Source organism: Nicotiana tabacum, chromosome 16, assembly GCF_000715075.1.
Source record: "Nicotiana tabacum cultivar K326 chromosome 16, ASM71507v2, whole genome shotgun sequence".
NCBI lineage: Eukaryota > Viridiplantae > Streptophyta > Magnoliopsida > Solanales > Solanaceae > Nicotiana > Nicotiana tabacum.
This window is the reverse complement of record NC_134095.1, coordinates 117,507,220-117,579,308: the sequence shown is the minus strand read 5'-3', so window position 1 is coordinate 117,579,308 and position 72,089 is coordinate 117,507,220. Positions and strand designations below refer to the sequence as shown.

General features: G+C 38.0%; 2 protein-coding genes and 1 long non-coding RNA gene across 13 annotated transcripts; 2 read left to right on the top strand and 1 right to left on the bottom strand.

The window, feature by feature from the left end:
• The first annotated feature begins 49,631 nt into the window (after positions 1-49,631).
• LOC107822182 (peroxisomal nicotinamide adenine dinucleotide carrier) lies at positions 49,632-52,942 on the top strand. Of its 6 annotated transcripts, none has more exons than XM_016648695.2 (2): positions 49,632-49,885; positions 51,739-52,942. In XM_016648695.2, exon 2 carries the CDS (start codon positions 51,791-51,793, stop codon positions 52,841-52,843), a length of 1,053 nt encoding a protein of 350 aa, XP_016504181.1. In that variant the 5' UTR covers positions 49,632-49,885; positions 51,739-51,790; the 3' UTR covers positions 52,844-52,942. The 6 variants fall into 6 exon arrangements, with proteins under 6 accessions (XP_016504181.1, XP_016504180.1, XP_016504179.1 ...); XM_016648694.2 differs by having other exon boundaries at positions 51,735-52,942; XM_016648693.2 differs by lacking the exon at positions 49,632-49,885 and adding an exon at positions 50,762-50,890.
• A 570-nt stretch (positions 52,943-53,512) lies between these two features.
• On the top strand, positions 53,513-57,859 carry LOC107822183 (uncharacterized). Of its 5 annotated transcripts, XR_012700245.1 has the most exons (5): positions 53,513-54,154; positions 54,431-54,499; positions 55,163-55,515; positions 55,633-55,717; positions 56,725-57,859. It is a non-coding gene; the product is annotated as an uncharacterized LOC107822183 (long non-coding RNA). The 5 variants fall into 5 exon arrangements; XR_012700243.1 differs by having other exon boundaries at positions 55,633-57,859; XR_012700244.1 differs by having other exon boundaries at positions 55,163-55,717.
• A 6,471-nt stretch (positions 57,860-64,330) lies between these two features.
• Positions 64,331-71,420, bottom strand: LOC107822186 (intracellular ribonuclease LX-like). 2 transcript variants are annotated; one of them, XM_016648697.2, is made up of 4 exons: positions 71,282-71,420; positions 70,607-70,762; positions 70,324-70,522; positions 64,331-68,406 (listed from the first exon to the last, which is right to left on the bottom strand). In XM_016648697.2, the coding sequence occupies exons 1-4, from the start codon at positions 71,378-71,380 to the stop codon at positions 68,138-68,140; spliced, it is 723 nt and encodes a 240-aa protein (XP_016504183.1). In that variant the 5' UTR covers positions 71,381-71,420; the 3' UTR covers positions 64,331-68,137. The 2 variants fall into 2 exon arrangements, with proteins under 2 accessions (XP_016504183.1, XP_016504184.1); XM_016648698.2 differs by having other exon boundaries at positions 70,423-70,522.
• Between the last annotated feature and the right edge of the window lie 669 nt (positions 71,421-72,089).

Sequence of the window (72,089 nt, the reverse complement as noted above, 5' to 3'; positions counted from 1 at the left end):
GAATAGTCTAGGCCCGGTGGATAGGATTTATTGTAAGGGCCAAATAGTCGAATGAACCGTGCCCGAATAGACCACCTAAGCCATAACACGAAGCTTGTACACACTTACAATCTTGTATATTACGCACATGAATAAAAGAAATATTCTACCTTGTAGATACATATTTCTTCTCTTAAGACTATTAAATTTTTCTTCTTAAAGATATCGTACCCAAGGGCCACTTCTATCCGGATCCAATAGATCACCCCAACTCGAGGACTGTCATTCGAGACGAACTCAGATGGCTCGGGCGATCGAAGCCCAGAGGCACAAAGCTTCTTATGAAGTGCCTAAACTTAAAAGGATACGACCACCCCCACTCGGAGACCGTCGTCCAAAATAAACTCGGACGGCTCGGGCTATCAAAGCCCGGAGGCACAAAGTTTATTAGATAGTGCCCGAACTTAAAAGGCTATGGATGCCCTAAAAATGGCTCGGAGACGTCTGAAGCCCGTAATCAAATCACAAGGCCTTCAAAATTTCAAACCGGTTCAAAGGTTACCCACGACAAAATTATAGTCCAATAACACTCATCTCGAGGAAAGATTTCGGTTGTTCCGAGCCCCTGTAAGTTTCAAACAAAATTTACATCGAGAACAAGTCTTGTTTGAACCTCCGAACAACAACTTATTATTACGTTTTATGACATGATGTGTAGCTATAATTCTATAGTTTCATACATTATGTGCCTTGCATTTTACATGCTTTAATGATAAATTAGACTTTATTTGCGCGTAATGGAATCTATTTTATGTGTAGGTGAATTGGAGACGAAAGTAGAGAAAAAGGGATACTTAAACGTTGAAAGTGTGCTCGAGAATAGTAAAAAGGAGAGGCCAGGCAAAGGCCAGCTAAACCAAGATTTAGCCTGGAGAGGCCAGCCAAAAGCCAGGCTTTAGCCTGGCAAGGCCAGCCAAAGGCCAGGCTGAGGCTGGCGTTAGGCTGGCGATGCCAGGCCTGGGGCCAGATCTAGTCTGAGTTTTGAAGGCTTATTTCATCTCCTGGTTTGACTAGGACTTGGCCTACACGTTTAGGTCTTTTCCTACACATATAAATAGACTTTAAAATACCACTTTTGAGGGATACCGAGAATAGAGATCGATATTGGATAGCTTTGAGAGGGGATTCGACCTAAGGAGGCAAGAACACACTAGGATCAAGGCGGAGAATTCTTCTATGAGTTTTTCACTTCCTTCTTCCTATTTACATTGTTGGTTATGAATTCAAGTATTGTAGTTATGCATACTATTATGAATAACTAATTTGTTATCTAGGGTTTTGATGGAACCTATTGGAGGATGATTTTCCTGTTACGTTAATATAGATTTGTTGTAGCTTTTTCTCTATTTGTTCAACTACGTTATTATTGTGGTTGGTTGAAGAGCTCTCAATCGACTGTGCCTATTTACTGTGTATTACTCGGGAGAGAGTGCATATTTAGGTAGTTGTTGAACAACATCACTCCTAACATATATGAAGGATCAATAAGAAGGGTTTAAAGGTGGGATTGGGGATAACAAAACCTTGGTGCGATCCGAGTGAGCCGCACTTAATTCCAACTAGCACAATTCGGGAAAATATGTCTAGTAAATTGTGGTAATTACTCGGGAGAGAGTTACGACAGTCAGAGTGCTCATGATTGGTAAAGAAGACTTAGCAAATTTATAGAAGATGTAGCGGAAAGGATTCCGACAATAGGGGAAATCATAACTCTAAACCTTCGTAATCTTCTCTCCAATCCTTATCCTTGTTAATTGATAGTTTTATTGTTTTCTAGTATTTGTTAGTTAATTAGATAAAAATAAACATTATAATCTTTATAATTAGGAAATTGTTTGGACTTGTGTTTCTTAGCGATATTGAACAATTGTAGTTAAGCCTTAGTTCTTTGTGGGATTCGACTCCGGACTTGTAAATTAGATTATATTTGCAACGACCGCTTAGTTCTTTTTATAAGGCATAATTGGGCGTGATCATGTCATATTATGGCATTTGAAATCTTTGCAATAATAAAGAGGATACCAAAAGTATTAGGCTCGAAAATCACCAAAAGGGGAAAAAACCTTATATACATTCCAAAAGAGTCTCTACAAAGGCCAACTGCCTCAAAAAAGTAAAAGTACAAAGTATAGAAACAAAGATTCCTAAGGCACATATGCCTGATCTTCACCAGAACCCGCCTCGTCACCAGAGCCATCAGGGTCTTCTCCATTCTCGGGGTTGCCGAAGCCTTCAAAGCCTTCCTCGCCCTCGGGTTCAGCTAGCTTTTTAGCCTCGGCCTTAAGCCTTTTCGCCTCTTCAATCTCGGCTGACAGGTCAAAACCTTAGGCATGGATCTCCTTGAGGGTCTCCCTTCGAGACAACCACTTCATATACTCAATAGTAACTTTCAGGCGGGCCTCGTCTGCCTCAACATCAGCCCTATATTGGGCCACTATCTTTTCAGCATCGGCCCTGGTTATTTTCGACTCAGACTTTGCTCTTTCGAGCTCCTTGCCAAGGGCATCCCGTTCGGCAATGGCCGAGCCTAGTTGAGACTGAGTTCTTCGATTTGTCGAGCCTGTGCTTCGATTTTCTCTTTCGCCACTCATAGTTGGACTTCTACCGATGCCAGCTGTTCCCTAGCGGTATCCTTCTCCAAAGCTAGTCGGTCCATCTTTTCCTTCCAGACATCGACCATTGCCTTGACCTCGTTTATTTTAGCCCAGAGTTGGTCGATCTGGTCAATCTTCTGCTGAACCTGCGAGGTATGGTCGTTAGTCACCATCGCTAACTCATCATTGCTAACTTAAAAAATCTTTACCTATTCCACCAGGTCAGCATGCTCCTTCTAAACCACATCCAACTCGGCTCGGAGACTCTTGACAGCTTCTTCGTATTGCTCACTGAGAAGCTTATATGTGTCCCTCTTCTCGGTGAGCTCTCTAACATCAGCCTCGATCTGGTTAGCTTCAGCCCGGCACCGGAGAAAACTTTCATGATGAAGTACCGAGACTTGCAAAAAGATAAAAGAGAGAAGACATGAGAGATATCAAGAACTGAGTCAGAAGATGCAAGAGCATAATAATGCCTTACCCGATTCAGCGCCTGTTGTGCTTCGTTAGACATGCACAACACGCCTACCTCATTCATTTTTGCCTGGTAACCTTCGGTTACCAGAAACGGGAGGTAAATCGCTACTTCTATGGGAGCAAAAAGAACCTGGGCATCCTCCGGGACAATGATGATAATTGACCTCTTACAGCCGGGATCTGTACTCGGGGCAGGAAACTGGTTGATTAATTTTGGGCTCGAGTTCTGCCCACCAGCCTCCGAAGATGAATCTTTTCTCGGCACCTCCAAGTCGCCCAACTTGGAGAAGTCTTCCAGAGCGGTCGAGTCCACACCTTCAAAAAAAGAACGAAGGGGATCGTCCATACCATAGGCCCCTTCGTTGGATCGCTCCTTCACCGTCCGAGCTTCGTCGAACATGGAGTTTGTGAATGTAGGCGACCCCGAAATCTCTATGACATTGGGCGGAGTAGAGTCGACATTGTGAGAGACCTCAACCCTCATCTCTACATCGACCTCCCAGATGTGAGGAGGATTGGCCTCCGTTGTTTTGCCCTCGGCTATCGCCCGCTCCTCGGGGGAGGTCGGTTTACAGGCCACAAAAAGTCATCCTCCTCGGGCTCATCCCTGAGCCGAAAGAGAGAGTCTGAGTTGGTTCTCAAGAGCTGGAGCTCTCCTTTGGATTTCAGACCAACTTTCTTTTTATTTTCTTCTTCTCCGAGCTCGGGGAGCTCGGAGCCTTCATTTTCTTCTTCTTTTCTGCTACGGCCCCAAGCTTGCCCGAAGCGGAGGTACCAATAGATATGTCCTCTTCCTTTACTAGAGGCCTAAGCTCAATGGTCTTAAGCAAGCATACGAAAAGGAAAGAAAGGAAACGAGAACGTGATGCTAAAAGGGGAGCCTAATGTTACTTATTCAGGAAAGAAATCTTACCGTGGGAACGGGCCTCCCAACGGCCCTTCGAGAGCTTGTGCCACGAGCGCTCAGAGTAAGGCATCTGTGAGCAAATGCCCTCGATCCACTCCTTAAGCCGAGGGACTACATTTGGAACTCGAGCAACAACTGCACCACCACAAATACTGGTGAGGAAAAAGGAGTTGAACGTAAAATCAACATTTAAAGGAAAGTTGTGCTTACGTGATGCATTCCACTTCTCGGGGAATAGCCTAAACTCGGTAGGAATCAAGTCCGAGGTCCTCACCCGGACAAAGCATCCTTGCCAGCCCCAATCCTGGTCCTCATCGAGCTTTATTCACGAAGTATCGAATGAGGATTACAATCCTCTACAGCGAAGGGTGGATCTGACCAAGGCATACTTTGTACCTCTTACAGAAGTCCAGAATAACCGAATCCACCGGGCCCAGTGTGAACGGATAAGTGTAAGCACTTAGATATCACTCGACATGGGAAGTAATGGCCTCCTTAGGGTTGGGGACCACTATGTCCTTATCTGCCCTATTGCAGTCCTTTGGACCCTGCACTGAAGAGGGCTTCTCAATCTTAAAGTCATCAACGACCGAACAACCTCCAAGAATGAACATTTTCAAGGGAGGTTCGACAACTGGTTCATCGGTGTCACACCTCCTTTTTTCCTACACCCCAGAAAGGGTATAAGGGAGTTTTTTCCAACTTAAAGTGACAATCGAAACGGGATTCATTTATTATTAAAAATTCAGAGTCGCCACTTGGGATAATTTAAGGTGTCCCAAGTCACCGGTTCAAATCCCGAATCGAGGAAAAGATTGACTCTGTTTTACAGTTCGCGAACACAGAAATCCGGGTAAGGAATTCTGTTAATCCGGGAGAAGGTGTTAGGCATTCCCGGGTTCCGTGGTTCTAGCACGGTCGCTCAACTGTTATAATTGGCCTATTATCTGATTTTAATACATGTTTTAGCCTATGCTTCAATTTTAACTTATTAACCGCTCTTATTCATTTTTAGGAAGGTTGCAACGTCATTTAAAATATGTCTTGAACCGCGTCACATAAATGCACCCGCGGTCCACGACACATTTTATTTAACGTTGTTGAGATTTGGATTTGGGTCACATGAAATGCACACCCGAGTTTAGGAAGGTAATTTCAAAGTACGCGCCTAAAGCAACTACACATTTTTCAACTTCGCGAGGGCCATAGAAAATTCGCTAAATGGCATGCCTCGAATTCTAAGGATTTAAAATTAATTAAATGAGGTCCATGAGTTTTGATGTTTTATTGTGGATGGAGTGGTATAAATTGATAAGTACAAAAGGCCTAAAGAAATGGGTTAGCTACATGTATATCACTGGAACCTTTTGTTATAGCATACTACAATTCAAAAAGGTGGAGTTGGCATTGATGTGAAAATAACAAAAGACAGGTACCAGCTTTGGGTTCATCTCCATATCATCTTCAAAAGACCGACTTTCATTTTCAAATTCTAGAAAGAAACTAACAAAATTTTATAATAAAATATTGAATCTTAAATGACCATATGAGCACAAAAAAAAACCATGCTGAGAACTATTCGGATGAACCAGAAGGAGCAAAACAAACATGGACATACAAAAATGCATTTTTAAATTTGATTATAATAAAGAACACTTAAAGTAATTAATTTATTTAACACTATGTTAAATATAAAGTTGTAGTATCACCATTATAACTTCTACAGTACTATTTTGAAGCAGAGGAAGTTGAATCTTCGCATGGTTAATTTAAGAAAATATGCAACCAATAACATAAACTGAAGATAAGATCCTTCCACTAACACAATCTATTTTTTTTACATCTTAATGTTGACAAATTGTTCAACTTCACATATTTCTTTAAATTTCAAAATATGAACATGGTGCTACATGAGCTTGAAATCTAAATGTAAACAAAACAATACCTGCTGGTTACAAGTCATGAGCCAAGAAAAAGAAAAAAAAAGAAAAAAAAACGAGACAGAGTCATCAACATACTAAAATAACGTTAACATTTGCAAATCTCAATTCACTCAATCAAAGAAACATCATTCATGCAAACAGATTAAATACGAAAGAAACTTTATCAAAAGAACCAAATCAATTTGCTTTTGCTTCAATAAAGATGCTCCGACATTTTTTAACTCAAGAGTTTGAATTACATACCTACAAGAGATTGAATTCAAATGAATAAAATCTGAAAGTTGTAGAGTCAATACAGCAGCAACAACAAAATCTCTATCAACTCTTCTTCAAACCCAAGATTCAAGGCCCGAAATATTGAAAGAAAAATTTAATGAAAATTTTCAACCTAAATTTCTCTCCTCCCCCTCTCTTCTTTTTTTTTCTTCCTCTTCTCAAATTTTCTCTTCTATTTATAACAAAATTTCCGAGATTCAGATTTATTTTAAAAAATATTTTATTATTTTATTATTTTTTTAATTAAAAGAAATCCCACTTAAATTGCTTTTATTTTTTTTTATAAAAAGAAATACCACCTTTCTTTACTTTTATTTTTTAAATTCCAACTTTAATTACTTTTATCTTATTTAAAATCCCACTTTTTTTACTTTTTAAAGAGAATTCCACTTATTTAACTTTTCTTAAAAAAATAATCCACTTTCTTTTGCTTTTCTTTTAAAAATGTTACTTTCTTTTACTTTAAATTTTTTAAATTTTCAGATACCTTTATATTTGTTTTTTAATTCCAACTTTCTTTTAATTTTTTATTTCTTAAAAATTTCCACAAAACTTTACTTTTATTTTTTTAATTTTCTACTTTCTTTTACTTTTTAAAAGAGAATTCCACCTACTTTTACTTTTATTTTTTTTATTCAATACTTTCCTTTTTCTTATTTTTTAAATCACTCCTGAATTAAAAAAAATTAATATTTTTTCAGAATTTTTTTATTATTTTTAAAAAAAATTAATAGTAATAATTCACCTTTTAAATTTTGTATTTTTACCCTATAATAAAAAGTGTAACAAAGCTAAAAATTGTAGGTTAAAACCCGTAAAATATTTACATAGAAGAAGTGATAAAAAATTAAATATTATCAAAAATTAGGTGCTCACAGCTGCCCCTCTTTGTTTGGAAACATGAAGAGTTTTCAAGCAAAGATAAGGTGAGCCATGTGACTAATTTTTGAACATATTTTTATTCAAAAGGGAAGAAATAAGGATAAGAGAAAAGAGAAAGGGTGCAACCGAGTCTTGGTTTTGGACATCCTACATATCCCGGGTTATAGGGGAATCAGGTTGCGTGTAGTTCAAGAAGTTTTGGTAGCTGGTACTACCAAAGAGCTGTGATTTTGCCGCTATTGCTGCTGTTTTTTGCTTACTGAACTCCTTATTACATCGTGACAAAATAAAAGGAGCCAGACTAAACTATGATATACGAATTACAAGAATCTTATCTATATCTTGAACTTGCAGTTTCTGCTGCGCTGCTGACTTGTACTCTCTGAGTGAGATTCCTTTGTTGCTGACTTTAATTGCATTCTGAGATGTTTTTTCTTTGTTCTTCAAGTGGGCTCCTGATTGTTGTCTTCCTTTGAACCTTGTTGTTTCCCTTCGTTCTCCAGGTGGGCTCCTGATTACCAACATTTGCGCTGCTTTTCCTCGAAACTTGAACTGCTTCCCTTCGTTTTTCAAGTGGTTTCCTGATTGCTGAACTCCTTTGAACCTTGCTGCTTCCCTTCATTCTCCAGGTGGGCTCCTAATTGCCAATACTTGCACTGCTTTTCCTCGAAACTTGAACTGCTTCCCTTCGTTCTTCAGGTGGGCTCCTGATTACCAACACTTGACTTGCTGCTTCCCTTCGTTCTTCAGGTGATCTCCTGATTACCGATACTTGAACTGTATTCCCTTGCTCTCCAGGTGGGCGCCTGATTGCCAAAACTCGAATTGTATTCCCTTGCTCTCCAGGTGGGCGCCTGATTGCCAAAACTTGAATTGTATTCCCTTGCTCTCCAGGTGGGCGCCTGATTGCCAAAACTTGAATTGTATTCCCTTACTCTTCAGGTGGGCGCCTGATTGCCAAAAATGGAATTGTATTCCCTTGCTCTCCAGATTGGCTCCTGACTGCTAAAACTCGAATGTATTCCCTTGTTCTCCAGGTGGGCTCCTGACTGTTGAAACTTGAAATGTATTCTCTTGTTCTCTAGGTAGGTTCCTGATTGCTGAACTCGAAATGTATTCCATTGCTCTCCAGGTGGGCTCCTGACTGCTAAAACTCGAATGTATTCCCTTGTTCTCTAGGTGGGCTCCTGACTACTAAAATTTCAACCGTCTTTCCTTGTTCTCCGGGTGGACGCCTGATTTCTGAAACTTGGTCCATCTTCTTCTTGAAACTGCTTTTCTTTGACTTATTCTCCCTCGTTCCTCCAGGTGGGTGCCTGATTACCAATACTTGTGCCAATCTTCCTTGAAACCTAATTTGTTTTCCCTTGTTCTCCAGGTGGGCTCCTGATTGCCGAAACTCGAACTGTTGTTCCTTGTTCTCCAGGTGGACGCCTGATTGCTGATACTTCAACTATTGTTCCTTGTTCTCCAGGTGGACGCCTGATTGCTAGTACTTGGTCACGCTCTTATCTTTGATATCCGTGTTGTTCTCCCTATTCTTCAGATGGGCACCTGACTTCAACAAAAATAGACAAAACAAAAGAAAATTTTCTGCCCCAGTTTGGTAGCTGGGCGCATCTGTGAGTTTAAACTGAATCACATCACCAAATATTACTAAGAATTTGAAAGCTAGGTCCCATTATCCAGGGGGATCCTGACAACTCTTAACTAAACGACGATTTTAAATCTAAGCTATATCTTGTTATCTAAGGAGGTCTTAAACTAGGTTTCGGTATTGCACCGTCCCTATCTAACGTGATAAGTAGTGGCTGTAATTACTAGTTACAATAGTCTTACTAGGTTTTCACATTTCTATAGCATAATCCTGTTAGTTGGGCAGATTTAAAGCTTGTTTTAATGGTAATTTTACCATGAGCTTTTACTGAGTGCCAACTCTTGTGTCTGAACTGGTAACAAGTAGGTGAAACTAGCCGCTGTAAATACTCCACTTCTCTTTAAACCCTTTCTTTTCTACTGCCTACCCCTCTTGTTTATTTTTCTGTTGAAACAAAACCTAGAAAATATGATGTCTGATACTGTATAATGTTCATATACACAATATGGTAATGGAATTCACTTTGAGTTTTACTTTCTGCAATCTTTCTCATTGTGGCATTTACCTTCTCATTGGATTTGATCTAAAGCTAACAAAATGAGTTTCTTAATTTCACCATTGTTCTGGCCAGTGAAGGACTAGGAAGCACGGTAATACTGAAATATTTCGGTATTTCGGTATACCGAAATACCGAAATATCAAAAACCCAATACCGTATCCAGGAGGGTCCTGACAATTCTTAATTAAACGGCAATTTTAGAGCTAAATTATATCTACTGAAGGGTATGTCTTATGCTAAATCTTGTTATCCAAACCAGTTTTAAACTACGTCCCATTATCCAGGCAGGCCCTAACAACTCTTAAATCAAGTCTTATCTTAAGAGTGACAATTCTACGGCTAAATTATATTACCCTACAACAAGAACTTATGCTAAACCTTGTTATCTAATGGAGATCTCAAAGCTAGGTCCCATTATCCAGGAGAGTCCTGAAAACTCCTAATTGAATCATATCTTAAACATGCAAACTTTAAAACCATCTTATTCCTTGGGATACATTTATGCTAGATTTTACTACTCATGACTGTTTTAAATTTTAAACTAGGTCCTATTTTCCAGGAGGGTCCTGACAACTCCTAACTAAATTCTATCTCCAGAATGAAAATTTTGAAACCAACTTATATTCTTTTGGGGTACATTTATGCCAGATCTTGCTACTCAGTCGTGTATTTTGAATTTTAAACTAAGTCCCATTTTCCAGGAGGGTCCTCAGAATTCTGCGATCAAACCTACATGGTACTTGTCTTCCTTACAGGGTGTTTCCTGAAACAAATGCCATCTTTGCCCATGTTTCAAATCAAAGAAAATCTTGTCAGTTTAAACGTGGCGGTTAGTTGTGGCATTCTTGCTGGGGGTGGTTTTCTCTTTGCTAGGCTCTGCTTCGTTTCGACTGCCTTGAACATGGTCGAAAGATTGTTTTGACCTTCTGACTGATCCTTAACTGCAGGATCCCAACTGTTGTTCTCCATTTCTGACCTTTCTGTCTGAACTCGTATATATCCCACGATATTACTGAACCATTCCACCGATTTAACTTTTGCTTACACCATATGTCCCACTTTTCATCATATCATCTCTGGCATGTTCTAGCCGCATTTTGCTTTGTGCAATTTCGAAACTGGTAGTAAGCTTTGAAATTCCTTCTTATTTGTTGAAACAAGGCTAAACATGGAAAAATTAACATCAATGAAATGCAATGATTTTGGGAATTAAGAATAAAGAAGAAAATCCGAATTTGGATGACTGTTGGAGATAGGAAAAAGGAACTTATCTGAGTGGAGTCACTGGCACCAATGATCATGGTATGCATTTTGGATTAATCGACTCAGTCTATTTAACCAATCTCTTTTCCAATTGTTTTACTTTGTGCTCCAAGATGTTCCACAACCCAATTTACTTTCTGCCAACTTTACGGATCTTGTTCGACTGTAGTGCCCTTAAGGGTTTTCACCGACAAACCTCTCTCATTTGTTGATTCTTCAATTCTTTGTTGCCTGATGGTGCCCGTGAAGGTTTTCACCAATAAGACTCTCTCATTTTTATTTTCTCTCAGCTTTTGTCGCCTCATGGTGCCCGTGAGGGTTTTCACCAATAAGACTCTCTCATTTTCATTACTTTCCCTGCTTGGACCAGAGTGTTACCCTGATATGAATCACCTCTATTTGCTCGACTTGGCATCTCTCAAAAACTGATCGGAAGGTCTTTCTTTGGACCGTAATGTGGGCTTTTGGATGGGGTTAGAAAGAAAGGGTATCAAAGGCTCAAAACAATTTGACATGGGTTTAAAATTACAACTTTTGGAATCACATTTCTTATTACAAATACAACCTCTGCCCCAGTTTCTTGCTTGGGGATCTTTTGACTTTTATTTTACTATGACCGAACCGTAAAGCTGCCTACGTATCCTTAACAGGAATCAGGTCAAACGTAGTTCACACCTGAATTTCCTTGTTGTTATACTTTTCACTTCTTTTCTTTTCCCTTTTTCTTTTCTTTATTTTTCTTTCTTTTTCGTGATTGATTCCAAAAGAGGGGTATGAAAGAAATAAATAAGGCTTAGAAAGGGGAAACAAAGGGTAAAATGTTTAGATAGCAGAACAAATTGCCTTCGTCATTTCAATCTTCGAAATAATGCCAAATACAAACAATCAACAATTATAACAAAGAAATCATACATAATATCTTTTTACTGCGTCAGAATTGATAGTCATGTCTATGCATTTTCCTTCGATATCTGTTAAACATAAAGCACCATTGGACAATACTCTGGTTACAATGAATGGTACTTGCCAATTCGGGGCGAACTTGCCTTTTGCCCTAGCCTGATGTAGAAGGATGCGTTTCAGCACTTGCTGGCCCACTTCAAACTTCCGGTGACGCACCTTTTAATTGTATGTTCTTGGCATTCTCTTTTGATACAACTGGCCATGACACACAACTGCTAATCGTTTTTCATCAATCAAGCTCAACTGCTCCAAACGGGTTTTGATCCACTCATCATTATCAATCTCAGCCTCAGCGACAATCCGAAGGGACGGGATTTCAACTTCCGCAGGTATCACTGCTTCGGTTCCATATACCAACAAATAAGGGGTTGCACCTACTGAAGTACGGACAGTAGTGCGATAACCTAGCAACGCAAATGGTAATTTTTCATGCCATTGCCTGGAACCTTCTACCATTTTCCGAAGTATCTTCTTTATGTTTTTGTTGGCTGCCTCAACTGCTCCATTCGCCTTGGGACGATATAAGGTAGAATTGCGGTGTGCAATCTTAAACTGTTGACATACTTCTTTCATCAAATTGCTGTTAAAATTAGCACCATTATCCGTGATGATCACCTTTGGGATTCCAAATCGACAGATGATATTTGAATGAACAAAATCGGCCACTGCTTTCTTGGTTACAGACTTGAAAGTTTTGGCCTCAACCCACTTGGTAAAATAATCAATGGCTACCACAATGAATCTATGCCCATTGGACGTTGCTGGCTCAATTGGTCCAATGATATCCATGCCCCAAGCAACGAAGGGTCATGGTGCCGACATTGTGTGCAATTCCGATGGTGGAGAATGAATCAAATCTCCGTGTATCTGGCACTGATGACATTTGCGCACAAAACTGATACAATCTCGCTCCATGGTGAGCCAATAATAACCTGCTCGGAGAATTTTCTTTGCCAGCACATATCCACTCATATGTGGTCCGTAGACTCCTGAATGTACTTCAGACATGACAGCCGTAGCTTGTCTAGCACCTATGCATCTTAACAATCCAAGGTCTGGTGTTCTTTTATACAAAACTCCTCCACTTAATAAGAATCCACTTGCCAACCGTCGAATTGTTCTCTTTTGATCCCCCGTGGCTTGCACTGGATATATCCTCATTCTGATGTACTCCTTGATTTCATGGAACCATGGTTCGCCATCAAGTTCTTCTTCAATCATGTTGCAGTAAGCATGCTGATCTCGTACTTGAATGTGCAAAGGATCGACATAGGCTTTGTCCGGATGGTGCAACATTGACGCTAGGGTAGCCAAAGCATCGACGACCTCATTATGGACCCTTGGAATATGCCTAAACTCCACTGATCGAAACCGTTGACAAAGATCATGCAAACATTATCGGTATGGTATGAGCATCAAATCGCGTGTTTCCATTCTCCTTGAATTTGATGTACCAGAAGATCCGAGTCTCCTAAGACCAAGACTTCCTGGACATCCATGTCTGCAGCTAGCCTTAAACCCAAAATGCATGCTTCATATTCAGCCATATTGTTGGTATAATGAAAACAAAGCTGAGCTGTAACATGATAGTGATGCCCTGTTTCAGAAATAAGCACGACTCTTATTCCCACTCCTTTCATGTTAGCAGCCCCATCAAAGAAAAGTTTCCAACCTGGTTTTTCGGCTTATTCTAGCTCGTCAATATGCATCACCTCTTCATCGGGAAAATAAGTCCTCAGTGGCTCATACTCTTCATCGACCGGGTTCTCGGCCAAATGATCGGCCAATGCTTGGGCTTTCATCGCAGTCCGAGTCACATAGATGATGTCAAATTCTGTGAACAAAATTTGCCACTTCGCAAGTCTTCTTGTCGACATGGGCTTTTGAAAGATATACTTCAATGGATCCAAGCGTGAAATGAGGTAAGTAGTGTAGGATGACAAATAATGTTTCAATTTCTGTGCCACCTAAGTTAGGGCGCAACATGTCCGTTCCAGGTGAGTGTACTTAAACTCATAAGCCGTGAACTTCTTACTAAGATAGTAGATGGCCTGTTCTTTCCTGCCTGTGACATCATACTGCCCCAGTACATAGCCAAATGAATTTTCCAGGACAGTCAAGTAAAGAATCAAAGGTCTCCCTGGTTCTGGTGGTACAGCAACAGGCGAGTTAGACAAGTACCCCTTTATCTCGTCGAATGCTTCTTGACACTCATTAGTCCACTTGATCGCAGCGTCCTTCTTCAGCAACTTGAAAATAGGCTCACAAGTTGTCGTGAGCTGAGCAATAAACCTGCTGATGTAGTTCAACCTTCATAACAAACTCATCACTTTAGTCTTGTTCCTCGGAGGTGGCAATTCTTGTATGGCTTTGATCTTTGATGGGTCCAATTCGATGCCTCGTCGGCTGACTATGAATCCCAACAACTTTTCGGATGGAACACCAAATGCACACTTGGCAGGGTTAAGCTTGATGTTGTACCTGCGAAGCCTCTGGAAGAATTTCCTCAAATCCCTAATGTGGTCGGCCTGACGCTTTGATTTTATGATCACATCATCTACGTATACCTCAATATCCTTATGTATCATATAATGAAACATGGTAGTCATGGCCCTCATGTAAGTTGCCCCAGCATTCTTCAAACCAAATGGCATTACCCTGTAGCAATAAGTCCCCCATGGCGTGATGAAAGCCGTCTTTTCTGCATCTTCTTCATCCATTAGAATCTGATGATACCCGACATAGCAATCCACAAAAGATCCTATCTCATGCTTGGCACAATTATCGATCAAAATGTGGATATTGGGTAGTGGGAAGTTATCCTTCGGACTTGCTTTGTTGAGATTGCGGTAATCGACGCATACTCTGATCTTGCCGTCCTTTTTCGGTACAGGCACGACATTAGCCAACCAAACAGGATATCGAGTGACCCGAATAACCTTTGCATCCAACTGTTTGGTAACTTCTTCTTTAATCTTCACACTCATATCAGTTTTGAATTTCCTCAACTTTTGCTTGACGGGAGCGAAATGCTGGATCAGTAGGCAATTTGTGGACCACTAAATCAGTGCTCAAACCTGTCATGTTGTCATATGACCATGCAAAAACATCTTTGTACTCGATGAGTGCTTTGATTAACTCTTCACAGATCTCTGGCCCGAGGTGGACACTTATTTTAGTCTCTCGTACATTGTTTGTGTCCCCTAAATTGATGACTTCTGTATCATTCAGGTTGGGTTTGGTTTTTTTTTTCCGAAGTGAATTAACTCCTTACTAATCTCTTCGAAGGCTTCATCCTCATCATCGTATTCTGATTCATAATCACAATCTACTTCTTAAACTAATATTTCGGAATCAGATTGATTTTTAAGACTGCGCTGAGGATTCCTTATGAATGCCATGTCATTAGAACCAGCGTAAAAAGAACTGTATAGAAAAGAAAAGAAAAGAAAAAGGAAAACCATCAGGAATGATGAAGAAAGGGAAATTGCATTTCATTAAATGATAAAAGATAACAAGGTTTGCACACTCAAACAGACTGAAAATAAAATAAAATCTGGATTACAACCCTGGAATAATCCGTACAAACTTAAAGGAAAATCAAAGCAAACTACCAAGACTCCTTCCGAGTAGGGAGAAGAGTAGCCTTCCAATTATTAAGCTTTGTTTTTGGCCCGACAAATTGCACTTCCGCATTGCTAGAACCTTCTCCAATTTCCACCATGTTCACACTATCAAACAACTTCTCAAATCTTTCAATTAACTCCTTGTCAGGATCAATCACAGAACTAGGAATTGTTGTTACTAGGCGACTCCTCGTACCGGACTTGACAAATGATCTGGAAAGACGTGGGACCGGCTTTGGAAGGACACATGCCCTCTGTTTCAATTTCCTAGCTCTTTTTATGTCTGTGGCTGTGGGCTTGAATCCCAGACCAAATGTTCCCAAGTTTTCAGGAAGAGACACGGGCTGCATGATAACTTGTAGAGCTGATCCCAAACTCTTTCCTGGTACAAAACCATTCTTCAGCATTTCATACGCTACCATGACTGATGCAGCGGTTATCTTTGGATTTGGGATACACTTCCCTTTTGGAACTTTCTCGACTGACATTGCGTCAGAAACTTGGTAGACCCATGGTCGCTTGTCATCTTCCATTTCAATGAATGGCACAATGATGTTGCTGTGAGCGCAAAAATTATCTTCGCCGTGCACAACTATTTCTTGTCTGTCCCATTCAAACTTGACCATCTGATGGAGTGTTGATGGTACTGTTTTAGCGGCGTGAATCCAAGGTCGCCCTAATAGCAAATTGTAGGAAACAGCTATATCCAGCACTTGGAATTCCATTGTGAATTCTACTGGACCTATAGTCAGCTCCAACATTATGCCCCCGATGGAGTCTTTGTCCCCGCCATCAAATCCCCGCACACAGATATTATTCTTATGGATCCTCTCATCTTCTACTTTCAGCTTGCTTAGAATGGAGAGAGGACAGATGTTCGCACTTGAACCATTATCAATCGATACCCGGGTAACCGCGAAATCCTCACATTTCACTGTAAGGTAAAGGGCTTTGTTATGCTCAATACCCTCTACGGGCAATTCATCATCGGAAAAAGTGACTCTGTTTACTTCAAAAATCTTGTTGGCTATCTTTTCCAGATGGTTTACCGGGATCTTGTCGGGGACATGGACCTCATTCAAGATTTTCATCAGCGACTGACGGTGCTCATCTGAATGGATTAGCAATGAGAGCAATGAGATCTGAGCGGGCGTTTTCCTCAACTGCTCTACAACAGAATAGTCATGCACTTTCATTTTCCTCAAAAATTCCTCTGCCTCTTCTTTAGTTACAGCTTTCTTTACCGGCGTTGGATTATCTTTAGTTCTTCTTAACTCCTCGGGAGTGAAACACCTTCCTGAGCGAGTCAAACCTTGTGCTTCATAAACTTCTTCTTTGATTTCTTTCCCTTTGTAAATCACTGTCACCCATTAATAATTCCAAGGAACTGCCTTGCTGTTGATCACTGGAAGCTGAGTTACTAGTTTTATAATAACAGGCTCTGTGCGAGCACCCTTCACGAACACAACAGGTTTACTTGCAACCCCTGGTACTACCACTTTAGCTTTCTCTGGTTTCACTGCAACAGTGCTTGACGACCCTTTCTCGGCTACCACAACTGGCTTATTGTCTACCCCTTTCAACTGGACCACTGGTTACCTTCTCCTTTGAACTAGTTTCTCTAGAACGGATCATCATTACCGTCTGCGAGGGTTTCTTAGGCTCCTCTCCTTTGTGTACCAACTCAATCATATGGGTCTCATGGTGAGCTGGAAGTGGATTATGATTGATATTTGGTGCTTCTGGGGCCCGGACCTCGATCGGATGAGTATCAATAAGCTCTTGCACAACTGTTTTCAGTTTCCAACACTTCTCTGTATCATGCCCAGGGGCCCCTGAACAATACTCACAACTCACCGAGTGGTCAAGATTTCTAGGAGGGGGATTTGGCATTTTAGGCTCAATTGGATTCAGCGTGCCCAACTGCCTCAACCTTTGGAAAAGACTAGTATATGATTCCCCCAATGGAGTGAAAGTCTTTTGCTTCTGTAACCTCTCATTCTTGAAGGCTTGGCTTGGTCGGAAACCCGTTCTGGGGGGATTTCTGTAGGCTCTTGGGGGTGGATATGTGTTTTGTGGAGCTGGGTATGGATTTTGTGGAGTAGGCACACGCCATTATGCGTGTGCCAGGGTTTGGGTATAGGTTTGTGCCTGATGGACGGAAAAATGGGGATCTGGCGGTGGGTAGTATTGTTGTAGAGGGCTATACAGAGTGTGGGGGTAATTTTGGTGGTAGGGTAGGGGTTGGTTATAGTAGGGTGATGGGCCTCTAGATCCGAACCAGGCTCCGGACTCAATTGTCGCAACATCTTCTTTCTTCTTTTTCCCAAGTACACCTCCAATGCCGTTTTGGATAGCCTGGGTGGTTGCCTTGATTGCTGAATAACTCATGATCTTGTTGGACTTAAGTCCTTCCTCGACCATGCCTCCCATTTTTACAACCTCATTAAAAGACTTTCCGATTGCGGACACCAAATGACCAAAGTAGGTCAGCTCTAAAGCCTCAACCATCTCGCTCTCTTTCAATGGGGGATCTACCCTTGCTGCCTACTCCCTCCATCGGAAACCATATTCTTTGAAGCTTTCACTGTGCTTCTTCTCTAGTTTAGTCAAGGACAGTCGGTCTGGAATGGTCTCAAGATTATACTGGAAGTGACAAGCGAACGTTTGTGCTAGATCATCCCATGTGTACCATCTTCTATGATCTTGGCGGGTGTACCATTCCAATGCTGATCCACTCAAACTCTGACTGAAGTAAGCCATTAACAAATTCATCTTTTCCTCCGGCTCCCCTCATCTTACTGCAAAAACCTCTTAAGTGTGCTACTGGATCACCGTGCCCATTGTATAGATCAAACTTGGGCATCTTGAAACCTGACGGCAATTGCACATTTGGAAACAGACATAGGTCCTTATAGGTCACACTTACTTGACCTCCTATTCCTCGCATGTCCCGGAATGACTGTTCTAGGCTCTTAACTTTCCTGAACATCTTCTCATGTTCGGGATTTTTGGCTGGTCTCTCAGCTTCTCTCGGGAGATCAGAACGTGGATTATAGGGGTAGGTTTCGGGAGCTTTGAAGGTGGGCTCCGGGGGGTAGTACTGGTTGTCCTGAGCTTGGAACATAGGCTCACTCGAAGGATCTATGGAGTGCAGCTGGTGGAGATGCCACAAAGACAGGGGTGACTGGCGGAGGGGGTATGGAATTGATTTTGGTAGTGGAGCTTGTGGCATATGAGAAGTAGTGCCATGGTAATGTTGGTAAATGGGAAAGCTTGGATCGATGGCAGGATGATCCTGAGCCTGAGCCGGTGGTGGGGTGGAAGCAGGGTTAGCAGGGTAAGCTGGGGGTGATTGTCCTTTAGACCAGGCCTGATACATCTCGGTCATCTGTTGCTTAAGTTTGAGCATCTCCTCTTTCATTTTACTGACGTCCAACTCCTCTACCTCAACACTTGTGTCGATATCCGGGATAGACATGATTTCTGGTATTGGTCCTTTTGATCTGGTTTGGTAATGATAATGTGCCAGTATCCTCTAGATAAACTAACTGCTTGAATTCTCTACAAGACAACAAACTTGTTAGTTTTTAGAGTTTAACGCATATGCAATTACACGTTGGGATGCAATGCACCTAGGCAATTAACCATTTTCTATCATGCATTTGCTTCGGTTGCGTGCGTCATTCCGGCCTCTCATAATTGTGCCCTTCTTTTAAGATTCCTTTATTCTATCCTCCTTTATTATTTTTCATTTCCCCTTTTCTTTTTAGTGGTGGTCGAATCCTATAGAGATTGCCTACATATCATGTCCCCGCATGAATCAGACCGTGCGTAGTTCTAGCAGATAAGTGCACAAGTAAACAGCTCTAAAAAACAAATGCTTCCATTACAAAACTCAAAACTAACAAATTCCAAAAGACTAACAGATTCTGATGCAAAGACGAAATACAGACTCCGAAAATAAGCTATCATACTCCAACAAAAGGAAATACAGAACAGAAAGAAAATACAAACTCAACATGACTGACAAACTTTAACCGAAACGGAAATACAGACTTCATGAGAAATCATGAATACATCAATGCTCCTGGTGCCCGTGGGACATCATTCGGTCTCGCCGCGGGCCTATATGCAAGATCCCTTTGAAGTCGGTCCAAGTCACTCATTATCTGCTTAACAAATGTCATCACTGCTGCGAAGAAGGTAGTGCGAGTCATATCCTCACAGATCTGGCACTTCATAACGACGTAGTCGGCGATGTTTCTAATTATCTCTCTTATGATGCCTTTTTCTTGTAACAAACGCCCAATTTGCTGGGCCCTGGCTTCCAAAGTTTGGTCGGCCACATGATTCTGCTCCTGCAGTTGTTGCAAGTCTATTTCTAATTGCGCCAAGGCCGTATAACAATGTTCCCTTTCAACCCTGAAGTCTTTTGCCTGTTTGATCATTTTGTTTTCTGTGGCGATGACCCTTTTCTTTAGCCCTGCAACCTCATTGTCATACTTTTCTTTCAGCTGCTTAACCATACATGCTCGTTCTACCGAGTTTTCGGCCAATTGTTTTCGAGCCCTGGTTAATTCACTTTCTGCTTTGTTCAGATCAAAATTATATTCGCCCACTTTTCGCCTCAGGTTATTTATAAGTTCTTCATCTTTGGCACTTCGGGCAGGGTTTTATGCAGCTATTTTCATCTTTTGAATTTGGGCTTGAAGGGCCTCATTTTCTTTAGCTAGTTTCTTTTTCTCCTCCTCATCTGCGGCGGCCTGCAGATCTTTCTCAAGCTGCAACTCCATGACTTGCTTCTCCAATCTGCCTATTGTGGCCCTGTACTCATGTTCTTTAGCCAACCAATCCCACTGTTCTTGCGACGCCCCGACGAACTTCTGGAGATGGGGTCTCTTGGCCGGCCTCCCAAACTCGATTTATCTCCTATACCAAGCAAGGTATCCCGGCGAAACTTCACCTTTGGACCGATCACGTACACATGTATTTGCCGTTAAGTATTAACACTCGCTCCAAATTTGGAAGACTACTGCTTCGTGAAATTGTCCATTAGGCCCGATCTTGACCACTTGGCCACTAAGATATTCATCTTTCGGAACTATTTGGCATCTCCCCAACTGCCTCAAAACTCGATACGGGGCATAGGGCTGGATACTCTTGAGTCCCATCAAAAGGAAATGGGGTCCAGTGGCTGGCATATATTTGATTTCATCCACAGGCAGCCTTCCAAATGTCCACTCTATTTGGCTTGCAGTGACGGAACGGAGGCGCGCTATCCACTCTGTAACCCCTTCTGGCAAGTTGATTCCATCAACCCTCGTATAAAATTCCTCTACGCATGTTTTCTCTGTCGACCCATAACTCATAAATTGAGGACGACGACATAGGTGTTCGATCATCCACATCTGCAGCAACACGTTGCACCCCTCAAAAAAGTCTCCCCCGACTTTGCAGGCTGTGAGAGCGTGAAAGATTTCAGCTACTATCATGGGTGCGAGGGTGTTGTTGGCCTGAGTAAACAAAGTACTGACAACCCCGGCTGCTCGTATGTCAATATTCCCATCTTTTCTAGGAAACACCAAAAGTCCCAAAAAGACCACCATAAATGCAAAACATCTATGTTCTTCCTACTTAAGGCGGTTTCCCTTGCTGCATATTTTGTTTTTCGGCTTGTTGAACCCCCTATATGACCATATCTGTTGTATATAAACTGCAAAGTACAAAAACCAGCTGCCAAGTCTGGGTTGTGGACCTCCCTACTTATTTTCAAAGAGTCTAGGAACCTGTGCACGACTATGGCCCTCGGAGCAATTAGGTACTAGTGTTTCAGAGGAACTTTGGGACCCCCAATATATCCGGCTATTTCTTCCAATGTTGGGGTAAGTTCAAAATCTGAGAAATGAAATACGTTGTGAGCCGGGTCCCAGAATGTGACCAATGCCTTTATGATATTCTCTCTAGGATTAATTTTCAGCAACCCAGCGAGGCCTCTCAAGTATAGATTGATCGTGTCTCGCCTTGATTTGCCCAAGTCATCACACCACATGTGCAACTCCAAAGGAATCTTGTTCATAATTGTTACTAGTAAATTCTAGCTTGTGCTCATTCTGCACGTTTATTAAGGTGATTAATCATGATTTACTCTATTTTGAATCAACACTGACCTTTTTTCAGATTTTTTTCTAAAACCAAAAGCCCAACTTAGAAAATACGGCCTTTGAGCACTTCCGGAGGGAGATTTTAAGGTTTTGCCTGCTAACTGGCCAAAATTGGAAAAAGACCAAAGGTGGATGTTTATGCGAAATCAGCCTTCCGGCGTCCCTTTCGGGAACATTCGGCTATTTTTGATAAAAACCGCATCGCCTTACCTATTTACAGTAAAATAATTTTTTTTTTCGTTTCGGGCTATTTTTGGCAAAAAGAAGTTGGACCCGATGAGGGTTGCCTACGTATCCCACACCCTGTGAGAATCAAACTGACGTAGTTCGGCAAATAAAACAAACTATTTTTAAAAACAAGATTCTTTTTTCATTTTATTGGCAAAATAAACAAACTATTTTTGAAAACAAATCTTTTTTCTTTTCCTTCTCCTTTTTTTATTTTTTCTTAAAAAAAAAATTCTCAAAAATTCGGCAGAGTTTCGGTACTATTTAGACATTGTTTTTTTTCAAAACAGGCGATTAACTCTCTTTAACCCTCATACTGCTATTTCTCTTTCCTCAAAATATTCAAAAGCCGGTCAGCATGCAAGTCCAAAGCAAATAAAAATGCACAAGTAGCAAGTAAGATGCATCAGGATGGTCTTTTTCATTTTTGGTACACCTGTCCTAGACAGACCCAACCCCTGTGTTGAGCCTCCAAAGTCAAATGCACATGATGCACACAAACGTTCCTATTAGGGATCCGGCATGAAGCTGAGTTATTCTAGGTTCAAAGCTTAGGTATTTGTTCTAGACTGTGTACCCGAGCGGACAACTCGAGCCGAGGAGGGGGCTACGTACCGGGAACCAAAAGACCATCCGGCTTAGTAACTTGTCCGAGCCTCTTTCTTATTTCAAGGTATGGCACTAACAGAATAGGGAGTCTCGACCAGCGAGCATATCCCCAAAGGTGAGAAGAGAAGGGTTTCGTAGCAGTTTATATACAGTTCAGATAATATCAAAGCGGTAAAAGCAGCATTTAGCACATTAGGCCCAAACATGTAAAAATCAGATAATAAACAAAGCCAATTATAACAATTATTCCAAGCTCGAATTCTCGAACCCTGAACCAGAAGTCTGGGTTCCAGTCCCCAGCAGAGTCGCCAGGCTGTCATACCTCCTTTTTTCCTACACCCCGGAAAGGGTATAAGAGAGTTTTTTCCAACTTAAAGTAACAATCAAAACGGGATTCATTTATTATTAAAAATTCAGAGTCGCCACTTGGGATAATTTATGATGTCCCAAGTCACCGGTTCAAATCCCGAATCGAGGAAAAGATTGGCTCTGTTTTACAGTTCGCGAACACAGAAATCCGGGTAAGGAATTCTGTTAATCCGGGAGAAGGTGTTAGGCATTCCCGGGTTCCGTGGTTCTAGCACGGTCGCTCAACTGTTATAATTGGCCTATTATCTGATTTTAATACATGTTTTAGCCTATGGTTTAATTTTAACTTATTAACCGCTCTTATTCATTTTTAGGAAGATTGCAACGTCATTTAAAATATGTCTTGAACCACGTCACATAAATGCACCCGCGGTCCACGACACATTTTATTAAACATTGTTGGGATTTGTATTTGGGTCCCATGAAATGCACACCCGAGTTTAGGAAGGTAATTTCAAATTACGCGGCTAAAGCAACTACGCATTTTTCAACTTTGCGAGGGCCATAGAAAATTCGCTAAATGGCATGCTTCGAATTCTAAGGATTTAAAATTAATTAAATGAGGGCCATGAGTTTTGATGTTTTATTGTGGATGGAGTGGTATAAATTGATAAGTACAAAAGGCCTAAAGAAATGGGTTAGCTACATGTATATCACTGGAGCCTTTTGTTATAGCATACTACAATTCAAAAAGGTGGAGTTGGCATTTATGTGAAAATAACAAAAGACAGGTGCCAGCTTTGGGTTCATCTCCATATCATCTTCAAAAGACCGACTTTCGTTTTCAAATTCTAGAAAGAAACTAACAAAATTTTATAACAAAATAATGAATCTTAAATGACCATATGAGCACAAAAAAAACCATGCTGAGAACTATTCGGATGAACCAGAAGGAACAAAACAAACATGGACATACAAAAATGCATTTTAAACTTGATTATAACAAAGAACACTTAAAGTAATTAATTTATTTAACACTATGCTAAAGAGAAAGTTGTAGTATCACCACTATAACTTCTACAGTACCATTTTGAAGTAGAGGAAGTTGAATCTTCACATGGTTAATTTAAGAAAATATGCAGCCAATAACATAAACTGAAGATAAGATCCTTCCACTAACACAATCTATTTTTTTTTACATCTTAATGTTGACAAATTGTTTAACTTCACATATTTCTTTAAATTTCAAAATATGAACATGGTGCTACATGAGCTTGAAATCTAAATGTAAACAAAACAATACCTGCTGGTTACAAGTCATGAGCCAAGAAAAAGAAAAAAAAGAAAAAAAAAACGAGACAGAGTCATCAACATACTAAAATAACGTTAACATTTGCAAATCTCAATTCACTCAATCAAAGAAACATCATTCATGCAAACATATTAAATACGAAAGAAACTTTATCAAAAGAACCAAATCAATTTGCTTCTGCTTCAATAAAGATGCTCCGACATTTTTTAACTCAAGAGCTTGAATTACATACCTATAAGAGAGTGAATTCAAATGAATAAAATCTGAAAGTTGTAGAGTCAATACAGCAGCAACAACAAAATCTCTATCAACTCTTCTTCAAATCCAAGATTCAAGGCCCGAAATATTGAAAGAAAAATTTAATGAAAATTTTCAACCTAAATTTCTCTCCTCCCCCTCTCGTCTTTTTTTTTCTTCTTCTCAAAATTTTCTCTTCTATTTATAGCAAAAATTTCGAGATTTTTCAGATTTTTTTTAAAAATATTTTATTATTTTTTAATTAAAAGAAATCCCACTTACAAATTGCTTTTATTTTTTTTATAAAAAGAAATCCCACCTTTCTTTACTTTTGTTTTTTAAATTCCAACTTTAATTACTTTTATCTTATTTAAAATCCCACTTTTTTTACTTTTTAAAAGAGAATTCCACTTATTTAACTTTTCTTAAAAAAACAATCCACTTTTTTTTGCTTTTCTTTTAAAAATGCTACTTTCTTTTACTTTAAATTTTTTTAATTTTCAGATACCTTTATATTTGTTTTTTAATTCCAACTTTCTTTTACTTTTTATTTTTTAAAAATTTCCACAAAACTTTACTTTTATTTTTTTAATTTTCTACTTTCTTTTACTTTTTAAAAGAGAATTCCACCTACTTTTACTTTTATTTTTTTTATTCAATACTTCCCTTTTTCTTATTTTTTAAATCACTCCTGAAAATTAAAAAAAATTAATATTTTTCGGAATATTTTTATTATTTTAAAAAAAATAAAAAAAATATTAATAGTAATAATTCACCTTTTAAATTTTGTATTTTTACCCTATAATAAAAAGTGTAATAAAGCTAAAAATTGTAGGTTAAAACCCCTAAAATATTTACATAGAAGAAGTGATAAAAAATTAAATATTATCAAAAATTAGGTGCTCACAATCGGTAGCCACGTCAGCAGCGGACCTCTCTAGGTCGACCACATCGGGAGTGGTTTTATCGATTTCGGTAGGCGATTGTGAAGAAGAAGCGACTTTTTGGGGAACGGATTTGGAAGTTTTGGCCATTTTTATATGGAGAAAGCTTGAAAAAGATGAAGAAAGGTCGAAAGATGAAGGGTCAAGGGCGATGGTTTGGATAGAAAATAAGTAAGAATTTGCAACTTACTAGAAATATTGGGAGGTAAAAATACAAGAGTATGAAGAAGGGTAGTGGAATCCTGAAGACTCGAGGGTAGAAGCTTGATCATAAAGTAAAAACTGAACGAAGGAAGGGAATATTTATAGAGGCTTCACGACGTTTCACATTTAGAGATGGCCAATCGGTGGCTGACACGCGTTTGAGGTCATAATGATATGATTGATGAGACGCTTCGGGTTCTTTGTCGTTTCTGCCACGACGTATTGGAGAAGGAATCGAAGTGCATATGTCATTTCTCGTTATTTTCGGAAACTTACTCTCTGATAAACGAGGGGACTATCTGTATACGGGTAAAACCGAACCCTTTGGATGCCTTGGTTCTTGATGAAGTAAACGGAGCAGAAATGAAAATGTGAGGAGTCGGAATCGAGTCAAGAAGCTCCTTGAGTCGAAGTCCGGCAAACACCCGCCCTCTAAGGAATCAGAGTCATGCCCCCAAGGCCAATTCGAACCCCTAAACTTCGGAGAACGTTATCAGACAATCGAGCACGACTAACAAAGAGCCGTGATATCCTTGACCAGCCGGGTGTCACGACGTGAATCTCGGTACTTATCGGCAGAGGATCTGTGATTAGTAAAATGGAAGTTTTTACCTTTTATAGAATTGTACTTAGGGTGAAACTCCCCTACTATATAAAGGGGAGTTTGATTATTTATTAGGGCCATTGGAACACGCACATCAAGGCAATATACTTTTAATTTTCTCCGTTATTAAAAGTTCTTATTTTTGTTCATTAATGCTTTGTTATTATGAGTCCAGGATCGAAGGCAGGCATTTCATTAAGGCTGTTATTGAGTCCGGGTTCACCCCCACAAATTGTTTGATACTTTATCATATCTTTTATTTGTCTAATCTAACGTAATGTATTATTTGTATTGAATTAATCCGTATATCCTTAAAACCGCTTATAAATTTAATTGTTATTCATTTTGGGGGTAAACAAGCTCCTAACGGATGTACATTTTTAGCAACTAGCTAGGAAGTAAAAGAAACATGCATGCCATGTCTCACTATCAATGATAGTAGGCAAAATACATAAATTACCCCCTGAACTATGAACCAAATCCCTGTTACACTCTTTTTGTGGACAAAAATCATCTTACACACTCAACCTTTTAAAAGTGTATCTAAGACACACTACTTTTTTCTTGACGAGTTTGCCAAATTATGTGTGATATCACGCACCAATTGAGTCTTGACACGTGTCATAACTCAAGAAAAAAATAAAATATTCATTTCCACCCTAATTAATATCTTTTCTTTAAAAAATAAAAATAATCAAAAGACCCCCCTCCCCAACCCGTCTCTCATCTTTCCCTACCCCACTCATAGTCAACTTTTCCATTAAAATTTGTTCCTCTGTTAGAATCCACTGGAATAATCCCTCCAAATCACATGTCCTCTATTTTCCTCCATCATCTTCTCAGTTTACACCCAATAGCTGGCCAACTCCTCTGCCACAACTATTAGCCACCAAACAACTCGATTCCAGATAATCAGATTTGGAGGAAACTCGCTGAAGAATGGTCAGATCTTTGCTAGTTCTGCCGAATTTTGACAAGAGACGGAGCTTCTCTATCATTTTTTATTTTATTTTTGTGTCTCTTCTTCTCACTTTTTTGTTTCATCTGAATATTGGTCAGAAAATTAAAGACTCCGGCGACCCATAGTTTTGATGTCGTTTGTTTGTTTCACGATTGCCTTACCATCGGAGCTCCGGCGATTGCCGAATTGCTTATGTTATCAACTGAGATCTTCACATAATACTTTGCTTACATCTACAACTTGAACAAATTCATTCTTTAACAATCTACCAATTGTTAATTTGCGGACAGATTAGTGTAATATTATATGTATTAATCATCATTAGTGTGGTATAAATAGGAGAAGGTAAGGAATATTAAGAATAAACGTCATCCAAATGACTCTAAAAATTTTAAAAAATAAAGAAGGCTGGATAGGTGGCATTTAGATAATGGTTCAGACCCAAAAGATTTAATTCCACTCGCCTCTTTTATGTATAAAACACGCGCCCGCCAACTGTAAAAGTAGTGTGTTTTAGACACACTTTTAAAAGGTTGAGTGTGTAAGATGATTTTTGTCCACAAAAAGTGTGTAACAGGGATTTGGTTCATAGTTCAAGCGTAACTTATGTATTTTGCCATGATAGTTAAGGCTGTATTGTGGTCCAGGCCCGACCCAGGACCGCGGGCCGAACGGGCCGGTTCAAGTGGGCCCGGTATCTAGTGGTGCATAAGCCCTTAGCGGGCCGATCCAACCCAAATAGCCCATGAGCCCAGAACCGTTAAGCCCGGGACCGTCAGGTGGGCCTGGGCCGGTTCAACCGGGCCCAAAGGGCCAAACGGGCCCCCAACGACTATTTTTTAATTTTTTTTTTAAAATGACCAATGGTTAGATTTTTAAAATCTAGCCATTGGCCATCAAAATTCAACCGTTTGGCACTTTAAAAAATAGCCATTTGGCCCCCAAACTTTATTTTAACCCCAAACTTTTTATAATTACACTTTTTCCAATTTTCAACTATAAATACCCCCCCCCCCCCATTCTTTCATTTTTACTCACAAATTCATCAATCTTTCTCAATCTCTCTCTAATTTTCTTCTATAATTGCTTACTTTATTATTGCAATTTCGTGAAAAATTGTGAAGTTGGTGAATTGAAGTATTCAAATCTTCAACGATATTCAATTTTCAAGAAGTTGTTCGTCAATTCGGTAAACTCGTTCCAACTCTTAAGTTTTAATATTATAGTTTTGTTAGTTTTATTTAGTATAATTATAATTTATATGGCATTTTCTTTGAATTTTTTTTTTGCTGGTAAGGGTAAGGGAAAATTTAAAATTGGTGAATCTAGTAGCCAAGCTACTACTCTTCCCCCGACTCCCCGACCCAGACCTGTTACCCATCCTCCTCCACCTATTATTCTTGATAATGATAACCCTTGTTTTCAATTTTTCGATGGTCAATCTTGCCATGATGTTGCACCAGGTCAACAATTAAATGAAGAAGTTATGAATGCTCTTTATCCTAATGAAACTATCTTTGAAAATGATGATGAAAATGATGATTTAGATGAAACGCAACCGGTTTTAGATGATACACCTACTAGTCCTGTTAATAACCCAAATGATGCCCCGCCTGACCCTCTTGTAGTAACCCCTACTTTTAATAGACAACCTGCTAAACGACCTGAAACATCTCTTGTTTGGCACTTTTTTACTCAACTAAGAGAACAAAATAAGGCTAAGTGTAAAACTTGTGGGTCTCAACTAGTTCATAAATTTACTGGAGACCGTAGCGGTACGAGTAGTTTGACTAGACACATAAATACACACCCTAGAGATAAAGCTAGATTTTTACAAATGAAAGTTGCGCAAGAGAAGACAAGTGTAGATACTACGATTAGCCCTAGTACAAATTCAAATCTAGTTCAACCGGGAATTAACACTGTTACCGGTGGCATTTTATATTATGATCCAAATAAAGATCGTAAAGAATTGGCAAAAATGGTTACTGTTATGTGCTTACCCTATAGTTTTCCTTCTAACCCTCATTTTGTGCATTATATTAGAAGAGTTTTTAATCTTACTTATAAAGGATGGCATCGCGCAAGCATAAAGAGCGATATTTATAAATATAAACAATATTTGCGCTATTTATTTACTCATATAGATTGTCGCATTGCTATTACTACTGATATTGGTAGAAGTGGTAATGACTGTGATTATCTAACTGTTACAAGTCATTGTATAAAAAAGGAGTGGATAATGCAAAAGCGCATTATTGCTTATAGAATAATTAATTCACGCCACACAGGTAAGTTTATTGCTAACACAATTGCAGATATTTGTAGATATTTTTGCATTAGAGATAAAATTATGTCGGTTTCAATGGATAATACTTCTAGTAACACTAACGTTATATGCTTGCTTACAACTACACTAAATCCTGCATTTAGTAATATTTTTCATGTTAGATGTATTTGTCATATTTACCATTTAATCATCGATGCTGGTATGAAAGTTTTAAATGTAGAAACTGAAAAGTTTAAAATGGCTCTTAATTGGCTTTTTTATTCAAACCGTAGAAGTAGACTTAGAGACTATTTTAAAAAATGTGATGAATTTGGCCTTAGAGAAAGAAAGGTTCCTAAAGCTTGTCCAACTAGATGGAATTACATGTATGAAAGTTTAGTTGTTGCATATGAATATAGGAACTCAATAAGTGCAACGTATAATGCTCGTGTAGGTGATGGTGATGATGATGAGCACCTTACAAATCAAGATTGGAGTAATGTTAAAATGCTTGTAAACCTTTTAGAATAATTTCATATTTCTACAAATGAATTATCTGGCCAATATTATCCTACTATTTCTAACTATTTAGTTTATACTGCAGCACTTGTAGATTTATTTACTCAATTTTCAGAGGGTGCAGTAATTTATCAAGAAGCTATTAATTCTATGAAAGCTAAGTTTAAAAAATATTTTTCCCCTATCCCCCTTATCTTCGGTGTTGCTGCATTGTTAAATCCTACCATGAAATTAGGAGGTCCTCACTTTTGATATTCAAAAATTTATAACGCTTTATCACTTTCAGCTGAGGAATTTGCTACACTTGGAGATGCAAAAACCTCAATTAAAATAAATGCTCAAACAATTTATAATGCTTATTAACTTGCCTTAGATCAAGCTAGACCAAATGTTCCAACTCCTACTTCGTCTAGTTCGCAAGCATCTAAAAGAACTGCGGGCCTAAAAATCCTTAGTTCTTGGACGGAGTTCAGGGGTTCTCAAGGTGATAATTTTGGTGATAGCTCACAACTAAATGAGCTTCAAGTTTATTTGTCGCAGGGACTTGAATCAGAGAATCCCGACGGCTCCTTTGATGTTTTGGAATGGTGGAAGGACAAACAAAAACACCATCTGGTTCTTTCAAGGATGACTCGAGATATTTTAAGTGTTCAAGCTGCAACAGTGGCATCAGAGTGCGCATTCAGTCAAGCGAGACTTCAAATCGGTGATCATAGAGCGTCTATGAGGGAGAGCTTGGAAAAATCAGTACTCTTCAGAGATTGGATTCGTTCGGAAAGAAGAAATTTTGGACTTGCAGAATCACAACCGGAGATAGATGAAGCTTATGAAGAAATGCTAGCGGAACTTGCGCAGGATGCTGCTTCGCCCAGAAGCGGTGATGAACATGCTTCTTTTCCACCACCACCAACGAAAATTCCTCCGGACCTTGAAGGATTTATGAGATTTGTTAGAGATAATACATAGACTAACATGTAACTTGTATTTTGACACATCTTCCTTAGTTTTTTTTCCTTTTAATGGTGGTATTAGTACCTTGTTGTGCTCATTCCATTGGGGGGAGGAAGACTAAGAAAGATATTGCCATTCTTTGTTAATGTCGTAATAGTAAAATATATAAGACATTCCCTTGAATATTTCTTTGCAATTTATTTTGTGTTTAAATTTGATATAGTATATATATTATATATCTAATACATATAAACTATATATATATATCTAATACATATAAACTACATATATATCTAATATCCCGACCCATTTAGTCCGGGACTATGTGGGCTTAAGACCACCGTGGGCCGATTCCACACATTGGGACCGTAAATCCCGGGACCGCCTCAGCCCGGCCAGCCTAAAGCCTAAGCCCGTTTGGCCCGGCCGATTTAGGCTCGTTTGGCCAGGGCCCGGACCACAATACAGCCATAAATTGATAGTAATAAAAGTGATTTGTTGGCATTTATCTCTTCTAGTCTTGGCCCCTCATTATGCTGCAAAGTATGTCAAATGAGCTTTAAAGGAAAGCGCAGTGATAGGGTGTCGTGGTTGTTGTAGTCACTTCTTTTTATTATCTTTAATCAGTATTGACTATCACACATGCATTTCCTAGCCATGACATATCGTTTCTTTTCCTGACCTAGTTGTAACAATATTGTATTCAGGGGCGGGTTTATGTAGAGGGTTGGGGGTGGTATGTCACCCGGATCCTCGGGTAAAATTTATGTGTGTATATGTGTGTGTGTGTCTATATATATATTTTTTTACCCAAATTCTGTATAGGAGAAGGGTGGCACCTGGAGTAATAAATTGGCTCTATGTGCCATGGTTAAAGGCCAACATTCCAAATGCAAGGTGCAGAATCAATCCCTACTCACTCTCTTTTCTTTACTTTCTGGTGCTTTTCTTTATTTCTTGTATTTCTTCATCTTTCGATTTTCTATTTTAGTAAGATCATTTTATTATTTATTTAATAAATATTAGCTTCTTTTTCTTTGCATGGATCTTCAATATCTTGTTTGAATGTAATTTTAATATTTTCTCTTTTTATCCATAAAGTTTTATTATTTTCCTAATTTTAAAAATCTTTTGGATAAACTTTATTCGGTTTGATGGTCATATATTTGTTTATACGCCAAAAATCATGTAAATCAAACTGAATCAATTCAAAGTAAATCGAACTAAACTGAAGCAAACCGAATTAGTTCAAAAATCAAACCAATAAAATGTATACCCTAATTCAATCTCCTTCACTAATGCTAGGTTTGCGTTAATAAAAAGTGACACTCATAACCATCAAATCTTGGATCTTTCTCTAATTGTACTATACTTTAATGTAGTTATTGTCACACCTCCTTTTTGCGCGCCCGCCCCCGAAGGGTTAAATGCGCGAGCGGAGTCGCCAGAGCTGTCACACCTCCTTTTTGCGCGCCCGCCCCCGAAGGGTTAAATGCGCGTGGGGAGTTTTTCCAATTTAAGTGACAATATTCGAAATGGGATTATTTATTTAATTCAGAGTCGCCACTTGGGAAAGGTTTGGCTTTTGGTGTACCAAGTCACCGGTTTGTCTTGAATCCCAAATCGAGGAAATTTTCGACTTTTTCAAATGAAGTCTGCGAACCAGAAATTCTAAGTAAGGAATTCTGTTGACCCGAGGGAAGGTGTTAGGCACCCTCGAATCCCGTGGTTCTAGCACGGTCGCTTAAATTGTTACAATGGCTAAATATCTGATTTAAATACATGTTATGACTTACGTGCTTTTATTAAGTTTAAACCGCTTTTATTATTATCATTTATTTTTATAGAATTGCAACGTCGTGAAAATGCATCTCAAACCACGTCACAATCAATGCACCCGTAGTTGTTAACACATTTCGACTCCGTTGAGATTTGAATTTGGGTCACATAAATGCACACCCGAATTTAAGAATGTAATTTAATTAAGTCGTGCCCAGAAAGTCTAACGCATTATTATTTTGAGGAAGACCATGAAATTTACTAAACGGCCTGTCCTGAATTCTAAATATTTATTATGGTTAATTATTGAGGGCCCCGCAATTTACGTTTTTATTTGGCGGGGCTCGTCTCATTATTTTAGAAGGAAACATCCTAAAGCGACTACATTTCTAATGTATTTGTCTCTAAAAATAGAAGAAAAGATGCATGCTAATTCAATTATATGCTTTGGCCAAATCCAGATTGTGGTTAATCGTCTGATTAATTATTTACAGAGTAAAGAAACGTTGTTCCTCGTGAAACATGCTTTTAATTGAGTAGGGGAATTATACACGAGATTGATGAAACACTACACTTAGCCCCAAATACTCCTCGAGTTAAACTTTTGAATTTATTTTAACAAGATTAATAAAAAAAAGGGTTACTCATTAGATGGTAACTACTAATAACATTCAGAATTTAACCTAAAACTGCCTACCGAAACTGAAGCTCCTAATCTTAAAACTGCGTTATACTCGGCGAAACTAAGCAAACCGTTCACCCTACATACTCAAAACATAACTGGAAGAAGGGTTTGAATTAACAATTCTACCAAATGATAGCACATTCCATAAATCATATGACTACATCACGGGTACTGCCAACAAACCATATCGCATTTTTAGGCCAGAATATTTTCAATTAAGTACAAACTTACTAATGTGTTTTCTATTGGGCTACAAATAAAAGAATTTATACAACTTTAACGATATTCGCAAAAAGCTGTAAGTAAGGCAACAGATGATTAAACATTCTTCAGATCTTTCAATTCATGCCTTTCATGGTTACATCAGTATGAAATGTGTACCTGGATGTTGAATACAACAGAAGAAGAGGAAGAAGATAGAGCAAATCAGCAGCAACAGGAACAAAGTAACAGCAGCAAACAAAGTAACACAGCAGAACAGGCTCGAGTGCAAGAATGCAACTATAGCCGATAGAAAGAGTAACCAAATGACAGCAGCACACAGTGGAGTAGAATCAGAACTCCAGGCAGAACAAAACCAGTAGTAAACCAATGAAAACACTCGACTAGTAGACTCAACTGGGACTTCAAAGAATTAGAATTGATTGAACAGGTTGAACAAATGAAACCCAAACAACAATAGGAAGAAAACAATTTCTGATTGTTGACTGTATGCTTTCTATTTCTTAACTTCTCTCTATCTGTTCTGAAAATCCCAACCCCCAGTCCAGTCTGAGTTCCCTATGTGTGTTCCCTAATATCAGATGTATTCCTCCCCTATCTCTGTCTCCTATATGTTCTATATGTATGTATTTCAGCTCCCTCCCCTCCAATCCCTTGTCCCCTATCTTTCTTAATTCCCTCCCAGTTCTCCCTTTTCTTTTGTTTTCTTAACAATTTCTTCTCCCTATCTATGCCCTCTCTATGTTCACTAATATCAGGTGGTGTTCCCCTCCTCTTTTTCTATCAGATGTCCTCCTCCTTTTATATCCTTAACATCACCCCTTTTACAGCTTGTTAGATTAATCAGATACCCCTCCCATGTGCTATCTTATTTTCAGATTCCACTTACTATTTAAAATAAGAACACCAGCCCATGATATTCCCTGGCAGACTTACTTTTAGGTAAGGTTTAATATTTTTGAACTAAAGCAAGGTAATGGGCAGCAGAATGTAGTCTGACAGCACATGCTGTCAAACTATTTAATTCAAAAACACTTAGGCAGGGCACAGGCTGTGCACAAAATGCACATGTTGTGCATAAGTGCACATGCTTTCCAATTTCAGAACTGTGACTAAACAGAACATTGCTCTTTTACACTTCTGATTCAAATTACTAATTATAAGCACTAAACTCAGTTCCTAAGTGATTCAAGCCATGCTTATCAAAAGTAAATTGATTTGTTATTGTTCGGACAACTGAAACTAATTGACGACATATGTCGACTCGACTATACTAGTTATAACACATACAATCATAACCAAAAATCAGACATTTAACAGTATCGACACATGATTTGAATTATACTGAATAAGCAAAGTGGTACTCGAGGAATCAATTAGTCAGTCCAAATTTGAAAATCGGCTAGTTGCACAACACTTACATACACATTATCAGAACAAATGGAAAGACTCAATCAAACAACAGAGGTTCAGGCAAAGTGGTCAAGGCACAGTTGATAAAAGTCAAGGACACAAACAAAACATGAACAGACCTTTACAACAATCAGATGAACCAAAACAAATAAGAAAAGAAAGAACTCACCTTAAACCTCGAAAGATCAAAACCTTAACTCGGACTCGGACAGACCTTTCTTAAGGCTGAACGGTCTTTAATCGAAGTGTTTCTCAGATGAGAAACACTTCGATTAAGGTCCATTAGACCTTAATTTCTTTGGCTCGAACAAGACACGGACCAGTGACGAGGAACCCTAAGGTTCAAAAACTAGATCCGGGATTCATGCTTCCCTAGTCAGATTCGGACCAAACCAAGTATGGTTTGGTCACGAGGGGGGTCTGGGGAGTGTCTGGTGTGAAGTTGGGGTTAAACGGTGTAGATCGAGTTTTGACTCGAATCTTCAAATGAAGATTCGAGAAGGTGGGATGGTATTCGAACTACGTGGTTAACAGATCCGTGTTCCGGATGGCAAGGGGGTTCTATGGTGTTAAGGGCGAGGTCACCGGCGTTCATGCCGCCGGATTTCTGGTAAAGGGAGATGAGGGCGGCTAGGGTTTGAGGGGAAGGGTCTGTGGAGACGAAGGCTGGGGTATTGGATAGGGGGCAGGGTATGTTAAGGGGCTTATATATGGAATGGGTGGGTTGATCTCGGCCGTTGGATGAGGCAAGATGGAAGGCCCAGATCTTTCATCTGATGGGGAAACGGTGTCGTTTCATCCAAAAGGGGTTTGGGTCGGTCTGAGTGGAAACGGGTCGGGTTTCTCAGTGGGTTATGGGGAATTGATCTTGCCCGTTGATCAATTTGAGATCAACGGCCCAGATCGGACTACAGTAAAACGGTATCGTTTGGAATGCCCCCTGAGGCCAGCTGGTCTGGACCGGGTTTACATGGGGTTTGGGCTGAGTTTGTTTGGGCTTGTTTGTTTTAAAATCGGACTGGCCCAAGTCCGAAACTCCTTCTCTTTTTTTTTCTTTTTAATTCCTTAAATTAATTTGCCAAATAATACCATGTAAACATTGGACAACAATTATCACACAATTAACATTTAATTATACTAAACACTTAATGACAAAATACAATGAAGGACGCACATATTTTATTTTTCTTTTAATAAACAGATTACGGTCCACACGACATATAGACATATATTTTTTTATATTTTTTTTTTGAATAAAACAACCACGGGCAAAATCACAAATAACTAGCAAAAAAAATAATGCCACGTAAAAATCCAGCAAAATGTACAGCAAGACCAATTGCTATTATTTTGTTTCTTTTGGAGTGATTGTCGCGTAAAACAAAAATCACGTGCTCACAGCTGCCCCTCTTTGTTCGGAAACACGAAGAGTTTTCGTGCAAAGATAAAGTGAGCGTGTATGAGCGATTTTTGCCTATGGACTACTCCGTGTGAAGCATGTTTTGAAAGATCTGACCGAATCTTGCTTCAAAGATTTCCTACATATCTTGGGCTAAACAGGAATCAGGTCAATGTAGTTCGGGAAAACTTTGGCAGCTGGGATTACCATGGGATTGCAATGCTTGCTGTTACTGCTGTTGTTGTTGTCACTGCTGTGTCGCTGACCGCCTTATTACAACCAAAAGAAAATTGAAACTGAACTAAACACTTATATGCATGTCAACTGCTAGTTACAAGATTCCTATCTATGATTCTTTTGCGACCTGATCTTGGGTCTTAGCTGATTCTGTTTGTAGACTCCGATCTGAATCTTGATGCTTGCAAGTTGGAGGCGCCTATTTATTTCTGCGATACTGAGTATGACGGGGTTGGTAGAACTCGGGACCTTGATCAAATCTTGGAGCGATCCGCCTTCCATTTTCTCCGGTGTCTCTGGACATCTTTTTTTCTTTTTATTCTTAGATTCTGAGTTGAGACTCATCTTGTGGGTCGTTTCGATCCGTGTGGCTCGAGGTTAGACCTGCGGGAAAAAACAAACGAACGAAATTTTCTGCCCCAGTTTCAACTAGGAAAATTTCGTTAATTATTCGCCAGGAAATTCACAAAATTGATGAAGGAAGATAAAAATGCTTAGTTCAGGACTGGAGTCCTAATACCGACTAGCTGGGGAAAGGTTCAGTTTAGGGTTTAAAACCCTAATGCCGATCAAAGGAAAATGCAGTTTAGGGTTTAAAACCCTAATGCTGACTATGGGAAAAATTCAGTTTAGGGTTTAAAACCCTAATGCTGACTGCATGGAAAAGCTCAGTTCAGGGTTTAAAACCCTAATGCTGGCTGAATGGAAAGACATTCAGTTTAGGGTTTAAACCCTAATGCTAACTAAAGGAAAAATTCAGTTTAGGGTTTAAAACCCTAATGTTGATTGCATGGAAAAACTCAGTTTAGGGTTTAAAACCCTAATGCTGGCTGAATGGAAAAGAGTTCTCGGGTTATGCCGAAAGATTCATCGAGTCATGCTGGGAGGATTCATCGGGTTATGCCGGGGAGATTTATCGGATTGTGCCGAAAAGATTCATCGGGTTATGCCGAGGGGATTCGGGTTATGCCGAAAAGATTTGGGTTATGCCGAAAAGATTCGTCGGGTTATGCCGGGAAGATTTATCGGAATATGCCGAAAAGATTCATCGGGTTATGCCGAGGGGATTCATCGGGTTATGCGGGGGGGATTCATCGGATCATGCCGGGAAGATTCATCGGGTTATGCCGGGAAGATTCGTCGGGTTATGCCGAGGGGATTCATCGGGCTATGCCGGGAAATTCATCGGGTTAATGCCGGGAGGATTCATCGGGTTATGCCGGGAAGATTCATCGGGTTATGCCGAGGGGATTCATCGGGTTATGCCGGGGAGATTCATCGGGTTATGCCGGGAAGATTCGTCGGGTTATGCCGAGGGGATTCATCGGGCTATGCCGGGAAATTCATCGGGTTAATGCCGGGAGGATTCATCGGGTTATGCCGGGAAGATTCATCGGGTTATGCCGAGGGGATTCATCGGGTTATGCCGGGAAGATTCATCGGGTTATGCCGGGAAATTCATCGGGTTATGCCGAGGGGATTCATCGGGCTATGCCGGGAAATTCATCGGGTTAATGCCGGGAGGATTCATCGGGTTATGCCGAGGGGATTCATCGGGTTATGCCAGGAAATTCATCGGGTTAATGCCGGGAGGATTCATCGGGTTATGCCGGGAAGATTCATCGGGTTATGCCGAGGGGATTCATCGGGTTATGCCGGGAAATTCATCGGGTTAATGCCGGGAGGATTCATCGGGTTATGCCGGGAAGATTCATCGGGTTATGCCGAGGGGATTCATCGGGTTATGCCGGGAAGATTCATCGGGTTATGCCGGGAAGATTCGTCGGGTTATGCCGAGGGGATTCATCGGGCTATGCCGGGAAATTCATCGGGTTATGCCGGGAAATTCATCGGGTTATGCCGAAAAGGAAAAGAGTCCTCGGGTTATGCCGGGAAATTCATCGGGTTATGCCGAAAAGGAAAAGAGTCCTCGGGTTATGCCGGGAATTTGGATAGAAAAAGTTCCTTGGGTTATGGCAGGGAGATCCGGGGTTTACACCGGGATAGTTGAGGAACGAGGTCCTATGCTACCATGATTTGTTTTTCTTTTGAGATGTTCATTTTTATTCCTTGTCTTTTTTCCTTCCTTTAGTTCTCCCCTTTCTCTCTTTTTATTTATCAGAAATGCACGAAAGAATTATGGGGAAACTTACCATTGGTCGTTTTCCCGCTGCAAGGCTGTTTCAATGCTTGTGTGCTCCATTTCTTTTGGGCTACACCAGCTTCATGCATGGCTGCTTTGGGTCGCACCTGTCTCAATTTCCTACACAAAGAAAACATTGTCAGTTTGAGAATGGCGGTTGGTTTTGGGGGCCTTGACCGTTCCAATTGCTTTGTCTTAGCCTAATTCTTGTTGAAAAACTCTGCCATTGATTAGATTTACATGCGAAATCCTTTGGACTACTCAGACTTGCGTTTCCAGATTTTGTGATGATTTGCCTTATAAGGCTTTGGTTTTTCCGTCCCGTTCTGCTTGGTGATTTTGGTGGGGATTTTATCAGGGAGACTCTGTGGGGATTTGTACAAGAGAAACTCCGTGTGGATTTGTCCAGTGCGAACTCTGTGAGGATTTTTTTTTTTTTGTAACAAACTTGATGGGGATGTGCTGGGGTGGACTTCTTTGGGGAATTGTACAAGGGGAAACTCCATGGGGATTTGTAACAAGGGATACCCTGTGGGGATTTGTCGGTTTTGGAAGCAAATCAACTACCATGGCCAGTCGGGATGGGACTGACGCGCTACTGAGGTCGTAAATTTTATTTGACTCTTGCCAAACGGAGCCCTGTAAAACCGGTCCTGCCACCTTTCTTTGTGATTATTACGGAATTAAAAGTTAGATCAAAAAAGAACTCAAAGAAAACTATGTAAAGGAGAACATATGAGTTTAAAGAGAAACGCCCCTTTCGGGGAGAAAAGAAAGACTTATCTGGAGTGTATGCCAGTTTCAAACTGACATGACATGCCTTTTGGACTGGATGCCCGACCTCCGAGAACTTGCATGAATCAAAACAGATCTATATTTTTCAAAACCCGGGAACCTTGCCAGGACTTTCTGAGGTGGAGTCATCTTTTTGGCCGACAACGCCCTTTGCGGGTTTTCGCTAGTCGACCTCTCTCATTTCTCTTCTTACTGTCGCCTGCTAGTACTCTTTGCGAGTTTTTTACTAAACAAGCTTTCTCATTTTAAATTTCTCTTCTCGCATCGCCTCACGGTGCCCGAAGGTTTTCACCGACAAGACTCTCTTATCTTTATTCTCCTCATTTGTTGTATCGGACCCAAATAATTCCATCTTCCTATTTTGGAATGCTTCGTTGATTGATCAGAAGGACTTGAAAAAGGTTTGGGGTGAAAAGAATTTGGGTTGAACTACAACTTTGGAACCTCTTGGGTGGGATTATTGCTGAATTGTTATAACTTCTGCCCCAGTTTTACTTTCGGGGGGAATTCCTGGATTTTATCTTGATGTGACTGAACCCCAAGGAGAGGTTGCCTACGTATCCTTTCGGAATCAAGTCAGACGTAGTTCATAACACTTTTGTTTTTTTTTTGTTGTTGTTTTTTTTACTTTTTCTTTTTTTTCTTTTATTTCAATTTTTTTTTTATTTTCAATAATAATTTCAGGTTCCAAAGAGGGTAATCAAAGAAGAGTAACCAGCTCAAATGGGTTTGCAAAGGGTTGATAGTGTTTGGGTAGCGAGAATGAAAGCCTTCGTCATCTCAAACTGTGCAAAGATATTGCCAGAGTGATTTAGACATATCACTGCACCTGCTTTCCAAGCAAGGCTGACGTCGTTTTTTCCGACGTCGCCCAGATACAAATGCTCCATTTGGTAACGTTTTTCGATGACGTATGGACCCTTATTTCTTGGTACAATTGCTCGTGACAAACCGCAGTTATTAAGGTTATCATTCTGTACGGGTCTAAACCCATTTACTGCTCTCAAACTCTGCTTTAGTGACGGACATTTTCCAAACCATGAACCACTTTTCTTTAGTTGTTCCTACTTTTCAAATTCTTTATATCTCAAATTTTTGACTCATTATTTGAAATCTGATCGGAGTTCTCGTGATCCAGGCATGAAGTCCGCAAGCATGTCATATTATTGAAATCTGCATTTAACATAACTAAAAGAGAATGAGAAAATTGACAAGATTTAAGAAAAGTGACATTCCGGGAAAATGAAATATCAATTTCATTTGATTTTCTTTTTTTGATTTTTTTTTGATTTTTTTTTTGATGATTTTTTTTTGGTTTTATTTTTTGAAGATAGAAGGGTTTACATTGGAAAGTAAGACAATAAAGTAAAACATCTGGATCACACCCTGAGACAATCCAGATGCAGAAAGGATAGCAAGACTGGCTACCGAGACTCCCGTCTGATGGGAAACTTTCAAGCTTGACAATCGTTTTTTGGCTTTTCTTCTGTCTCGGAAATGGCTGCAATAGCCTTCAGTGCCAGATCAAATTCCTCAGCTTCACATATCATTCCATCTATTGGCCCATTTGTGAGAGTAGGCAGGGGAATGTTCATCATATTAGGAATCTTTTCGTACCGGTGAACGATTCTTCAGCTTCAATCAAGTCCTCAACTGCTATTTTGAGGGTCTAATGACCAACAGTCCTTTGTATCATGCCCCACTGCTCCAGAGTGGCATTCACATCTAGTATTAGCTCGATGCGGGGAGGGGTGACTCGGTGTTTGGCCGATTTGGGGCCACTGGCTGCAGCAGACTTCGCCTGACTAGCTTTTGGAACAAGCCTGAGTATGATTCACCAATAGAGGTGAACTTATTCCTTTTGAAAGACTCTCTTGGGTGAGGATTGTACTGATGAACATTTGATTGGGGGACTATATGGAGCTTGGTATGGATGGGCCTTTCTGGGAGGTGGAGCTCAGTTTTGTGTATAATATTGTGGCGCGTGCGAGGCTGCTCATCACTACATACCAACAAAACCAATCACCTGAACAGAACCTGGCTAATTTACTCACACACACAACCTTGTTAGTTTTGAAGCATTTAACATATAGGAAATCGCAAGATGGGATGCAATGCACCTAAACAGTTAAACGCTTTTACCATGTGTTTGAACGGGTTGCATGTTTCATCCCGACCCTAAACTAGCCCTCTTCACTATGTACCTCTTTTCTTTTATTCTTGCCTCTCTTTAGTCACTCTTGATCTTGTTTGTGCCGCTCTTTTATTTTTTTGCACTCTCTTTTTTTTCTTTTTTTTCTTTTTTGTTTTTTTTTCTATTCTCTTTTTCACTCGATTTTCTTTTTCCTTTTCTTTCAGTTTGTTTTTTTTTCTCAATTTATTTTATAGCTATGATCGAATCCGATGGAGATTGCCTACGTATCATGACCCCGCATGAATCAGATCTTGCGTAGTTCGGGCCAAATGAAAGGTAAAAGTAATGAAACATTTTTTTTCTTCATAATAAAAAATTGGGTTTCAACACTCACAAAATGCAACCGAACGGTTATTTTTTGCAAACGTGGCCCCTTCCAAATTTCACATGAATTTTGAGGCCGGGGAGGATCATTTTACAAACTTGTCCGTTCTTTTACGAAAATAACCTTTCGACAACTGAAAGATACTCTAAGGCTACTTCGGCAAGAACGGTTTAAGACGCGACCGAAGTTGGCTCGGTTATTATGACAAAATTCAAACGGTATTCACCCGACCGCTGACTCTTTGTTTTTTTTTTAGTTTTTTTTTCAAATTACAATAAAAACCTGGTGTTGCAAACACGGCCCTTCAGCGCCTCGGGGCGAAGGTTTTTAAGGCTGTGTGGGTCAACTGGATAAAAAATACTAAACAAGACCCAAAGGTGGCTGTTTATGCAAAGTCAGCCTTCCGGCGTCCCTTTCGGGAACATTCGGCTATTTATGACAAAACAGCATCACCTGACTTATTTATGACTCTTTTTATCGTTTTTTTTTCAAATTAGAAAATTCAATATTGCCAACACGACCTTTCAACGCCTCAGTGACGAAGATTTTAAGGTTGTGTGGGTCAACTGGACCAAACCTTAAAAATGACCCAAAGGTGGCTGTTTATGCAAAGTCAGCCTTCCGGCGTCCCTTTCGGGAACATTCGGCTATTTATGACAAAACAGCATCACCTAACTTATTTATGACTCTTTTTATCGTTTTTCAAATTAGAAAACTCAATATTGCCAACACGGCCTTTCAACACCTCGGTGACGAAGATTTTAAGGCTGTGTGGGTCAACTGGACCAAACCTTAAAAAATGACCCAAAGGTGGCTGTTTATGCAAAGTCAGCCTTCCGGCGTCCCTTTCGGGAACATTCGGCTATTTATGACAAAACAGCATCACCTGACTTATTTATGACTCTTTTTATCATTTTTTTTCAAATTAAAAAACTCAATATTGCCAACACGGCCTTTCAACGCCTCGGTGACGAAGATTTTAAGGCTGTGTGGGTCAACTGGACCAAACCTTAAAAAATGACCCAAAGGTGGTTGTTTATGCAAAGTCAGCCTTCCGGCGTCCCTTTCGGGAACATTCGGCTATTTATGACAAAACAGCATCACCTGACTTATTTATGACTGATTTAAAATTTGACATATATTTTTGGCTATTTTTAGCAAAAGGGAAGGTTGGACACCACCCAACTTATTTATGGCAAAATTTAAAATTTGACACGTTTTTATTTATTTATTGATTTTTGGCTATTTTAGCAAAAGGTGGGGTTGAACCCGATGAGGGTTGCCTACGTATCTCACATCCGGTGAGAATCAAACCCGCGTAGTTCGGGCTCGTGAATAGAGTAAGCAAACTAACCCTTTTTTTTGAATTTTTGAAAGAAATGCTTTAAAAGAAGAAAGAAGATTTTTTATTGTTTTGATTTTTGTTTTATTATTTTTTTTTAAAGAGATACTTCTAAAAAATTATTTGCTTTTGACTTGAAATTTGGAATTTTTTTTTTCTTTATTATTTTTTAAACAAAAAGAAAATGTGTTTGGTTGATTTTTTTTTGTTTGTTTTACCTTTTCTACGGAAGAAAGAATGTATATGATGTTGCCTCTTAAATTTTGAAAGAGGGACTTTTAAGAAAATGATGTGGAATTCTGAGTCTTATTTATTTACAAAAGCATTTCTAAAGAAAAATCCTAATATTTTGAAATTCAGTTTTTCAAATATTTTCTTTTTGGACATTTTACAAAAAAGAGACTAAAAAGCAAAGAGTATTTTTTTTGGATTTTTGTTGCTGCTTTTTAATTCTTATTTCATTTTTTCATATGAAAGACTTCAGAAAGAAGGAGACTATTTTTTTTTATTTGAGTTTAAAGAAAACTTCTATATTATTTTTTATTTTTTTTTGTATTTTCTAAAGAAACATTTATAAAGAAAGAACTAAAGAAAAATATTTTTTTTGATTTTTAAAAATTGGGGCCGGAACCGATGAGGTTTGCCTACGTATCTCACATCGGGTGAGAATCAGACCCGCGTAGTTCGGTCAAATTAACCGAATTATTTTAGAACGAAATTCTTTCCTTTTCAACAAACAACTTTCCAAAAATAAAAGACTATTTTTCTATCTTTTTGTTTTTTTTTCTTTTTCTTAGTAAAGCAAATTATTGAAGACAAAACATTTTCCCTTTTTATTATCGCAAAATTTCGGTAGAGTTTTGACAGTAATTGGGCATTGCTATTTTTCAAAGTAGAAAATTAGCCCTATACACTGTTATTTTTTATTATTTTTTTTTCGTTTATATTTTTCAAATACTCCAAAGTCAGGCAGCATGCACGTCCGAGACAAATAAATGCACGGAAACAAATAGGATGCAACATGATGGTCTTTTCATTTCAGGTTGCTAGTCCTAGACGGACCCAACCCCTGTGTTGAGTCCCCTAAGTCAAATGCAACATGATGCAAATAAGCGTTCCTACTAGGGATCCGGCATGAAGTCAAGTTATTGTAGGTTCGTAACCTGGGTATTTGTTCTAGACTGTGTACCCGAGCGGACAACTCGAGTCGAGGAGGGGGCTACGTACCGGGGACCCGCGAGATCGTCCGGCTTTGTAACTTGTCCGACCTCTTTCTTATTTCAGGTATTGACACTAACAGAATAGGGAGTCTCGACCAGCGAGCTTCTCCCCGGAGGTAAGAAGAGAAGGGTTTCGGCACAGTTTATATACAGTTCAGATAATATCAAAGCGGTAAAAGACAACATTTAGCACGTTATGCAAAACATGTAATAAAGATCAGATAATAAAGCCAAATATAACAATTATTCTAAGCTCGAATTCTTGAACCCTGAACCAGTGGTTCTGGGTTAATTCCCCAGCGGAGTCGCCAGAGCTGTCACACCTCCTTTTTGCGCGCTCGCCCCCGAAGGGTTAAATGCGCGAGCGGAGTCGCCAGAGCTGTCACACCTCCTTTTTGCGCGCCCGCCCCCGAAGGGTTAAATGCGCGAGGGGAGTTTTTCCAATTTAAGTGACAATATTCGAAATAGGATTATTTATTTAATTCAGAGTCGCCACTTGGGAAAGGTTTGGCTTTTGGTGTCCCAAGTCACCGGTTTGTCTTGAATCCCAAATCGAGGAAATTTTCGACTTTTCCAAATGAAGTCTGCGAACCAGAAATTCTAAGTAAGGAATTCTGTTGACCCGAGGGAAGGTGTTAGGCACCCTCGAATCCCGTGGTTCTAGCACGGTCGCTTAAATTGTTACAATGGCTAAATATCTGATTTAAATACATGTTATGACTTACGTGCTTTTATTAAGTTTAAACCGCTTTTATTATTATCATTTATTTTTATAGAATTGCAACGTCGTGAAAATGCATCTCAACCCACGTCACAATCAATGCACCCGTAGTTGTTAACACATTTCGACTCCGTTGAGATTTGAATTTGGGTCACATAAATGCACACCCGAATTTAAGAATGTAATTTAATTAAGTCGTGCCCAGAAAGTCTAACGCATTATTATTTTGAGGAAGACCATGAAATTCACTAAACGGCCTGTCCTGAATTCTAAATATTTATTATGGTTAATTATTGAGGGCCCCGCAATTTACGTTTTTATTTGGCGGGGCTCGTCTCATTATTTTAGAAGGAAACATCCTAAAGCGACTACATTTCTAATGTATTTGTATCTAAAAATAGAAGAAAAGATGCATGCTAATTCAATTATATGCTTTGGCCAAATCCAGATTGTGGTTAATCGTCTGATTAATTATTTACAGAGTAAAGAAACGTTGTTCCTCGTGAAACATGCTTTTAATTGAGTAGGGGAATTATACACGAGATTGATGAAACACTACACTTAGCCCCAAATACTCCTCGAGTTAAACTTTTGAATTTATTTTAACAAGATTAATAAAAAAAAAGTGTTACTCATTAGATGGTAACTACTAATAACATTCAGAATTTAACCTAAAACTGCCTACCGAAACTGAAGCTCCTAATCTTAAAACTGCGTTATACTCGGCGAAACTAAGCAAACCGTTCACCCTACATACTCAAAACATAACTGGAAGAAGGGTTTGAATTAACAATTCTACCAAATGATAGCACATTCCATAAATCATATGACTACATCACGGGTACTGCCAACAAACCATATCGCATTTTTAGGCCAGGATATTTTCAATTAAGTACAAACTTACTAATGTGTTTTCTATTGAGCTACAAATAAAAGAATTTATATAACTTTAACGATATTCGCAAAAAGCTGTAAGTAAGGCAATAGATGATTAAACATTCTTCAGATCTTTCAATTCATGCCTTTCATGGTTACATCAGTATGAAATGTGTACCTGGATGTTGAATACAACAGAAGAAGAGGAAGAAGATAGAGCAAATCAGCAGCAGCAGGAACAAAGTAACAGCAGCAAACAAAGTAACACAGCAGAACAGGCTCGAGTGCAAGAATGCAACTATAGCCGATAGAAAGAGTAACCAAATGACAGCAGCACACAGTGGAGTAGAATCAGAACTCCAGGCAGAACAAAACCAGTAGTAAACCAATGAAAACACTCGACTAGTAGACTCAACTGGGACTTCAAAGAATTAGAATTGATTGAACAGGTTGAACAAATGAAACCCAAACAACAATAGGAAGAAAACAGTTTCTGATTGTTGACTGTATGCTTTCTATTTCTTAACTTCTCTCTATCTGTTCTGAAAATCCCAACCCCCAGTCCAGTCTGAGTTCCCTATGTGTGTTCCCTAATATCAGATGTATTCCTCCCCTATCTCTGTCTCCTATATGTTCTATATGTATGTATTTCAGCTCCCTCCCCTCCAATCCCTTGTCCCCTATCTTTCTTAATTCCCTCCCAGTTCTCCCTTTTCTTTTGTTTTCTTAACAATTTCTTCTCCCTATCTATGCCCTCTCTATGTTCACTAATATCAGGTGGTATTCTCCCCCTTCTCTATCAGATGTCCTCCTCCTTTTATATCCTTAACATCACCCCTTTTACAGCATGTTAGATTAATCAGATACCCCTCCCATGTGCTATCTTATTTTCAGATTCCACTTACTATTTAAAATAAGAACACCAGCCCATGATATTCCCTGGCAGACTTACTTTTAGGTAAGGTTTAATATTTTTGAACTAAAGCAAGGTAATGGGCAGCAGAATGTAGTCTAACAGCACATGCTGTCAAACTATTTAATTCAAAAACACTTAGGCAGGGCACAGGCTGTGCACAAAATGCACATGTTGTGCATAAGTGCACATGCTTTCCAATTTCAGAACCGTGACTAAACAGAACATTGCTCTTTTACACTTCTGATTCAAATTACTAATTATAAGCACTAAACTCAGTTCCTAAGTGATTCAAGCCATGCTTATCAAAAGTAAATCGATTTGTTATTGTTCGGACAACTGAAACTAATTGACGACATATGTCGACTCGACTATACTAGTTATAACACATACAATCGTAACCAAAAATCAGACATTTAACAGTATCGACACATGATTTGAATTATACTGACTAAGCAAAGTGGTACTCGAGAAATCAATTAGTCAGTCCAAATTTGAAAATCGGCTAGTTGCACAACACTTACATACACATTATCAGAACAAATGGAAAGACTCAATCAAACAACAGAGGTTCAGGCAAAGTGGTCAAGGCACAGTTGATAAAAGTCAAGGACACAAACAAAACATGAACAGACCTTTACAACAATCAGATGAACCAAAACAAATAAGAAAAGAAAGAACTCACCTTAAACCTCGAAAGATCAAAACCTTAACTCGGACTCGGACAGACCTTTCTTAAGGCTGAACGGTCTTTAATCGAAGTGTTTCTCAGATGAGAAACACTTCGATTAAGGTCCATTAGACCTTAATTTCTTTGGCTCGAACAAGACACGGACCAGTGACGAGGAACCCTAAGGTTCAAAAACTAGATCCGGGATTCATGCTTCCCTAGTCAGATTCGGACCAAACCAAGTATGGTTTGGTCACGAGGGGGGTCTGGGGAGTGTCTGGTGTGAAGTTGGGGTTAAACGGTGTAGATCGAGTTTTGACTCGAATCTTCAAATGAAGATTCGAGAAGGTGGGATGGTATTCGAACTACGTGGTTAACAGATCCGTGTTCCGGATGGCAAGAGGGTTCTATGGTGTTAAGGGCGAGGTCACCGGCGTTCATGCCGCCGGATTTCTGGTAAAGGGAGATGGGGGCGGCTAGGGTTTGAGGGGAAGGGTCTGTGGAGACGAAGGCTGGGGTATTGGATAGGGGGCAGGGTATGTTAAGGGGCTTATATATGGAATGGGTGGGTTGATCTCGGCCGTTGGATGAGGCAAGATGGAAGGCCCAGATCTTTCATCTGATGGGGAAACGGTGTCGTTTCATCCAAAAGGGGTTTGGGTCGGTCTGAGTGGAAACGGGTCGGGTTTCTCAGTGGGTTATGGGGAATTGATCTTGCCCGTTGATCAATTTGAGATCAACGGCCCAGATCGGACTGCAGTAAAACGGTATTGTTTGGAATGCCCCCTGAGGCCAGCTGGTCTGGACCGGGTTTACATGGGGTTTGGGCTGAGTTTGTTTGGGCTTGTTTGTTTTAAAATCGGACTGGCCCAAGTCCGAAACTCCTTCTTTTTTTTTCTTTTTAATTCCTTAAATTAATTTGCCAAATAATACCATGTAAACATTGGACAACAATTATCACACAATTAACATTTAATTATACTAAACACTTAATGACAAAATACAATGAAGGACACACATATTTTATTTTTCTTTTAATAAACAGATTACGGTCCACACGACATATAGACATATATTTTTTATATATATTTTTTTTTGAATAAAACAACCACGGGCAAAATCACAAATAACTAGCAAAAAAAAAAATGCCACGTAAAAATCCAGCAAAATGTACAGCAAGACCAATTGCTATTATTTTGTTTCTTTTGGAGTGATTGTCGCGTAAAACAAAAATCACGTGCTCACAGTTATATGATAAGATTTTGATTGTATGAGTCAAAAGTATCATCCGAGAATTCATTAAAATAAAATCATAGCAGTGATATATACAATAGGATTAAACAATAATCTCTAGATAATTAATCAATGACGACACTCTACTTTCATGTACGAGCATTTGTGCAAATGCCGCACATATCGTTATCTCACTACCATTAGGTTTGACTTTGGGAACTCTTTTCCTTACCAAACATCGCAAACTTCAAATACCAAATGGTTATGGAAAACGACACAAATATGATACTTTTGTGCCACTATTAATTTTTTAATATCGATAACATATATTTTATTAAAAAGTCGCATGCCATAATTTAAAGCATGCTGCATAAAATTTTCCTTAAGCGCTACGAGTTTAAAACACGCTGGGCATAATTGTAAAGCACACAATAGTTATGGTGATTATCAAAATTTTGCCACAAAATCCTGATGGATCACTAGAATGTTGTAAGCATTTGTGGCCAAAATTCTATTGATGATCATAGTTTAGTGGTGAATCCTAACGATCATCATAATTGTTGTGTACTTTAAAAGTCTGCAAAACGTGCTTCTAAATTCTAGCAATCGAAGAAAATTTGTCCAAGCGTGCTTTGAAAATTTGATTCGAGGCTTTTCTCAAAATATTTCTTAACATGATTAAAATATAAATAGTGGTTTAAAATATCCATGTAACATCATTTTCAAAAATAATTAAATAAAAAATGATGATCGAGAAACTTTTAGCACGAATTAGGACTGCAACTTGTAACTGAAAAAATGACATCATGTGACACACATAAGAGAAATTGAATTTTTTTTAACCTTATATTAAGTTTGTCAAAAACAGCCCCAAATAATTGGCATTATATAACTAAATCCTAAAAACCTACTATTTTCTTATTTATTCTCTCTCACCATTTGCTGCCCCTCCCTCTTGTTCGCCGCTCCCACTCCCTTGTTCTTCGCTGCTCCCATCCCCCCTTGTTCGCTGCTTGCCCCCCACCCCCACCCACTTGTTTTGATGAGTTTGAGCGAAGCACGGAAATATGGTATGGTCACTGAAAGACGAGGATGTTTAAATCAAATAAAATCTGGACAAATGGAGACTCATACAAAACCAGAGTTGATGTATCATACTCATTTTGATTTGTTCTATGAGGGCACTTATATGTTCTATGATCAATCATCAATTCTCTGACGTGATAATAGCTGGCAACTTCCTAGAAATCAATGTTGGGAAAAACGTTACATCAAATCTTGGTGAGAGTGTAATTCTTATATTTATGTATATTCATATAATTATTCATGAAAAATTATATGTTGTACACTGAGATATACAAGAAAGGAGAATAAATTTTTGATATACATTTTAATATATGTAAAGAAAGAAAATAAAGTTGTGATATACATTTGGTATACACATTATTTGATATGTTATGCATTATGATATACAAAAAGTATAATTATTTTTATGTTATATACTTGGATATAGAGATAACAATAAATTATAAACAACTATATTTATAATTTTATATTTTAGATGTAGAAAAAAGGAAAATAAAGTTGTGATATACAGTTTTGTATACACATTATTTGATGTGTTATACACTGTAATATATAAAAAAATATAATTATTTTTGCGTTACACTCTTGAATATAGAGGTAATAATAAATTATAAATAACTACATTTATAATTTTATATATATATAAAAGAAAACTAAAATTGTGATATACATTTTGGTATATACGTTATTTAATGTGTTATACACTTTAATATAAAAAAAATACAAATATTTTTGGTGTTATACACTTCGATATAGAGAACAATAAATTATAAACAACTATATTTATAATTTTATATTTTAGATATACAAAAAAGGAAAATAAAATTGTGATATATATTTTGATATACACAAAGAAAGAAAATAAAGTTATAATATACATTTTGATATGAACAATATTTATTTATTGATATATATTTATTGGCTAGTCGATGCCAATATCTATAGTTAATGCCTTTTTCTGCCAATTGCGGGGTACGTTGTCTTACCATGCCAATATCAGCAAAATCCATTAATTGTGGCCCAAAAACTCACAAGCTAAAACTGAAAACACAAGCCCACATTCAGCTGGAAATGTAAAACTGAAGCCCATGTTATGCCAAGTCAGACCTTTAACCTAGTACCGCTCTATAAATGCTCGTTTTCCCTTGCCCCCTTAGAAAAGTAGGGTTTCCTCAATAAGCCTGTTTTGTGCCTGATTGGGTAAGACATTTCTGCCCAAAATATATATATTCTGAGTATGATATAGAGTTGTAGAGTGTATGTTTTGTTTTTTTTACCCGATCCTGGCATACCAACAATTGAGATAACATCTAGGTTTGACGATCTTTTAAGTAATTATCCTACGTCCATTCTTGCACAAAAGTATTGTCGTACCTGGATGTTATCTCAGTGTTGGCATGCATAAGTTGGGTAAGACATATCTGATCAAAAATATTTTCTGAGATGAGATGGAATATATATATTTTGGTGTTTTACCTAGTTCAGGCATGCCAACTATTGAGATGACATCTAGGTTTGTCGATACATTTATTTTGGGGATACATTAATTAATTGAAGTATGAGCACTGTGGCACCATTAAATAGTAAGTCAAAAACCTTTCCTTTAGTCTCTGGCTATCTCCAATCTTGAACTCAATAATGATGTGTTTGGTTAGATATATTGGACAAAATAAGGGTGTAAAATATATGCATTGCTTATCCAATGTTTGGTAGCAATTTCAATTCCTGTGTAGTTAATACATGCCTAGTACAGCTTTATACTCCAATTCCTATATTATTTTATACCAACGCCAATGTGTTATTAGCAATACCATCATGAATTAAACATGGATAAAGTTTGATACAAGTTTAAGTTGTACACTGCATATCCATTTCTTAGTTACTACGAACCAAAAGTTTGATATAAAATAATCCCTCCATCAGAATCCTTGCATTATTAAATCTTTGTATGACAATATATAATTTTTTTCTAAACCAAGTGAGCTTAAGTGTATTGTCAATGTTTAGTTGGACTTGTTACTAACCATTGTTGAGATTAACATAGGAAGTTTGTTTGCCGGGCACAACTAGTGTCCTTACTCTGAACAATAAAGACTGAACATGTCGAGTGCCTTGGCTAATGGGCTGGCTGGAGCTGGTGGAGGCATAATTGCACAAATAATTACTTACCCCCTCCAAACTGTCAATACCCGGCAACAGACGGAGCGGGTCACGAAAAAGGGCCGGGATTCTCGTGGCAGTGCACTTTTTCAAATTTTGCAGGTAGTTAGAAGCGAAGGTTTGTTGGGGCTTTATAGCGGCCTGAAGCCTTCCCTGCTTGGAACCACTGTGTCACAGGGTGTGTACTACTATTTTTACCAGGTTTTCAAGAACAAGGCTGAGGCGATAGCATCTGCAAATAAGAAAAAAGGTCGAGGGGATGGCTCTGTTGGGGCGTTCTCTTGGCTTGTCGTGGCAGCTCTTGCTGGATCACTAAATGTATTACTGACAAACCCTATATGGATTCTTGTTACTCGTATGCAGACTCATACACAAGCAGAAAGGAAAATTTTGGAGGCAAAGAGGCAATCCCTTTTAAAGGAAGCTTCTGAAAATCTCTTCACTGCTGCTTCATTGGAGGCTAAACTGGCCGAGCTTGATTCATCGAAACCTCATCCCTATGGAACATTGCAAGCAGCACGTGAGATTTATGATGAATCCGGAGTTATTGGATTTTGGAAAGGAGTCATCCCAGCATTGATCATGGTGTCCAATCCCTCGATTCAGTTCATGATTTATGAAAGTTTGTCAAAGCAGTTAAGGACTAAACGTGCTGCAAAGAAGAAATATGTACAAAATACAACTGCTTGGGAGGTTTTTGTAATCGGAGCCTTTGCTAAACTAGGAGCAACTGTTTCGACATATCCATTGTTGGTTGTTAAGTCTAGGCTTCAAGCCAAGCAGGAGATTGGTGGAAATATCTCGTTAAGATATTCAGGTACAGCAGATGCTGTTATTAAGATGATTCGTCATGAAGGATTCAAAAGCTTCTATCAGGGAATGCGCACAAAGATAGTACAGAGCGTCTTTGCAGCCTCTGTACTTTTCATGGTGAAGGAAGAGCTTGTTAAATTGTATGCGGTTCTGGCTAACAGAAGCAAGGTTAATGTTTAGTTTGCAGTGAATAGATGTCTATGTAAATCTCTTTGCTGCATAATTGTAAATGATTGTACTGTATTCAAGTTACATAAGGTTTCTTTCTTTCTCTCCTAATTCATTTCCCTTCCATAAAAATTCAAATTTGAAATTTATATTTAGGGGTTTTGTTTATCACCAAATATATTATCTAAGTCTTATGGAGTAAAAGATCTTATATATTCTATAAAAAACATTGTTCAGATTACTTCTCTCGAGAAAGCTCCCAAAGATAAAAAGGTAGCTCAACTGAATAAAACTATTACTCCCTCCCGTTTACAATAAGTGACCAATTTGCTTTTTCATTTTGGTTCAAAATAAGTGTCCAGTTACGTAATCAAGAAAGAATTCAATTTGTTTTTACAAAATAACCCTTATGTACATATTCCTAAAAAGTTTTTTACTCCTCACATTAAATGTTTAATTAGGGGTAGTTTAGTTATAGTAGGTATTTTTGTATAGAATTTAGTATTTTCTTAATGGGCGTACTAAAAGCAAATTGGTCACTTATTGTGAACCGGAGGGAGTATTGCTCAAGAGAATCCCCTATCATTCTTGATTGTATTTGGACATATAGTTCATGGGTTGACTTAAATTGGGCTTTGATGATGCTAACAGTAGTGTAATTTTTAACTTGTTATGTGAAGTTGCTATATATGCTACTTAGCATCTTTGACTTCTTTCTTTGTCCAACGATGAGGATAGTTGGATGCTACCACAGAATAAGGTTTTCAACAAGAAATTGTATGCAGGACCTAAGAGATATTGTGCAAAAGCTACAAAGAAAGTGTAGAGGGTTTACATCTTTCATTTGTTTTGGTAGCAACTATACTGATACACGGCTTTTGAACAAGTGGCAGTAAATTTAGGCCCTTGGATCCAAGGTTCTCCCAAGAATGTAATAAATACATCTTAGTTATAGTAAGAACTTGTGCTATGGTTTGAGTTCATGCTTTCTATAACTTGGAGGATTCTTGGAAGAGGGAGAGATTCAAGTTTCACAAATAACATTGTCATGGAGAAAGGGTTGGAAAATATTACTTGGATAATCTTTGTTGGAAGAGAACGTTGGATAGCTGCTTAAAAGTATAGTAAGGTCAAGACATGCCATATTGATGACTTGTTGCTTGATTTGTGTGAGGAGAAAGCCAAGGAGGAGAAATTTATACCCTTTAAAGGGTAATGAAAGGCCTCTGTACTATTTATTCTTTCTATCTATTGAATTACTTATCTGAAGCTGCTGAAGTCGAGTTTAAATAGATACCGCACTTGACAACTCCTCTAACAACGGTACATTCTCACTTTTTCTCTTGAAAGTGTATTTAGTTCCACTTATCCCTTCATTTTTAAGAGTATATTATCGTATATTGATGTGTATAATGGAGTTCATCTTGCTCACATGGGAAATCATGTATCCATTTAGGGAGGCTAGAGAAAATGCCTTGTGTTCAATAGGTCATGCTCATGCATCGAAAATTCAGCTTCAAGATTTTTAGGGTGCTGGATTTGGGATTTACTCAGGTTAATCTTTTCCTAATGATGTATCTTGCTGTTCAAATTATTCAGGAATGCAGCATATCATTCGTAGCCAATCAGATGTTAGCCGGAGCAGTTTAAAGACCATGTTTTTTGATGGTAAGATCATCATTTAATTTAGTATCATTGTTTTTAAAGGTACCTGTATCATGTGATTCTTTTGATGTTTTGACAAGTATTTGTGGATCATTATACAGTATCATTGCTTTTAAAGGTAGCTATATCATGTGGTTATTTTGGTGTTTTGAGAGGTAACTATGGATTGCTTATTGTATTTTACTCTTAGGGTGTGTTTGGTACGAAGGAAAATGCGTGGTATTATCACTTATTTTCACTTGTTTAGTTGGTAAGTGAAAAGATTTTTCCGGAGAATATTTTCTAGTGTTTGGTTAGAAAGTAGAAAATATTTTTAGGAAAATAATTTTTTATGCTACACTCCTTCCCTTCTCACAAGTCCCTATGTTTCCCGTGCTCTCCCTATGCTACGCTCCCCCCCCCCCCCACAACCCCAAGGATGTAGTTCATCTTAGTTATAGTAAGAAGAATATTGTTGAATGAGCTTCACAACAATACTAGAGGAGAATGGTTCTAAAGTAGAGGCTAGCGGTTCAAATCATGTTTTAGCCTACCATTTTTTCTATCTCTTTTTATTAGTAAAGGGAAGAACCTTTTAATAGCCGCAAGCAAGCTGTATAACTTTCTTCTTTTTTCAAATATGAGGCTGATGGGCGCCTGCTGAGATTCATTCCTTGTATCATGTAGGAGTGGATAAGGCTTACAGCAAGATTCGGGTTTCAAATTTAACCTTGTTATGGATTCTAAAAGGATTCTTACATGGAGAATATTACTTGGATAAGCTTGTTGGAAGAGAACGTTGGATAGCTGCTTAAAAGTATAGTAAGGTCAAGACATGCCATATTGATGACTTGTTGCTTGATTTCTGTGAGGAGAAAGCCAAGGAGGAGAATTTGATACCCTGTAAGGGGTAATGAAAGACCTCTATACTGTTTATTCCTTCTATTGAATTATCTAGAGTAACACTTGACAACTTCTCTGAAGCTGCTGAAGTCGAGTTTAAATAGATACTGCACTTGACGACAACTCCTCTAACAACGGTACATTCTCACTTTTTCTCTTGAAAATTCAGCTTCAAGATTTTTAGGGTGCTGGATTTGGGATTTACTCTGGTTGATCTTTTCCCTATGATGTATCTTGTTGTTCAAATTGTTCAGGAATGCAGCTTATCATTCCTAATCCTAGCCAATCAGATGTTAGCCGGAGCAGTTTATAGACCATGTTTTTTGATGGTGTATATTTGTAAGATCATCATTTAATTTAGTATCATTAAATTTAAAGGTTGCTGTATCATGTGGTTCTTTTGATGTTCTGAGAAGTATTTGTGGATCATTGTACATTATCATTGCTTTTAAAGGTAGCTATATCATGTGGTTATTTGGTGTTTTAAGAAGTAATTAAGATTGCTTATTGTATTCTACTCTTAGTGTGTTCTACCTATGTGCTATTTACGGACTCTTCATGACAAGTGATAAATGTAGATTTAGTGAATAAAAGGCAATAAATTGTTATAATTTAGTTCACACTGGCAAAAGTATGAGATTCACTCGACTTTATTGTTCGTAATCAATCAGTATTAGTAGTAGCAATCAGCAAGAATTGATAAGTACGCTTATTTCTGAACAGTAGCTAAGATTTGAATCTGTGAAAGTAGGTTGGATATGCTAAAATCATATTCTTGCATACCTTTATCAATGCTGCCCCTTGCCCTTTGGATGCACTCAGCTTCTCAAATATTGCAAATAAAACTGGTCAACCTAGCTTCTAGCTGTACTGCTGTAGTCAATGCTGAAGTTCGCTAACAAGCTAGTAGCTGGAGAGCTTGTTGGTTTTGGAATTCATCTTATTTTTTCTTGAAAGGTTCCATCGTCAAAAGGCCGTAATTTTAACCTTGTGGAAAAGCTTGCACTAAACTGAATTGCCAGAGATGAGAACTGGGATATGTGTACTTTTCTTGATTCTGATAAATCATGTTTATGGTGACAGCGAAGGTTCTCCCTTGCTCTTTCTATTGTTTCCAACTAGTTTTTTCCCAGCATTACATTTGTACATATTGAAGTATTCGTCATGTGCTTCACTCTATATTCTTAGATACATAGATATTTAAATGAAATTGTCTTCAAATCTTTTTTTTTTTTGTTTTGGAAGTTTTGAGCTGCAGTTATGAAGCGAAGGAATTTCCAAATTTTTTTGATGCTGCTACGGCAAATGCTCCTGTTTTGATTGTCTTTAATGCACATTTGTTACAGGTAGTCTAAATCTTTCTGAGATTATAGCACAGAAGCCGATTTGAAAATCGCAGCTGGTTCCGGGCGCAGCTGAGACAAATTTGGAAGACACAAGAAGTTTTTCACTGCTGAAAGAACTGTTGCTGCAAATAGACGCCAGCGTGAGCTTTTAGCTATAGCAGAGCTTATTGGTTATCTCGTATTGCTCTCCGTTTGGTACGCGGGATAAGGTGGGATAAAGTGTGGTACTAAATTTATACTATGTTTGGTTGACGGTATAAATTAAATTTATTCCGGGATAAATTTATACCGTCAACCAAACATAATATAAACTTTGTCCCCAGCTTAATCCTGGATATCCCATCTTATCCCACTTTATCCCATCAAACTTGGTATTATTTTATCCCACCTTTCCGTTGGGATAAATTATTCTAGGGATTATAATCCCTTGACTATAATCCTAGGATAATCTAGTCGCGTACCAAACGACCTCATAAGTTTCCAGCATTGAAAATAAGTGATGTTTATTTCCTTTTAGGAATATCGACCTAGCATTTCAAATTCCAATAAGGTTCAGGAGAGAGTAAATTCTATTCTAGCCAGTTATTATTCTCTAGGTAAGCTCCTTCTCATGTGCTTTGAAATGAAAGCTCCAACTGGAGATTATTCCAATTTCCAAAGATGGTCCTCTCCAATTTCCTAGTAACGGTACGGGGAAATGATAACGGGAGTAACTAGGACCTCTAACCTTCACTAATGGTTCATTCATTATAAGCCATAAGATGATATTATCTTGCTCTTTTCTTGTGGTGTTCTCACTGCTCCTACGTCTGATGAAGGTACCAGATTTCTCCTCTGTATGTTCATTCTTCAAAATAGCTGAGGCGTTTGGATCTGGAAGTGTCAGGCACCTGTTCTCACCTCAGTTTGTCATGCAATTTGTACCGATTATACCTATTTTCTTGTTTTGTGCTGAGATGTTGACAATCTATCTTCTTCTTTCTTGGTGGTGTTGAGGAACAAGGGAGGTAGGAGAGTTGAACTACTGGGACAGTGGATTGTTCAATTTTTCAACTGTCCGTTGCCAAATGTGTGATTCAATATGAATGATGTATTCTCTTTCAATCCATAGTAAAGGGAAAAAGATTTGTTAGAAGACATACAATCTTTTTTTTTTATTTTTAAATTCACTTGTGTTCCGAGCTTGATTTGAGCATATCTAATTCATTGGCAACTGTGTCAAGCTCTAACTAATCCACTTAATTGCATTACGCAGCACGTCTAAGTAAATGTCCTTGCAAACAATGAAAGAGAAGGATTTAGCAGAAAAGGAAGCTCTCTCCAGACAAATAAAAAGGCAAAAGAAAAGAAAGAGAGACAAAACGAATCTTATACGAGGGGAAATTCATATATTCTTAAGAGAGACAACGAATCTTAACCATTGTGGCCGGCACATTGTCACACCAGATTCTTGGTGTGGTATGAAGGGGATGCTGGAGCTCTCTAAGAAGACATTGCAGCCAGTAAACTCCAGATGTTGCTGATACTAAGGCACGGTACTTTGAATGTGTGCTAGACCGAGCAACTGTGTTTTGTTTCTTCGAACACCATAAGATGAGATTAGTGCCATGGAAGACGACATACGCTTAGGTACTTTTTCGGTCAATTTTGTCACCACCCCAATCCGCATCAAAAAAAGCAAAAAGAGTTGGAGAGCTTGAAGGTTTGAGAATAAGACCATGATCTATTGTCCCTTTTAAGTACCTGAGTATTCGTTTCACGGCTTGCCAATGGTTTATGGAGGGTGAGTGCATGAATTGAGTTGCCTTGTTGATTGCCATGGTAATGTCAGGTCGAGTGAGGGCTAAGTATTGAAGTGTTCCCTCCACTTGCCGAAATAATGTAGGATCTTCAAAGTTATTAGAAGAATCCTTGGATATGATTGTTTGTGGAGAAGATAGCGTGGACACAGGGGTAGCTTCATGCATATTCAAACGTCTCAAGAGATTTGAGATATACTTGGATTGGGAGAGTTTAAGACCATTCGGTCGGCAGGTCACTTCTATTCCAAGAAAATATGAGAGCGAACCCAAATCTTTAAGTGCAACAGCTGACCCAAGTTATTGAATGATTTTCCGGAGAAGGGTAACTGTGGATCCTGTCAAAATTAGATCATCAACATACACAAGGCAGTAACCAAATTTTTTTCCAGAGGAGTAGATAAAAAGGGAGCTGTCAGCCTTGGATCCTTCAAAACCAATATTTTCTAATGATGTTATAGACAAAAGTACCACTCCCGTGGGGCTTGTTTTAAACCGTACAATGACTTCTTTAATGAACACATATGATGCAGTTGGTGCGATCAAGGAAGCCTTGGGGATGTTCCATGTATACTGGTTCTTCAAGTGTCCCATGCAAGAATGCATTTGATACATCAAGCTGATGGATAGGCCAGTTGGAGTTTACTTCAATAAATAAAATAAGACGAACCATGGTTGGTTTGATGACGAGGCTAAAGGTTTCATCATAATTCACGCCTGGTCTTTGATGAAAACCTTTTACCACGAGTCTGGCCTTGTAACGATCAACCGATCCATCCGGTTTGGTCTTGATGCGATAAATCCACTTGCAACCGATCACATTTGTGGTTTGTGATCTTGGTACCAAATCCCATGTCCCGTTGGTCATTAAGGCATCTATTTCATTTAACTTTGCTTGACGCCAAATTCGGTGTTTTGCTGCCTCTTGATAAGTGGTTGGGGGTGGTGAGTGCGGCAGATGTAGTGTGATGAACTTTGGGTTTCAAGTGTCCAGTTTGGGACCTTGGAACCATGGGGTGTTCGTTTTGAGCATTTGTATTGTGGTTTGGATGTATTGTGGAGCCAATTGTGAGTGGAGAAGGTGGTTGGGGTGCACTTGGAGGTATTGGATTTATAATTATGTTGTTGGCAGGTGAACTAGTTGATTCTGCTGATGCTTGTGTTAGTCTTATTTGCGGAGGGGGGATATCATGGTGGGATAATGATGTGGTAGGCTATCCAAGAGAAAAAATAGCAATCGATGCTGGCAGTGGGCTGAGAATTGAAGATCTCCCATCACTTTCTTTAAGCGGGAACACCTGCTCATCAACTAAGACCTGGTGCGAGTAAATTTTTTTATTAGATAACGACAAGCATTTATAACCCTTATGGAGAACACTATAGCCAAGGAACACACATTTGATAGAACGATGTTCAAGTTTATTTTCGGTGTAAGGACGAAGCCATAGATAGCAACAATAACCAAAAACATAAAGAAAGTTATATTCTAGGTCACGTAAAAAATTAATTAGTAAGGTGATCTATGGTTGAGTTTTGGGGTAGGTAAATGGTTTATTGTGTAAACTACAGCGGCAAAGGCATGATCCCAATTTTTAGGTGGTACTGATAATGTTATAAGTAAGCTCGGCCTGTTTTAGTGATGTGGCAGTGTTTGTATTTAGCACATCCATTTTGTTCAGGTATGTGCGGGCAAGAGCTTCTCTGTACAATGGCATTTTCGGCTAAGTAGTGTTATAGTGCTGGGTATTCCCCTCCCCAATCTGATTGAAATTGTTTGATGAATTTTCCAAAAAAAAAGTTCAACTATAACCCGGAATTTAATGAAATGATTGAACACATCAAATTTGCGACGAAGAAAGCATATTCATGTGTACTTGGTATAGTGATCAAAGAAGAGTACATAATATAAGCAACGGCAAATGGCTAAATATACCCATGTACTACGAAAAATGGTTTAAATATACCCGTCGTTATACTTTGGGTCTAAATATACCCCTGTCGTAATACTATTGATTCATTTATATCCCTCTTCTGTTAAGTTTGTGCAAGATGGATATTCAATCCTACGTGACACTGATATTTGATGAGGTGAATGTCACATGGCATGCCACATCAACGCCCCTAATCCATATATAAAAGAATAAAATTTGAAATACAATATTTTTCATGGTAGCAGTAATAGTGGCAATAGTGGTGGAGGGGAAAAAATTTTTAGTGGTGGAAAGAATAGAAGAAAGGGGTAAAATGGGTTAGGGGTGCTGAGGTGGCAAGCCATGTGACATCTACCTCATCAAATGTTAGTGTCACGTAGGATTAAATGTCCATTTTGGACAAACTTAACGGAAAAGGGGTATATTTGAACCAATAATATAATGACAGGGATATATTTGGACTCCAAATATAACGATGAATACATTTAAATCTTTTCTGATAATACAAGGATATATTTGGCCCCTTTCCGTATAAACAACCATTGGCCCCTTTCCGTATAAACAACCATCAGAAGAGGGAATTATTTATTGGAAAAGGGTCAAAAATACCCATCTACTATTCGAAAATGTTCACGTATATCTTCCGTTATACTATTAGTTCACAAAAATCCCAGACGCCATAAAATTGGTGTAAAAATACCCCTTTACCGTTAAAACCTTCCACCATGGCAAAATTATTTCATGTGGACTCACATATCACTGAAGTAGATACCACGTGGCATGCCACCTCATCGCGCCTATCTCATTTTAGTCCCTATCCTACTTCTTCTTCCACCACCACCTCCCTCTTCACTCAATCACCACTAGGGGTGGCAAAATGGTTAAAAGAAAATAGTTAACCACCCATATTATCCACTAAAAAATGGGTTGGATAATGAACTTTTTAAAAACGGGTTAAATATGGATAAGAACCATATTATCCATTTAGTAAATGGATAACTAATGAGTAACCAATGAATAACCAATGAGTCTAACTTTTACATTTGTAAAGCCTCAAGTTAGGGGTTCCTCAAGTTAGGGAGACTAAAAATTCACCCAAAAGTGATCATATACAAGAAGTCATGGATAATATGGGTAACCCATATTATCCGCCGGTTAACCCGTTTTTTATCCGTATTAAATATGGGTCGGGTCGGATAATTGATCTGTTTTTTCATTACCCGTTTTGACCCGAACCATATCCGACCCGACCCGCCCGTTTGCCACTCCTAATCACCACCAACATTACCTCCTCCTTCGCCATACACCTATTCTTCCACCACCATCAAATTCCACTAGTCTTGGCCACCATTCTTTCACTAAAAATCAATCCAAAATTTTGATTTCTTGGTTTCATTTTCGGATTTGATTTCAGACAATGTGAAATAAACCCAGGACCGCTTGGCAACTAATTAAACTCAAAGAAGTGAAAGATACTTTCCAGCTGCCACAACAAAAAGGAAAATCTCATAATTCATGATTTACTGAAATGTTCCGAGCATAATGAAAGATTTTTATATGATGGTACATTTGGTTTCTAGTTCAATGCTATAGGCTTTTAGTGTGTAAAGATTTTCTTTATAGGCGGTCATTTCCCCTAGTATACTTTCTAAAAAGGGTAAAGAAAGCTGTTTCATTACTACCTTATGCCACCTCCTTCGCTTGCTTTATGCTAGAAGCAGTTTTAGATTCCCTTTTCCAACTACAAAGCTCAGCTTTATATCATAGGGAAAGCTATTTTTAATTATAATATACATCTTTGTAATTTAATTTTATAGTAACAGATTATATAGATTTTCATGTTTTCCCCTCCTTTACCAACTTGCACAATGCACTTAAATTTTGTCAAATCTATTTGGACACACTGTTCTTTGGTCCTCTATCTTTTGACAAAATAAATTCCTGTCCGCTAAAGCTGCTCCAACAAGCTTTGGCATTTTGGTAAATCCGAAAATGCAACCAAGAAATCAAATTTTTTCGATTGATAGGTGCGATCAACGATATGTCAGGTCACGTGGGATAATTTTGCTAGTAGAGGGTCCTAGCGGCAGAGGGGTATTTATGTACTAGTTTTATGACATCAAGGATTGTTGTGGACCAATAGTATAATAGAGGATATAAGTGAACATTTTCAAATAGTAAAGAGATATTTTTGACCCTTTTTCGATTATTTTTTTTTGGATATATGTAGCGTGTAACCTTTTAGTATTTGCATTTGCAAATTATCGAGATTTTATTAAAATTCTCACTGATAACGTAAAATTTTCATTAGTTTAATCCTTTTATTTTAAAAAGTTATTTTTAATTTTATAGTAAATATAATCTTTCATATTTTTGAAAAAGTAAATCTACACATCTTATCATGGAAAGTAAATTTAAATTTAAAACTTATTTATTTTTCACCCATTAAAGTTGTAGTCTGTTAATTTTTTCTATAATAAATTCTAGAATATAAGAATTTCCTGAATGTCATTAAATTCTACTCTTACTTCTGACCAGAAAAGAAGTTAGTAGAATGTCATTAAATGCCTAAGGCCATCTTCAACCTTACCCTCATTTTCCATAATGGGGGTAATTTTTGGGGTAATTTAGCTCCAACCCTCCCCCATTTTTGTCCCCAAAATGGGAGATGAATAGTGTTCCCTCAAATATGAGATACACTATTCATCTCCCTCATTACTATTCATCACTTTATTATTATTATTTTATTATTTAATCTTTTAATTTATCTCTTTATATATATACCTAATTATGTTTATGTAATGTCTTTATAATATTAATTTTACATCATAAATTTGGTGTATAATTTTGATAAAATTAATTTTCGTGCATTTATTATTTTTATGTAAAATTGTAAGTTAATTTTATTATAATTTATAATTGTACAAAAAATCTATAATTATCTCAAAAAATAAATGGTGCAAATATAAAATATTAGATATTGCTAAAATTGAAAGGTGCGAATATAAAATATTAGATGTTGCTAAAATTGAAAAGTCCAACTCCAACAGTAGAAATGACAGTAGATAAAAAACGACGATTTCAAGAATTTTTAGCTCGACATAGAAGAATTAATGACAAAGATGCTCATTTTGTACTTTGTAATGCATTAATAGATGATTTGGAGAATACTAGAGGTTGAAGTTGAATATATATGTAGTATTTCGGATGAATTTTATCGTTATGTAATATGTATTTAATTAATCTTGTATCACAATGATTTCACTTTTATTTGAATTATTAGTTAATCTATAATAATTGCTTATAAATTATATTATTTAAAATTTTATGGAATTTTTTTAATGAAAATTACAAATTAATAAAAATAAAAGATGAAATTTGTTTAATGAAAATTAAAAAATGAAATTGAAATGAAAGATAATAATATAATATAGAAGAAAGAGAAGAATATAAAAAAGTTTGGCGAAAAAAATGGAGGAATGGTTGAAGTAAGTTGTCCCCAAAATAAGGAAATCACCATTTTGGGGACCAAAAATGCGGTAAAGATTGGAGATGCCTTAAGGTACAAAATTTCTTTTAACACCTTCGGGATATCCTTTGTGCCAAAAATTTCTTTTAATTATGAATGATTTAAAAAAAAAATATTTTTGGAAAAGTCTAACTAATTTTGTTTAATTCTATTTAAAAGTACAAAAAATAAAATTATACACACTAAATAGTTTTAGAAAATATAAATAAAGTTAAAATAAAATAATAATAATATCAGATCTTGATGAAAGGGAAAAGGAAAAGAGACGTGAGAGTAGTAAATTTCTTATAAGGACATTTTTGCCCTAAAATTGTATGATTGACCCCTATTTATTTGTTGCAAAGGCTAGGTCAGCCGTCAGATCCAAATCTCATTTCCTTTGCAATATCTTCTCCTAAAAGCAGGAAAATGAATTGAAATATTTGTTGTTATATGTAATTCAAGAGAATTCACCAAAATTCCTCTTCCTGGCATACCAGCAGTTGCTAACATCTATGTTTTTGTTGTTCTATTTTGCACATGACATCTTCAAAACCCACTATGTTCTTACACTTCATCACTATAGTGTGTGTACAGAGAAATAGTGGGTATTGAAGATGTTATGCCTAAAATAGGGCAAAGGATGGTCACGTCTTAATGTTATATTAATATGATGGTCAGGTTTATATGAAGAAGAAAGAACGTTGTTGCAACAGATTCTATGTTTGTAAGAATTTAGCTATCATTTGAAAATGTGATTTATATTACTTTTAGATAACAAGATAAAGTTTTGTTGTTTACAAAGCTTGCGTTGTACAGGGTTTTGGGTCTGTGGCTTCTTCAAGTTCTCTTCGGATTTATATATCCATGATTTGTTTATTCGTAAGTAAGGCTTCCCAACATTAGATTACTCAAATAGCTACTAGTTATTTTAATACTACACAATGTTCGAGTTCCTTCAATTCAAATTCTTGAAACTAGAAAGTCCTATTATAGAATGGAGTATCTTGGACAATGTTTTTCCTTGCCTTGAACAACCTGCTTTGCATAGGTAATTCAATTGCTTGCATAGCTTTTCATCAGTATGATTAAGTTGAAAATCAAAGGCAAAGACCCCATTTCCAAAATGTTCACAACTCTTCTTGACTAGTATAATAAAAGGTAGCTACTACTGTCAGTCAGAAAGAACCAATTGGTGAATGTAAAGAACATTACTATGTTTACGTGAAAAACCTCCTTGCTCAACGGAGTATAAACCACGACCTACTCTCATATGATTTGCCTTCAAACGTCACTAACTTCAAAGAGCAATTTTATGTTAGAACTCGATAACTAAGGAGTCCTGCCCTTACAATCAACCCAATTGTAGTGACTTCTTTCCAAACTAACTATTGTCTAGAAAGCAAAACAAAAACTTCATTATTTTGGTGCTACCCTATGATTACACTTCTCAAAAGCAAACATGTTACAATTTAAAAACACTCAACCTAACAACTAAAGGACTGGCCTCTTCGTCTTCTAGAACAGATTCATTAGTTGAGCAGCTTGAATCCTTTGAGAGCACCTTCTTGCTGTAGTTGCTATTGCCAAGAGTGAATGCTTGATTTATGTGAATGGCATTAGTTTTAGCCTTTAGGCGCCAACTATATAGGTATCTTTATATAGGTATGAGGGTGGACAAAATCCTTCTCCAATCGATGCTCCAAAACCTAGAATATTTCGTTCAAGGAAAACCTTCTCCAAATTTGATTTGGTTTCCTTATTTGCTTCCACCTCCTCAACCTTATAGATTCCTCCAACTCAAATTTTTTCTTATCGCGCACGAACTGGTTTCCTTCTGGAATCCAACTTGCACACACATTCAATCTTCACGCGTCTGATCAAGGAAACCAACTTGCACACACATTCAATCTTCACGCGTCTGATCAGCCTTGAACATCATTTAGCTACGAACCTGGTTCTCTTGTTATTTGCTTATTATATCTGTTCACCAGTTTAGTAGCATAATATCCTGTCCACGAAACTCTTTTGGCACAGTTGATTCTAGTTTGTCAATCATCAAAACACATTCATACTCGAATATGCTCAGCTCAACAAATCCATAATACATACACAAGTTGAAAGCTATATATCAATTAAGATTCACGACAAACTGAGATTATTATCTATCACTGTTGCAACTTGGAAGTTAGTTAAATTAGAATCATTGTGTCAATAATCAAATCAAGGACAATAAAACAACTGAAAAAAATAAACAAAGGAAAGGTGTCAAACACTCCCAAATGAATGAGTAGAACCATCAAGCAAATATATAGCTTTGGTGCAGCAACACCCTTTGCCCTTTGGCCTTGATTGTTCTTCCCTTGGTATACTACTATTTGGTATATTTTGATGGACTTTCTCTAAATTTGTTTCCTTTCTAAAATCTCCAAAGGCTGGTCTCTCCCAAAAACTTTCTGATCAAAGTGTTTTCATTTACAATTTAAATCGTTCAAGGATCCATTTTCCATAATGAATTTATGATTTTCTCATTGTGTTCCATTCGGATTTTCACCACTGCAATGATCAAAATAAGATCATCCCATTGATATGAAAAGTTGAGGAAAATTTGTGTCTGTTGGAAATCAACATGTCTTTAATCAATGAGATTAGACAAACTTAACGAGAACAACAACAACAACAACAACAACCCAGTATAATCCCATACGTGGGGTCTGGGGAGGGTAATATGTACGCAGACCTTACCCCTACCCCGAAGGGTAGAGAGGCTATTTCCAGGAGACCCTCGGCTAAAAAAAACAACAGAAGCCGATATATTAGTACCACAAAAATGCATAATAAAATAACAACGATACAATAGATATGAAATACAGAATACGAAATACGAAAAAGATGGCTGGTATAGTAAAACTAGCAGGTAAAGCCCTGCATCAATAGACGACCAATGACCTTCTTAGTCTAACTCCTAACTGGCTAGTCTCACTCTATTGTGCTGTAGAAATATTCACAACTCTCCCCTAACCTACAACCTTAATACTCGACCTCCATAATTCCCTGTCAAGGGCCATGTCCTCAGTAATCCTAAGTCGCGCCATGTCCTGTCTGATCACCTCTCCCCAATACTTTTTAGGTCGTCCTCTACCTCTCCGCGTGCCCACTACAGCCAGTCGCTCACACCTCCTCACCGGTGCATCAGTGCTCCTCCTCTGAATGTGCCCGAACCATCTGAGTCTTGCTTCCCGCATCTTGTCCTCTATGGGGGCCACGCCCACCTTCTCTCGAATATCTTCATTCCTAATCTTATCCATTCTTGTATGCCCGCACATCCACCTCAACATCCTCATCTCCGCTACTTTCATCTTCTAGATGTGTGAGTTCTTTACCGGCCAACATTCAGTTCCATATAACATGGCAGGCCTAACCACTGCTCTATAAAACTTATCTTTTAGTAACGGTGGCACTTTCTTGTCACACAAGACTCCCGACGCTAACCTCCACTTCATCCACCCCACCCCTATACGGTGTGTGACATCCTCGTCAATCTCCCCGATCCCCTGAATAACCGATCCAAGGTACTTGAAACTGCCCCTCTTGGGAATGACTTGAGAGTCAAGCCTCACTTCAACTCCCGCTTCCGTCGGCTCAACTCCAAATTTGCACTCGAGGTATTCCGTCTTCGTCCTGCTCAACTTGAAACCTTTAGACTCAAGAGCATGTCTCCAAATCTCTAGCCTCTCGTTGACGCCGCCTCGTGTCTCGTCAATTAGAATAATGTCATCAGCAAATAGCATGCACCATGACACCTCCCTTTGAATATGACGAGTCAGTGCATCCATCACCAGGACAAATAGGAATGGGCTGAGCGCAGACCCTTGGTGCAACCCCGTAATAACTGGAAAATGTTCAGAGTCGCCTCCTACTGTCCTAACCCGAGTCTTAGCTCCATCATACATGTCTTTAATCACCCTAATATAGTCAATCGGGACCCCTTTATCCTCTAAGCAGCTCCATAAGACCTCCCTAGGAACCTTATCGTACGCTTTCTCCAAATCAATAAACACCATGTGAAGATCCTTCTTCCTATCCCTGTACTGTACAATTTACAGTCAATAAAACAGAACAATTATTTGACTACCACGATCTAAAGAAGAATTTGCTGGTGAAGAAGAGTCCCTCTAGAGTGAATAGGCAGATTTCTCATCAAGGAGACTTTCTGATTCGAAGACAGCAAATTCAATACTTTCTTTGCATCTCTTACTTTCTGGGACAATTGGGCAGTCAATGATTTCCGAACCACATTTATCAACACACACATAAACCTCAAAAAGCTGGCGATTCCCAAATAAATCAATATTGCATTCTACACCAACAGTATGTCCAATGCCTTTTTCTATTGCTTCTTTCATTGCTTCATAGCTGTAAAATCCTCCATCTGGTTTAATACCTGAAAATATTTTACTTCTATTAGAAAACCAAGCTAAAGAGCACCATCCTAGCTGTGACACTGAATTAGATGTTACTGGATAAGTCATATACATTTGACATAATTTGGACGGATTCAGAATTTCAACAAGATGGATACACTATTACTAATGGCGTAAAAGAATAGATGCCAAATTACATGTAGTTCTGGGGTGGCCGAGCTAAGGTATGAAAGCAATTGGCGAATGGGAGTTGGGCAACAGAAATGAGAGAATAGTTATTTCTTTCCCCACATGAATTTAATTTTTAGTATATGCTAATAATTTTAAGAAATATTTCAAATACAAATAATTAATTTATAAAAGATAAATACTGACTTATGACAACCAGTAAACTACGTATATACTAATAGTGTAAAATTTATTTATCACTATGCAAAGTCCGTCACTACTAAGGCTGGCAACTGGGCGGGCTAAACAGACTAAACAGGTTGGGACCGTTTGGCCCCCGATTGGTGGGCTCGTGGGCCAGTTTTACCATTTAGGACCATTTGGACCGGGCCCGTTTGGCCCGCCATAGTACTGGACCGATCGGTCCCATGACGGGCCCAATGGAATTTAAAAAAAAAAAGAAGAGCCGTTGGCTTTTAAAAAAAAGAGTCGGTTGCTCTTCAAAAAATAGCCATTTAACCCCTAACTTTTTATTATTACACTTTTTTTCTATTTTCTACTAAAAATACCCCCTCATTTTTTTTTTACAAAATCAATATCAATCTATCAAAATCTCTCTCTAATTTTCTTCATTACATGCTACAATTGTTTACTTTATCAAAAACAAAAAAAAAAGTAAAAAATTTGTGAGTTTGCTTCTATTGCTTACTTTATTAAAAAAAATAGTCAAAAAACATTGAGGTTGTTAGAATTTGTGAAAAAATTGTGAAGTTGGTGAATTGGAGTCTTCTGTCTTCAATGATAATCAATTTTCAACAAGTTGTTCGTCAATTCGGTAAACTCGTTCCAACTCTTAAGTCTTAATATTATAGTTTTATTTGTTTTATTTAGTTTTTATTACTTGATTAATTAAGATGTCTTCCTTAAGAAATATTTTTGGGCACGAAAAAAGTAAGAATAAAAAAAAAATCTAAGAATGGCGAAACTAGTGGTACTACTGTTCCTCCTCCCCCGCCCCTGACTCCTCGATCCAAACCCCATAGCCGTCCTGCACCTGCTATTCTTGATACCGATAATAGTTTATTACATTACCGACACTGAATTTTGTCATAATATTGCACCCGTTGATTTTTTAGACCATGAATTACTGAATGCTCTCTACACTAATGATTATACTACTATTAATGAAAAAGATGATGAGGAAATTGATTTTGATGAAACTCAACCGGATGATGATATACACCCACTAGCCATGCTCCTGATGTTGATCCAACTAGTGATAACGCTGCTAATCCTAATGATGACCCAATTGATACTCCCGTTAATGCCCCTACTTTTTTTAGAAAACCTACTAAATGGACCGAAACATTTGTTGTTTGACCATTTTTTACTCAACTAGTTAAAAAAAGTAAGACTAAGTGTAAAACTTATGGTCTAGAGTTAGTTTTTAAATATGCACCACATTAATTTGTGGTTATGGGTTCACAAGCACAATTTTACCATTATTTATAAGAATTGGGTACATTAATATACAAGATTGGGCGCCGGTCAGGATGGTTTCACGTGAAACCAAACAATATCAGTAGATCTGCCTGAATTTCAACTTGTGATTGTCATTTAGTTACCGTTTTTACTAGGTTATTGATTAATATTTATCATAAATAATAATTATTTAATAAGTGACATGATTATCTAAATATTTTAATTCTATTAGTGCACATATCTTAAATTCGACGTCATTAATAATACATTTGTCAAAGGTATATTACCTGCATTATTGAGAAATTGAAGCAGGTTCACCTTTTCCTTCAAGGCAAGAGCAGCTTGGAAATAAGAATGCATATCTAGCATAGAAAGAGAACAAGTACCATGTTTCTTCCATTCATGAGACCAAAACCTTGTTCCATTGTTTGATGGACAAGATAGTGTCGGCCAATTCTTCTGCATACTACTTATCAAGTCCGAAATCTGTATTCATCAATGTACAAAATTAAAGCAAATTAGTTAAATTGCTAGTTGCTACCAGTAATTATTTTTTTTTCTTAAACTTACCTGCGTTTCATCATAACGGGCATTTTTGTTACAGCTTTTTGGAAATGAGCCATTGTTGTAATTTGGCCAGAGCCCATGAATACCAAAATCTTGTGCTGGTTTTCCATTTGTTGGGTAGCAACATTTTATCTTGCTGTCACATGATGCTGGATTCCACTGAGAATATAATATAGCCGTACATATTAATTAAACAAGAATTGATAATGATGAGGAACGCAATTTAGTGTGTTTGGTATGATAGAAGTCATTTTCCTGCAAAATACGTTTTGAAAAGAATTTTTTATTATAAAAGATATTTTCATGGTGTTTGGTTGGTTAGAGGAAAATATTTTTCAAAAAAGTAAATACATGTTAAAGATTCATAAGGGCATTAGCTAATCTGGAAGTGTTTTGATGAATTTTATAAGTACTAAAGATTAATAATAATGTCTAAGTGTTTGTTAATATGAAACTAAAGATTAAGATAGTTGTAAAGAAAATGATTTTTGCACAGAAGTTATTGACCCCCTTTTTTATGTGATCGAAAATTATTTTCTAGTAACCAAACACAAGAAAAATGACTTATTCATGAAACATACATGTGAAGCATTGATATGAAGTACAAAATGAAGTTCAGAAAAGCTTCACATGGAAATACTCTACTGGAGAAGTCTCGAGTGCAATTACATGGCATACCTGTTGAGCAAAGTAGAAGAAATCAAAATCCTGAGCATGTAATAACATGATACATTGAAAGATAACAAGCTTGACCAAAACAAGTTGGATGGACCTCATTTTTGCTTATTCTGTATTTGAGCTATGGAGCAGACTTTCAGAGAAGATGAAAACACAAAGCATTAAGGGGTTGTTCAATTTATATAGAGATAAACTTTTGCATTATTAGCTATTCTGTCATTTTGTTCCCTAGTTGGCAATATATATTGAATATTAGCAGCGTGGCCAATATATAAATTCAAACTTTATAAAACTTGAATTATCCAAGTATAAAAATAATCTTTTCTCTTTTAATTTAGTGGGATCCAAGTTATATATGGTAGCAGCATGCCATGTTTTTTATTTGTTTAGATGACTTAGAAAACGTGTGAATACTCTTCATATTTCTTGTGAATAAACAAATCAAAGAACTTCATGGTAGGCGACTTAATTAGTGAGATGCCATTCTTACTTTGTTCTTTAGATGATTTTGCTATTTGAATTTCATCTATAATAACTTAGTTTTGCAACGTGTAATTATTATCTCAATATTTTAGTGTTAAAATTTTGATATAAGAAACTATATGAAAATTAATATAAAATTATTTCTCATGTCAGTGTGTTAACCAAAATATATTTTAAAATCACATAGTTTGAATTTCGAGAAACGAAAAATTTCACATAAATTGGAACATGGAGAGTACTTGATTAGAAATCTATTTCATTCATTTGGTAAAAAGAAAATGATGCATAATCGATCTTGATCAAATCTTTCTTTGTAATGGCTTGT

What these genes read in the sequence shown, in the direction of transcription:
- LOC107822182 (XM_016648695.2), top strand. Translation starts at nt 51,791, where the DNA reads ATGTCGAGTGCCTTGGCTAATGGGCTGGCTGGAGCTGGTGGAGGCATA.
- LOC107822186 (XM_016648697.2), bottom strand. Translation starts at nt 71,380, where the DNA reads ATGAGGTCCATCCAACTTGTTTTGGTCAAGCTTGTTATCTTTCAATGT. An exon ending in TCTTCTACTTTGCTCAACAG is followed by an intron (nt 70,763 to 71,281) that starts GTATGCCATGTA and finishes TTATATTCTCAG; the next exon opens with TGGAATCCAGCATCATGTGA. An exon ending in TCAATTTCTCAATAATGCAG is followed by an intron (nt 68,407 to 70,323) that starts GTAATATACCTT and finishes AAATATTTTCAG; the next exon opens with GTATTAAACCAGATGGAGGA.